At 44.9% G+C, this 69,568-nt stretch overlaps 1 protein-coding gene across 2 annotated transcripts; it reads left to right on the top strand.

Annotated features, from left to right (window-relative positions):
• Positions 1-11,324: 11,324 nt before the first annotated feature.
• LOC147098584 (sphingomyelin synthase-related protein 1-like) lies at positions 11,325-68,530 on the top strand. Of its 2 annotated transcripts, XM_085970440.1 has the most exons (7): positions 11,325-11,549; positions 30,759-31,343; positions 50,022-50,117; positions 55,378-55,495; positions 56,590-56,740; positions 63,005-63,284; positions 63,525-68,530. In XM_085970440.1, exons 2-7 carry the CDS (start codon positions 30,766-30,768, stop codon positions 63,625-63,627), a joined length of 1,326 nt encoding a protein of 441 aa, XP_085826566.1. In that variant the 5' UTR covers positions 11,325-11,549; positions 30,759-30,765; the 3' UTR covers positions 63,628-68,530. The 2 variants fall into 2 exon arrangements, with proteins under 2 accessions (XP_085826566.1, XP_085826567.1); XM_085970441.1 differs by having other exon boundaries at positions 11,326-11,549; positions 63,005-68,530.
• The last annotated feature ends 1,038 nt before the right edge of the window (positions 68,531-69,568 follow it).

Raw genomic sequence — 69,568 nt, 5'->3', positions numbered from 1 at the left:
CTCCATTCTCTGCACGCTTGCAGTTACCGTGGTTGCAAACCCTGTCAGAGACTCCTGCACTAGTTCCTGAAGTTCCAGCACCGCTCTCTTTCTGGATGGCCCCAGAGGCACAGCGTCCACATGCAGCTGAGCAGAGCTAGGAGCGTCAAGCACCCTCTGACGAGGACTCTCTTCTGCTGTCCCTGTCTCCACCATCTGCTGATGCTCACTTGTGAGCTGTGATACACCGGGTGACAACTATTTCGCGAATGACCCACCGAGGTGTGTGTCTCTGCGCTTGTGCTGGGTGCGCTCAATTCTGCTGACACTGCATCCTCGGAGGTTGCAGCTTCCTCTGAGGAGTCTTCCGGCTCTTCCTCCTGGACAGTGGGGAGGGGGGCTCTCGATGGTCCTGTGGGGGAGTAAAGGCATGAGTTAGACATGTGATATTAACATAGCAGGCACATCGAATTGTGCAGGTGATCAGAACTCAATCTGTATGAACATCAGATGCCATATCAGTCACTCATGCAATCTAAATGAGAGGGTTGCAAATCTATTCTGTCACCAGCTTGTTCTACTGCGCCTGTCTCTCCGTCCCCCACTTCCAGCTCCTCAGCACCTCCGACAATGTTGAGAGCAGCCTCCTCAGCGGTGCTCAAGTGCCCCATGGAAGGTGGCCCTCCTCCTGTCTTGCCCCTCTCCCTCTTATTGTGAGCTCTCTTTTCCTGCAATGAAGGACACAAGTGGAGTTTGAGCGAGAATGTTGGAGTGAGTGTAGAGAATCCATAGCATAGATGTTTAGAGGGAGACAAAGATGGAGTGAGGTGCCAATACCAAGGGCCCTCCCTGTGTGTTGTTAGTTGTTGTCATTGCATAACAGTGAGAGCAAGTGTGAGGGGTGCATAGTAGAATGGTGAAGTGATTCTGTACATAGAGAGAGAGGGATGGGCGAGGGTGCAAGGGATGTAAGGGTAAATTGGGATGTGCAGGAGTAGGTTGACAATGCAGAGTGCTGGTGATGAGAGGAGATGGGGAGCAGATTGAAGGTAAGTGTGATATTATACTCACTTTTGCTGTGCGTAGCAGGTCATTGAACCTCTTCCTGCACTGAACCCAAGAGCGTGAGCACAAAGACCTGGCGCTCACCTCCTCAGCAATTTGCAGCCAGACTGCCTTGGTCTGCTGAGGAGGCTTCCTCCGTCCATTTGAGGGGAACATTACCTCTTGGCATCCTCTCACTCCCTCCACAAGAGCATGGAGGGAGTCATCATCCAATTTTGGAGATGCCTTTGCTCCTGAAGCCATCATTTCACTACGTGCCACACTGAGGAGCATCAGAATATGAATGAAAAACCACAAGGCTGCATGGGCCCCTTAAATGCAGCTGAATGGAAGACGTCAGCAGAGGCGAGCAGCAGACCCGAACCCATTGATTGGGCCAGGTAGCGCGCACGACGGGCTAGTTAAGGGAAAATAGTTCATGCAGAGTGGCTGAAACCGGCAGCAGGACCGGATCCCGCTGACAAACCAACCCGACTCCAACCCAACGCCGATGGTAAAATCGCGGCCGAAGAGTCCGCCCACAACTGACATCAGGCTAACTGGTCTATTGCTAGTCAGATTATCCCTGCTTCCCATCTAGAACAGTGGTGTTACATTGGCTGCCCTCTATTCCCACTGCACAGTTTGTATATCTAATGTATGGGGGACCTTGCCTTCCAAGAGTGCAGGCTGGAGATTTAGGGACCGAGTGCCCTGAGAATCATGTGCAGTGTGTGCTAATACTTATGTTGTGTGCCCCTGTTGGGTGAAGCTCCCTGCCAGGAGCACAGATTCACCACATCACCCACACGAGGTCAGTTTAGGGATTTACATTACAATCACATCATGTTTTTTTACATGTCAGCCATGACTCAGTGGGTAGCACTCTCACCTCTAAGTCAGAAGGTTGTGGGTTCAAGTCCCACTCCAGATACTCAGCACATAATCTAGGCTCACACTGCAGTGCAGTGCTGAGGGAGTGCTGCACTGTCGGAGATGCTGTCCTTCAGATGAAACCTTAAACTGAGGCTTTGTCTGCCCTCTCAGGTGGATGTAACTGATCCCATGGCGTGATTGGAAGAAGAGCAGGGGAGTTATCCCGGTACCCTGGCCAACATTTATCCCTCAACCAACATCACTGAAAAGAATGATCTCTTTGCTGTTTGTGAGTCTGTGTCAAAGGCTGCAGAGAGGTTGAGAAGGATGAGGAGAGATAGTGCACCATGGTCACAGCCAACCCAACTGGAGAGATTCAAACATGTATTTGCAGGAAATGTGGGCATGGATTTGGGAGGTTAATGCAAGAAATTTGGAGAGAAAAGGGGGGCTGGTAATGGAACAATAGCTTGCAAAGACAGAGGCAGCAAGGGTGGGTTTATTCAGAAGTGGGGTAATGATGGTGGTTTTGAAAGGGAAGGGCACAGTACCTGAGGAGAGGGAACCATTTACAATGTCAGCTAGTATGGGGGCCAGGAAGGCAAGTTGGGCGGTCAGCGGTATAGCAGGAATGGGGTCACTGGAGCAGAAGGTGGGTCTCCTGGACAACATGAGCTCAGAGAAGGCAGGCGGGCTGATAGGAGAGAAACTATAGAAAGACACGGTTTCAGGGCTTGAGCAAGGTGGAGTCTTGAGGGGAGGTTTGGCTTGGTGGACAAGGGGATGGGAAAGGGGAGCGACAGAGGCAGCTGAATGGATGGTCTCATTCTCACGTGGCAAAGAAGTCCATTAGCTCCTCACACTTGTTGTTGGAGGTGAGGGTGGAGGAGGCAGGGGAGATGGTTTAAGAAAACAGCTGACAGTGGAGAAAGGAAACAGGGGTTATCTTTGCTCTCCAGGAGAATCCTGGAGTACTGGGTGTTTTGTCAGATGAGACTGAGGCCTGATAGCACATGATGTGTGATGTAAAAAGACTAATGAGCACTTGGTTTGAGTATAAAACAAGGCTTTAATCAACTGTTTCAAAACCATGAGATTTCTAGTTACATCACTAGATCCTGGTTACAGAAACATCCTGAGCAAGCTGGGCCCACGCCCGAGTATTTATACTCCTTGGACGACGCCACCAGCTGGCCGCCCAGTGTTACTTCATGAGTCATGATAAGATTCATGACAATGTGGTCCAGCCAGATCTGGTGATGAATGGCTAAACTGTTAAGTCTGTGTGTTATGTTGTAAATTACTACACAGACCACAAGAGTAAACTTTAACAGGACTTTACTATTCGAAGGTCAGGGCGGATCTGCCCAATAACTCATTACACAGCACTTATATACCGGTGTGGTCACCACCGGTATTACAGTATACAGCAGCCAAGATAAAGTAGTGCAACACCTAAAATAGTTCTCTTAAAGGTGGACGGTTACATACAATAGTTCTCTTAAAGGTAGAATGGTTACATACACTACAATCCTCCCTTTTTAGCTTACAATATACCTATTCCCCATTAAACATAACACCATAACATATATCCAACTTCATGTAAAAACAGTTCACAGATTCAGTCTCTGCGGAAAACAGTTCACAGATTCAGTCTCTGCGGAGGCGCCTCCTGCGCTTCCTGACTCGGTCCGGACAACGCCTCGGTGGTGTAGCAGTTCCCGGTGGTGTAGTCGGTTCACATTGCTGGGGTGACTCATCCAATAGTCCTTCACTGGACTTAATAGCTTGAACTTTCGTAACTTCTGAACCAGCATTGCTGACTTCTAAAAGCTTGAGTACCTTGGGAAGTTTTTCTACTTCCAAACTGATTTGACTCAGTTCGGAGGGACCACGTGCGTGACCTGGTAGAGGTGATAATGGTTCAGATGGGTCATCTTCTTCTGCTTCGTCTTTTCCTTTCCTGCTTCTTGGAGACTCTCTGGGCTCCACTGCCAGCTGCATGCACAGTTCCTCCTCCTCTTCCTCCTGTTGCCGTAGTAGCGCCACCATCTCCCGGTGTTTCTTAGACTTTTCGTGATTCTTCATGGTTTTTGCACTTTGGAAGATTTCCCCACAAGCTGGGCAGAACAGGTCATCGTTATATTCGGTGTCGTCCAACAGGTCATGGTAATAATCGGTGTCGTCCTGAGCTAGACCAGCGAGAGGGTCTTCTATTTCCTCCATGCCCAGCTGGACGTTAGCCAGCTTTTGTTCCAAATCCAGACATCTCTCCTGAAGAGACTTCTTCATGTGTTCAGCTTCATCCAGCTTTTTCTGGGCTTCCTGCAAGTCTTTTACTAATGACCTCATTCGTGATTTCAATACTTCAACTTCATTCGGAGATTGATTGATCGTACTATTCAATCCCTCTACTGGAGCAGCTGTTTCAGCATTCTGTTGTTCTACATTGACGTGAGTCAGCGTACTTTTGGCATCCAAGGGCTGCTCTGCTGCAATCTTCTCAGTCTGTGTTGCAACCTCAGCTATTTCAATAACTTTTGAGAGCTCCGAACCCCTTTCCTTTGAAGATTGAAGCTCGTGTTCAAGTTTTTCCCATTTCAGAGTCTTGTCCCTCAGCATATGAAGGAGTTGGCTGACCGTTAACTCTTCTGACATCAGACGTTTCCCAGTATCGTCATCATGTGTTTTTGACGGATAGGCTGCAGGGCTGTTTGTAACCTTGCACTGGGGCCCCTTTGCTGCTTTTAATTCTCCATCATCCGCAGCCTCCACCATTCGAATTTCAACAAATGAATCGTCCGGTGATGCTGCACCCAACTTCAGTAGGAGCTCGGAATTCATGGCAACCAAATCAGCCTTTTCTGCTTGCAACCTGCTAACAAGCGCCTTCAGTTGCTGAACATCTTGCTCCACCAGATTAGAGCACGCACCTTCAGAAACCGAATCAGCTTTGATTCGTTTGGCCTCCTCGCGCAGACGGTTTGTGTGCTCCTGCTCCATTTTCTCCATCAGCTGCTTCTGTTGTCTTTCCAGATTCTCCCACTCTGTGTCAAAGAACTTTTTCGTTGCATTCATCTCTTGCTCAAGACGGCGAATCATTTGTTCTAATTGCTGTTGTAGTTTGAAATGGAGTTGAGTTCGAGCCCGGTGTTCCTCAGAAATGTGCATGTCTGTAGACTGGACAGACTCAGAATTCTCTGTCAAACTATGTTGTTGTTGTTCAGTGGAATTCTGTTCTGAAACTTTGTTCTCCTCTGAAGCATAAGCATTTATGCACTCCTTTGTTTTTCCAACATTAGTCTGCAAGTCCATTTTAGACTTGTCTTTTGTACATGGGCTGGTCTTACCATCATCAGTTCCAGAGTCTGAGCTGATTGTCTTCACCGAGTTCTCACTCTTTATGGCTTTTAGGAAGTGCCAGTCCATATTTATTTTCCTGATCCACTCCCGTCCCAGAAGTGGTGGACCTCCCTCAGGTAGTACATATAAGTCCATTCCTTGGTGTTCTTTGCCCTTGTGTCTCACCTTGACTTTTATCTTTCCGATGGGGTATACTCTTCGCCCCGTGTATGTCTGCAATACAATCTTGGTATCTCTCAAGGGAATATGTGAGAATAGCCGCTTGTAGTCCCTTCGGTTTATGACTGTTAGGGCTGATCCGGTGTCCAATTCCATTTTCACTTGGACTCCGGCTATTTTGAGCGTGACCCAGATAGTTTGTAGGTCAGCTTCCTTACTCACATTGTGAATTCTCAGACTACCCAATTCCTGGCTGTTGGAGTCTGAATCCGAATTCTGTTCATCCGAACTCTTCTCAGCCACCTTGTGTACCTTGCTGCACTTTTCCTGCGGTGACTTTTTTTTGTTGCTGGTCTTCTTTCCTGACCGGCATACTTTAGCTATGTGACCAAGCTTGCCACATTTTCTACATTCCTGGTTTTTAAACCAGCATTGGTTCTGATCATGTGTTGTCTTCCCACAACGATAACATTTCGTTGTACCCAAAGCCATTTGATCCACGCTGAGTACCGCTGCCTTCAGCTGCATTTCCGCAGTGCCTCTCGCTGCGGCTTCGTGCGATGCTGCAATAAGGACAGCCTTATCAAGTGTAAGATCGTTCTCTTCGAGTAGTCGCTTTTGTGTTCCTTCCTTCGACAACCCGCACACGAACTTGTCTCTCAGTGCCTCTGTCAGATTTTCCCCAAACTGACAGTATTTCGCTAGTCTACGCAGTTCAACCAAGTACTCCGCGTTGCTTTCCTCTTTCAGTTGCGTTCTTGCATAAAATTTAAATCATTCCGCTAACATCAGCGGTGTGGGGTTCAAATGATCCTTCAGGACAGCAACAACATTAGCGAAAGTCTGATCCGCCGGTTTAGCTGGTGATAGAAGATGCTTCAATAGCCCGTATGTCTTCGCACCCATTGAGTTTAGTAAGGTTAGAGCTTTATCATCATTTGCTATTTTATTGGCCTTACAATATATCTCGATGCGTTCTACATACGTGGCCCAATCTTCCACATCGGAATCGAAATCGTTGATGTTACCACGCTTAGGCATCTTCACAATCTTTCTGAGAAACAACAACGAAATTTTTCTTTAACTTTTTTTTTTCAAAAATGGCGGTTTCCCGCGCTTATCTTCTTCCCCGCCTCCGAGAATGGCGGTTTCCCGCGCTTGTCTTCTTCCCCGCCTAACTGGCGGCTTCCCGCGTTTCTTCCTCTGGCGGGAGGGGTAAGCTTTGCCCTCGGGCGACGACCGCTGGCTTTCGGGGTTCGCAGCCTGCGCGCCGGCTTCAGTTTATTCTGAAGCGCGAGAACAGCTGATTGCGTTCCTTGTTCCCTTTCTCGACAGGGGCAACCGGGCGCTGGGGACAACCAGTTGGCGGCGGACAGTTCCAGCTCTTGGTCCTTTACGGAAAGCTGCTGTAAGCCGCTGGGCGGAAATCTCGCTCGGTCTCCCTCGCTCGGTCCCGTTCCCCCCTCGCTCGGGCTCTGTCTCTCCCGCTCGCTCGGTCTCCCTCGCTCTCCCGCTCGCTCGGGCTCTGTCTCTCTCGCTCGCTCGGGCTCTGTCTCTCCCTCAGCGGTTTTCAATCTTGCCTCCCAGCCCTCTCGCAGTCCAGTCCTTTCCTCCCCCGGCTGCAGCTGAGTTCTCCGCGGTTTTATTTATTTATTTTTTTTTATTACCTCCCGCGCCTTACGATCCCGGTCGCAGCGCCTCGCGGCCTCGGTAGCTGCCCGGCCTTTTTCACCGGTCGCGGTCGAGCTGTCTCACGACGCTGTTGCGTCTCCCAGCCCGCTTGTAGCCCGGTCTCTCACACCGGCTGCGTTCCCGCTTGTAGCCCGGTCTCTCACACCGGCTGCGTTCCCGCTTGTACCGCGGCTTCCGTGCCCTACGCTGCCCCAGTCTCAGCGCCTCTGGCCCCGACTTCTGTCCGGCTCCTTTCCCCCGGCCGTGGTCGAGTTCACCGCCCTTATATCCTCCGTTTCTTTTTATTTTCTCCCCTACTCACAGTCAACGTGGCCGACTTGCTTCTCGTGGCTGATCGGCTCACTCACCACCATGATAGAAGGGACGATCACTGCCTGTTGCTGATGGAAGGCTTCGTGTCAGAATTCTTCCTTCTTCCTTGCTCTGCAGACTCGAGTCTTCTCTCAGCAGAATGACGAGGGCGGATGCCTCTTCTCGACGCTCGTTAACTGCTTCGGATGTATTGCTGCCGCAGGGTAAGATCGAACTTGTCGCCACTGTTAAGTCTGTGTGTTATATTGTAAATTACTACACAGACCACAAGAGTAAACTTTAACAGGACTTTACTATTCGAAGGTCAGGGCGGATCTGCCCAATAACTCATTACACAGCACTTATATACCGGTGTGGTCACCACCGGTATTACAGTATACAGCAGCCAAGATAAAGTAGTGCAACACCTAAAATAGTTCTCTTAAAGGTGGACGGTTACATACAATAGTTCTCTTAAAGGTAGAACGGTTACATACACTACATAAACCAATCTGTGCCCCTTGGATTTAAAATAAGACAACAGCAGTGCTCCCTTAAAAGTCTACCTTAAGTCGGAGTAACTTCTCAAATTAATAACTTCAGTTCTACACTCACCTCTGGTGGTTCTATAATTTTAAAATCCACCTCTGTGAAAACTGAAGCAAAGCATTTATTTAATACCTCTCTGCCGTTCCCTCACTCTCCATGACAGGCTTGCATATTTGCCCTGAGATCCTCTATTCCTATCACGATTGTCCTTAACGATTAATGTGCCTATAAAAGTCTTTTTATTTCCCTTATGGTTTTTATAAATTTTTTCTCATACTCCTTCATTACCTTTCTAACCTCCCTCTTAGTAGCTTTTCAACATTCTTTATATTTGTCCTGACCTTCTTGCTATTATCTGCTGGGTAAATACTAAATGCTTGTGTATTTAGTTTCGAATTTGATTTAATCTCCCAACTCATCCATTGGTGCCCCAACCTTCAGTACACTCCCTTTTTCCTTAGTGGAATGGAATGATTTGTTCCCTTTACAACAGCGACTCCACTTCAAAAGTACTTCATTGGCTGTAAAGCGCTTTGAGACGTCCGGTGGTCGTGAAAGGTGCTGTATAAATGCAAGTCTTTCTTTCTTCTTTCCTTTTAGTTTCCGTTTCAATATTTCTACATTTTGATCTATGGTTCTGTTGTGCGACCTTACTCTGCACTAATTATCTGATGTGGTTGTCTGCATAACAACAGTGACTGCACTTCAGAAAAAAGTAATTAACTGGTTGAGGAGCGTCTTCAGGTGTCCTGAGGATGTGTGATATAAATTCAAGTTCCTCCTTCCTCCTGTTTTGAGGGTAACTTTCAAAACGGAATTGGATAAATACTTAAAAGGAAAAAAAAAATCGCAGGGCCAGGGGGAAAGAGCAGAGGAGTGAGACTTTTAAAAAATTTGTTTATGGGATGTGGGCGTTGCTGTCAAGGCCAGCATTTACTACCCATCCCTACTTGCCCTTGAGAAGGTGGTGGTGAGCCGCCTTCTTGAACCGCTGCTGTCCATGTGGTGAAGGTACTCCCACAGTGCTGCTCGGGAGGGAGTGCCAGGATTTTGACCCAGCGACGATGAAGGATCGGCGATATACTTCTAAGTAGGGTGGTGTGTGACTTGGAGGGGAACTTGGAGGTGGTGGTGTTCCCATGCGCCTGCTGCCCTTGCCCTTCTAGGTGGAAGAGGTCGCGGGTTTGGGAGGTGCTGCCGAAGAAGCCTTGGTGAGTTGCTGCAGTGCATCTTGTAGATGGTACACACTGCAGCCACGGTACACCAGAGGTGGAGGGAGTGAATGTTTAAGGTGGTAGATGGCGTGCCAATCAAGCGGGCTGCTTTGTCCTGGATGGTGTCGAGCTTCTTGAGTGTTGTTGGAGCTGCACTTATCCAGGCAAGTGGAGGGTATTCCATCACACTCCTTACTTGTGCCTTGTAGATGGTGGAAAGGCTTTGGGGAGTCAGGAGGTGAGCCACTCACCGCAGAATACCCAGCCTCTGACCTGCTCTTGTTGCCACAGTATTTATGTGGCTGGTCCAGTTAAGTTTCTGGTCAATGGTGACCCCCAGGATGTTGATGGTGGGGGATTCGGCGATGGTAATGCCGTTGAATGTCAAGGGGCGGTGGTTAGACTTTTGCTTGTTGGAGATAGTCATTGCCTGACACTTCTGTAGCGCGAATATTACCTGCCACTTATCAGCCCAAGCCTGAAGGTCTAATTGCAAAACTCTTTCAAAGAGCCGGCACAGGCTCGATGGACAGCATGGCCTCCTTCTGTGCTGTATGATTCTACGACCTTGGGTCTGGACTGGAGGCGACGGAGGTTGAACAGTTTCCCATTTGTTCTGTAAATTAGCTCCACTCCGGTGGGAAGCTTACTGAGGGTGAGATGGAGCATTGCAGCAAGGAAGATTGAGAAGAGCGTTGGTGCAATGACACAGCCTTGCTTGACCCCGGTTCGTACGTGAATTGGGTCTGTGGTGGAACCGTTGGTCAGGATCACGGCTTGCATGTCCCCACCAACACCTGGGAATCCCTGGCCCAAGACCGCACAAAGTGGAGGAGAAGCATCCGGGAAAGCGCCGAACACCTCGAGTCTCTTCGCCAGGAGCAAGCGGAAGCCAAGCGCAGGCAACACAAGGAGCGCATGTCAACCCAAGCACCCCACCCACCCGCTCCTTCAACCATCGTCTGCCCCACCTGTGACAGAGACTGTAGGTCCCGCATTGGACTCATCAGTCACCTGAGAACTCATTTTTAATGTGGAAGCAAGTCACCCTCGGTTCCGAGGGACTGCCCAAGAAGATGATTCTACGATTCTAAGCATCTCCAAAACAGCATCAGAAAATAGAGCTGCTCTGCACTGTTGCCCGTTTTTTTCCTGAGTTTTCTGTCCAGTAACAAAAAGTAACTCTTTTCACTAACGCCGACAGCCTCGTAGAGTTGCAGCTGTGCTGCTGCAGGCTATTTCCCACCATCGCCCCTGGATTAACAATGAGCTCCTGCTGGCAGGCACAATCGGGGCCTGGAGCCCATTGCGAATAGTTAAGAAGGCTGATCGTGGGAAATCCAGCAAGGGTGGCTCTGTGCGATGCTGGTGAGTGCTACGTCTCTGGGGAAGGAAATCATCCAAAGTCTGGATTGCAGTGCATTGAGTTGGATATAGTAGCTGGGTTCTGATGAAAGGCCATCAACCTGAAACGTTAACACTGTGCGGTGCCGGGTGTACCTCCAGTGCTGCAGGGGGCGCTGTGCCTGGAGTTCGGCGTTGGGCTGTGCGGTGCTGGGATTACCTCCAGTGCTGCAGGGGGCGCTGTGCCTGGAGTTCGGTGTTGAGCTGTGCGGTGCCGGGTGTACCTCCAGTGCTGCAGGGGGCGCTGTTCCTGGAGTTCGGTGTTGAGCTGTGCGGTGCTGGGTGTACCTCCAGTGCTGCAGGGGGCGCTGTGCCTGGAGCTGGGATTGAGCTGTGCGGTGCCGGGTGTACCTCCAGTGCTGCAGGGGGCGCTGTGCCTGGAGTTCGGCGTTGGGCTGTGCGGTGCTGGGATTACCTCCAGTGCTGCAGGGGGCGCTGTGCCTGGAGTTCGGTGTTGAGCTGTGCGGTGCCGGGTGTACCTCCAGTGCTGCAGGGGGCGCTGTACCTGGAGTTCGGTGTTGGGCTGTGCGGTGCTGGGAGTACCTCCAGTGCTGCAGGGGGCGCTGTGCCTGGAGTTCGGCGTTGAGCTGTGCGGTGCTGGGAGTACCTCCAGTGCTGCAGGGGGCGCTGTGCCTGGAGCTGGGATTGAGCTGTGCGGTGCTGGGAGTACCTCCAGTGCTGCAGGGGGCGCTGTGGCTGGAGTTCGGCGTTGAGCTGTGCGGTGCTGGGAGTACCTCCAATGCTGCAGGGGGCGCTGTGTCTGGAGTTCGGCGTTGAGCTGAGCTGTGCGGTGCGGTGCTACAGGGGACGCTGTGCGATGGAGCTGGGCGCTTTGTGCTCTCGGCGTGTGGCGGAGCTAACGATGAGGCGGAGTCGGGCTTTCCCGGGCGGACGGTCCGCAGCGAGCATCTGACATCGGGGCGGGTTAGAACAACGAGAAGCAGCGAACCTGCTCCTGAGACGGAGCGGGTCTGTGGGGTAAGTGACAGCCGCCAGGGGCTGGTGGACTAGCCGAGCGCGGGGCTGTTGTCAAGGCCGGGCTGCAGCTCCAGCTTGACCGGGGCGGAGGGCTCCCTCACTGGCTGCACTCTTGCCTTTAAATGACTGAGAGACGCTGTCGTGCTTATCACAAGCCTTTACCAACAAAAAAAAAATCATACTTCAAACCCTTTGTGGTATGGGAGGCAGGTCAGTAAGAAACCTGTCCAATTTATTTTATTTAATAATATATCTGGATGATGAAGGTCAGTGAAGCCTAACCAGACAGATAAATACTATACTTACTGGCAAATAAGTTTAGGAGCTGCTTCCATTTATTCTGGTTCCAGTGAGTTTTCTGGATCGGAATTGCCTCCTCTGTGGACATTATCTCCACTCCCAAGTCTGTGCAGTGCAGTTGCAGCTTTGTTCATTTGTTCCGACTGGAACATGCAATTGAGATGGAAGTTGTCGACTTGGTGATCAGACGTTTATTGTTCATTCTAATACCGATTAATGGGAATTAGCGTTTGGCCACCTTGGATCGGGTAGGCATAACATAGGCAGGGTCATTTACAAAAAAGACTTTTCAAAGTGGAAATCATGCGAGTTAGTTACTGAAGTGTGTTATTAGGTGGATTTCATTTGAGAAGGTAGTTCCTCCAAAAAGGTGGCTTAGTAAGTGATCTGTAGCATATGTTAACACTTTCCAGTGATAGATGACACTTATAGTGAAACCACAAACGTTTCGCAGATTGATTGAGCCTCAGTGATTGTTTAAAATTCACGTTCAAGATTGACTCTTATCCTGACAACTTAACTTGAAATTGATAAACTCGCAACATTGAGTCAGTTACTGTAGTCAGATCCAGGTACTGTATTCTCTATCTTCCTGAGCTGAACTTTATATTCTGCAGGAAGGATTCTGATATTGAGGGATGGTTTACATCAAAATGTACAAGGCTGATCTGACTGATCCTGTAATCGCGGAAATATTGTATCCCACGATAGCTGTCATGCCCTTCTCTAGATATTCATCCAACTCTCGAATTTTATACAGTCCATCCTGCGGAGGCTTCTCGCAATGGTAATTGAGGTCGATTGCAGCCAATCTCTGCCCCACTCCAGTCAGACCCACTCACCAGAAGCTGATATAATATCATGGACCATGAGGCTCCATGTTATATATCTAAGTGGCCCACAAGGACAAAAAACTTGAACATTACTACTGTAAAGAATGATTCGCTTTATGCTTGAAGGAATGTTATTTAATTTGGTGCAGCCCATTTAGAATTGCTAATGTGATCTTGTGTTAACAATCTGCCATTTAAAAAAAAGATTCAGTGGTCGAGTAGAGCTCCTGCTCCCAAGAGCTGCCGTTTTTAGTGTGGGCAAACTGAGAGAATTGGCTTCATGATTCCTATCCATCTTCAATCTGGCCGTGGCTCCCCTCCCAGACAGTGCAGTGCCAACAGCCCGAGTGAGCATTCAGTAATGGTGTGTGTTTTTTTTCATCACTCAAGTATAACATGGAGCCTCATGGTCCGTGATATTATATCGGCTTAAATATTCAATTTTTGCAGAATTGGAGCAAATGTTCAGCATGGCGTGGCTCCACCTTTCACAGACGTAGTCCTGAATGCAGCCCATTTTCTGGTTTAGGGTCGCTTAACATTATTCTGGACAGATCGTGACATCATCATGAGCTTCCTTATTCTGACTCATGGTTGTAAAGCCTGTGATTTGTAAATGACATTCAGACTTTAGCTCCATCATCACTCCCCTTTAATGTGCTGTACTGGAATAGCTTTGGCCTATTGTCATAACGAAATGTGGCTCTCTTTACCCATGCTAACCAGTGTTTACAAAAAATGCTGTGGAGAAGTTTTAAAGGTTTGAAAAATAATATTTAGTATTTCCAGAAGCCATGTAGCCGCCAGCCCATTCAGCAGCCATTTACCTCAGTCACCATCAACACTTCGCCTCTGGAGGTATGGGGTGGAAACCCTTTGCGAGGTGACTACCGATAGCTCTGGCAGCACTGTATTAATAGCAAGCCTCCAGATGTGGCAGATCAGGTAAGAAATTAGCCCCCCCCCCCCCCCCCCACCCAAACCAGAACTTTCCTGCTGTTTTCTTGCCTGAAATTACGTCCAGAGATTTTTGTGTAACGCCTGGCGTAATACGCTGAAAATAAATGGAGGCCGCGCCATATGTATTTTACGCGCTCGATTTAAACTTTGCAACCTAACAGCTGGTGTACATGAATGAAGGTGTGAAGTTTTCCTCATAACAATTCTAGCACTATTGCCTGGCATTACTAAAACCAACACTCATCTGGTCTAATATTCTAGACTTCTAAAATAGTGAAGACTGGTGAATGGGAATGGCTACGGCAGCTGCATATGTTGCTTTCTAATTTGTTGCAATATGCAAAATGTGCATTCGAACAAGAGGAGTCTGTGTTGTAGAAACACCAGTACTTGCATCCGCATTTTGTATCTCTCTCGTCTTTTGTCTGTAAATAGACAATTAGAGGGAGATCCATAGGACTGACTTAACTTGCATCCTAATAACAGGAAAGCGAGAAAGGGTGGAAAGAACATCGTGCCAATTATGGGACTGGTTCTGAATGCACAGTAATGTTCTCAGACGTTAGCTTTATGCATCGCATATATAAAGTGGTGTCTGTGCCGAGTTTTTATTTAATTTAACTGTGCCACTGCAGAGACTTGAACACACAAATCTAGGCTGACACTCCAGTGCAATACTTGAGGGAGCGCTGCACTGTCAGGAGATGTCGTCTTTCAGATGAGACGTTAAACCGAGGCCCCGTCTGCTCTCTCAGGTGGACGTAAAAGATCCCATGGCACTATTTTGAAGAAGAGCAGGGGAGTTATCCCTGGTGTCCTGACCAATATTTATCCCCCAACCAACATCACTAAAAAAAACAGATTATCTGGTCATTATCACATTGCAGTTTGTGGGAGCTTGCTGTGCGCAAATTGGCTGCTGCGTTTCCTACATTACAACAGTGAGTACACTTCAAAATTAATTCATTGGCTGTTAAGCACTTTGGGATGTCCGGTGGTCGTGAAAGGCGCTATAGAAATGCAAGTCTTTTTACTGCATTGTTGTCTTGCGTTTTAGTGACTTTGCAATTGGTACTGAGTTTTGATTGGAATTAGCTGGATTTTTGGGGTGCAGTCTCCTCCCCCACCCTGAATTTCTCCCCGATTCATAATGCTAAGATTGGAACTTCTCTATAATACAAAAAAGGTATTAGACGATTTTTACTTAAGTGACGAGGGCTGATGACTGGACTTGGGGGAATTAGCCAGCAGAAATGAGAGCATAACCTTGAATGTGGACCAAATGATCATTTGGTGCAGAGCGCATTTGTCCTTATGTCCTTCTTAAAAAGAAAATTCTGCTCCCTCCCACTTTTTTAAGCCAGTCCTCATGACTTTAATATTTTGATTTGAATAGTCAGTCTTGGAAAATATGTTGTAAAAAAAAAAATGAATTTTTATAATGTTTTTTAAAATAGTGCTAATAATAAGTGAAAATACGAGCATACCTTGAACTATAGGAGGCTGAAGTATAAATATTGGGGCCGTGCGTCACACATTATTTCCAAGGAACTGCCACAATTATGGAACAGTTCAGTTGTGCCAGTAGCTATTGGGTGGGCAGCAGCCTATTAACCTTGGCGGGTTGCTGAGTTAGCACATTGGAGACATTTTCTGAGAAATTCAGACATTACCTGTAACATCTTGAACAAGCGGGACAAATACATACAGGAAACTCTCGATTTACTGGCAAAATTCAGGAGTAGGTTCAGGTAAGTTTTACTTCATATTAGTGGCAGTTCCTGGATCTGTGGCCGTGTGACTGGGGTTCCTGCACTTGTTGCTAAGCAACAGGGATGCTTGGTCTGTGGCTGTTCCTGCACATGTTGCTAAGCAACAGGGAAGCCTGGATTTGTTGCTGTGTACGGAGCTCTCGTACCTTTTAACTGTACCTCTCTGTAATCCGGACTCTTTGATAAACCGGCACCACGCCGGTCCCGTCGGTGCCGGATAATAAAGAGTTTCCTGTATTTGTGTCAGCTGTGGCTCAGTGGGCAGCACCTTCGCCTCTGAGTCAGAAGGTTCTGGGTTCAAGTCCCACTCCAGAGACTTGAGCACAAAAATCCAGGCTGACACTCCAGTGCAGTGCTGAGGGAGTGCTGCACTGTCGGAGGCGCCGTCTTTCGGATGAGACGTTAAACCGAGGCCCTGTCCCCCCACCTCTCAGGTGGACGTAAAAGATCCCACGGCACTATTTCGAAGAAGAGCAGTGGAGTTATCCCCCGTGTCCTGGCCAATATTTATCCCTCAATCAACATCTGGCCATTATCACATTGCTGTTTGTGGGAGCTTGCTGTGCGCAAATTGGCTACCGCGTTTCCCTACATTACAACAGTGACTACACTCCAAAAGCACTTAATTGGCTGTAAAGCGCTTTGAGACGTCCGGTGGTCGTGAAAGGCGCTATAGAAATGCAAGTCCTTTTCTCATCTTTGTTCACTAGGTGAAATTGAAAGGAGTTAGAAAGCATGTCTAGAATAGGCTTGACCCAATTCAGCTGTCAGAGAGCCAGGAGGCTGTATGGAAAGTCAGCACGGCTCCCTTCCCTCACATCAGGTAACGGTAAGGGGCCTTGATTCACGCCCAGTTTTACATCGAGCTTTAGTGAAGTGGATGCAACTGATTTTCTACATTCCAAGGCGGAGGAGCCAAGTTCTGTGAAGCTGGTTATCCTTTGCTCCTGTTTACTTATCTATTTACTGTTAATAAATCTATTTGGTAGTTTAATAGCCGTAGCTGCATTTTTAATTCAGTCACTTTTCAAAGTCAAGGGAATCATGTGACAGCATGTGGTGTACTCAGTAAGCCAAATGACAGAGAGTTTTTTTATTTGTCCCCATGGCTTGCTGCAGTTACCCAGATATTGGGCATGTAAAGGTAGACTCCATAAAGATGGTCTCTGCTGCTGATCATGAGGAAAGCATCCGAGGTAAAAGGCCAAAAATACCTAATAGTCTTGTGTGGCTGACTACTTACTTTATTTTCTCTCCACGGATGTTGCCTGGCCTGCTGAGTTTTTCCAGCATTTTCTGTTGTTATTACAGTTAACTTGGTCTATTAGTAAGACTTTGTCACGCACGTTGTTTACGGGTTTCACTAATGAGAGCCCATCGAAGGCAACACCTTTAGAAATCCTCCTGAACAAACCTTCCCGAGCAGCTCCTCAAGACAGGACCCTCCACTGACACAAATAACTTCACGGGCTGAATGATATTCTAGAATGTTTTATCAAGTAGCCAAAAGTTGAACTTTTGAAGAGAGAAGTCAGCTTTTAGCAGAGATTAGAATATTATGTGTTCCAGGGACTTTGGAACAGATTGCCAAGTGTTGCTGATACTGTGACTTGTCGATATATGCTTTAACAATCCCCTGATTATCCTGGTCAGTGCTGATTGTACTGAATTCCATTTTCAGTTCGAGTTGAGAGTGGGATTTCAGCACACTGAAAGCAGCAATGTGACGTGAGTACTTAAAGTTACTTTAGCCCCTTTGCTCTACTTTACCGGGTTTCGTGTATTTTTTTTCTTCAAACCCAGGTCCTATACAGATCAGATCATGCTTTACAAGTACGCCGTGATGCTACTTTAGAAGCAAAATTGTATAATTTTGTCGGAGGCTGGATACCAATGAATTTTACATGGCTTGAGCATTTAAAGCTAGGAGATAACAATATGAAAGTAGCATCGCTGAAACAAAAATCCACGCACCTTGATGTGATATTTAATACCGATTGTTGACCGCTTTCAATTGGCAAGGATTACATTATGAACAGTACTGTTGGCAAGGAGGTAGTGTAGTCATAGACGTGGCTTTGAAGTACATTTTTCCCCTCTTGCGATGTGTTTCCTTTTTTACCGACTTTGTCACTTGTAAATCGTGCACACTTTCACCAAGTCATCGAGGATACACAAATAGTGAGGAAAAATCCTCGTCTGTATTAGGGTTAGGACAAGTAAAATGTTCAGACTTGTGTTACTGGGACTAGTATGTGCAGTAACCCTAGGTTGAACTCTAACACTCCAAGAGACATTACTGAGACAGCTAATCAACGATGGCATAATGAGGGTAGTTTGCTCTGTTGTAAAATTGCTGGATTTGTACTTGTAACTCGCACCAAGTCCAGTTCGCCCATCTCCCCTGTGCTCGCTGACCTACATTGGCTCCCGGTTAAGCAACGCCTCGATTTCAGAATTATCATCCTTGTTTTCAAATCCCTCCACGGCCACACCCCTCCATATCTCAGTAATCTCCTCAAGCTTCACAACCCCCCGCCCCCCCCCCCCCCCGAGATATCTGCCCTCTTGAGCATCCCTGATTATAATCACTCAACCATTGGTGGCCGTGCCTTCTGTTGCCTGGGCCCTAAGCTCTGGAATTCCCTGTTTAAACCTCTCCGCCTCGCTACCTTTCCTCCTTTAAGACGCTCCTTAAAACCTACCTCTTTGACCAAACTTTTGGTCACCTGCCCTAATATCTCCCTATGTGGTGTCAAATTTTTTGTCTTATAAAACTCCTGTGAAGCGCCTTGGGACATTTTACTACGTTGAAGGCGCTATATAAATACACCAGTTGTTGTGATGTTTGTTACAAGGTAGTTAGCTAATTTGTCCCAACTAAATTCGATTTCCCACAGGTTTGCTTCTCAAAGTCTTTAAGCATGTGGACATTGCACTTTTAGAATGGCAGTGTCAGTAGCCTTACTGGCTGAATTTGAGGACACCTTTCAGAACTTTAACAGCTGGATCCATTTTTCTTGCTGAAGACTGGTGGCCAATCACGTTTTTTTATGGCATTGAAGCTACAATAAGGTCAAGCGGATGTTTCGAGTTAATTGAAACCACAGTGAGCCCTTTAACTTCTTGGATTGATGGCTTGCTCCTATTGTGCTGTAAAATAGCTATGATTAGAGACTGATATTCTAATCTGTAGTGAAGGTCCATTCATAATTGTTACAAGAAGACACTTAAAAAAAAATAAAAAAATAATTCGATAACAACGTGGACTTGTATAGTACTTTAATGTTGTAAAAATGCCCCAGGCACTTCACAATGAGGAAGTGACACTGAGCGGGAGAAGGGTTGGGGGAAGTAACTGAAGAATGGTTGAAGGGATGGGCTTTGAAGAGGCTTTTGAAGTTGCAGAGACATGTAGCCAGGGGAGAGTTTTAGGAAGAGTGCAGGGGCATGCATGATGGCGGAAGGCTCAGTAAGTGAGGGGAGAGGAGAGAAATGATCAGTAAACCAGAATTAGTGGAGCAGAGGGTGTGAGCTTGGACACAGGGTTGGAGGAAGTTTGGCCCAGATTTTGCGGCGGTAATGACGGTGAAACTGTCAGCCCTCTGAAATTGACAGCAGCTTCTGGAGTCAGCGCATGCGCAGGTAAGCGTGGAAATCTAGAAGTTACGGTCAGTCTTTCCCTGCTCCGCCACAGGTTGTGCTGTGGGACCCCCTCGGAGCCGGCAATTAATTAATACCCCCTGAAAAAGATAAGCCTTGTTGAAAAGTGTAACTGGGTTTTTAACCGCGTATTGACTGCTGAACAACCGTTCTGGTCCTGAAAAACAAATTTTATATTTGTGGAATGTCAAACTTTTCCATCAATATGATTAAGTATTGCATGTTTTTTTTAAAATTTAAAGTTTGTTTGATATTTCAGCTTCTACTGTAATCCTGTGTGTACGTCTCAATCTTTATTTCGCTCTCTGCAAAATTTCTAAAAAGTAAATTGGAATCTGTGCATTTTACTTCCTGGTTTGCTGTCTGTGCGACTTCTTCAACGTGATTGGCTGCTCAGCCTGCTTGATGACATCACTTGGTGGATGCTGGAGATTCACTTGATTTGGCGCCAGATTCAAACAAAGGTCGGGAGAGCTGAAACTCATGTCGCAGAGATCGTTGGATCTTTGTGGGCGGCTTTCTTCGAGGTCAGCGGCGAGCTTCGCCGCTGAGCGCAAATTCCGGGCCTTTGAAACAAAGATTTCAAAATCCTCATCTATGTGTTGGGGCTTCCCTAAAGCATGAGAGAGGAATGAAGCGTGATGACTTCTATATTTTAAGTATGCATGGGACGTTACTTCTGAGGACATTGCACTTTTGTGAAAAATTGTTGATGGATGGTCCTGTTGGAAAAGCCAATATAGATTTGGCTGTTCTGTGTATGTTCAATGTCAGAGATTTTAAGCTGAGTCCATCTGGTCCTCTGCTGAGGAATGAGTCCTGTGCTTCTGTGCATTTCATAGTGTTTGCAGTGAAAGTTTGGTTTAAGTAACTTGTATACTTTGACCGTAATCAACATTCTACAGCTGTATTTTGTCACTGTATTTATTGAAAATCGTTACATCCAGTAGGTTGACCTGGGCCCTCTACTGAGAGAACAGCGAACTCCTGTTCTGGGCCTTGGGTTTAAATCCTGCTGAACTGACATCCAGGAGTTGACTTTTTAAGGTTAGCGGCCGAATATTGTTGCAGTTCACTTGAACACTTGGCTGTCATGAAATGCTTCATCGTTTGAGAGAGAGAGAGGAGAAAAGGAACACTGGAAAGCCTACTTGCCCTGTATGGTATGCCTTTGATATGTTAATAGCAGCTGTAGAGCAAGCTGTATCCTGTACTCCATCTGAACCTTCTGGCTGTGGTATGATGCTGTGTAGGTGAGAAGGCATTGGAGATGGCAAATTCTCAAGGTAATGCCCTGAATTCACGGTCGGCAGAGCAGTTAAGGCGTATGCCACCGGCATCTGAACAAAATCCGCACATACCTCGTGCGAGCCCCCCTTCGTGAAGTTGCTTTCAAACGCTGCAGAGTTGTGTGCAGCTTAGTGGCCCACGGATCCCGGGGGGGGGGGGGGTGGCACCCTTGTGCGTATGCGAAGCTGGGATCACGTGGGGTGGTGCTCCTTTCACTTCCTGACTCTTGGCCAATCAGGAAACCGAGGAGATTGCTAAAACAGGATTGTAAATGTACATCAATAGAAGACAGAAGTCTTCTACTGGCATATATTTACAATCTACATAGCGCTTAATAGCCACTCTTAATTGAAAATGTTGGTTGAAGGGATTTAAAAAGGTAGGTATATGTATTTTAGTTATGCCAGATATACATTTGATCAAACATCTTTGATATAACTATGTATAAATAATAATACTGCATTTGTTAGCTATATGGTTCTTACCTACTCAGTGTTAAATTAGATGTTCCATTATTTGATTTGTGCCCATAAAGTAGCAAACCCCAGTACAAATATTTCTATAAATCAGTAGGTTTTTTATTGTAATAGGTTGAGAAATAATCAGCACACAAAACTTTTGCCCTTAAACCAATATATCTAATCAATAGAGTGCCTATTGCTGGTGTTTACTGTGCTTAATTTCTGGGTTCAAAACTCATTGGGAAAGATGTTGACACATGAAAAGAGTTTTGTGTCTGGCCAGTAAATTTTTAATCAGAAAATGCTGGAAACACTCGACAGGTCAGTCAGCAGCCGCCAACTAATACAATTTTCTCGTCCCCCCTTCCCCATGTGCTGTGCAACAGGCTCCTGCGCCTGTTTGCACCAGATGTAAACATTTTCAGGGTGATTAATGCGCAGTAGGTGAGCAATTAGCCCACCTTTTCGCCAGCATGTTGATTTGAATGGGTCGGTGAAATGTGCAGTGAAGGCGACGCGCAGCCGGAACTTGACAGATCGCAAGTTCAGGATTAAGCGCATGCGGAAATCCCGAACTTGCTGTCCTTTTCAAAGGGGGTACGACGCCGTACTCTGAGCGTACACCGTCATACCGACCATGAATTCAGGGCCATTATTTTTAAAGGTCGTGTCCATTCAAACTTGCTTTAATTTTAAAACATGCAATTTGCTTGTTTTATCCATACACGTGTTCTGGTGTAGTTATTCTTTGGCATATTAATAATATATTTCATTATCATCCCCATCAATATTAATCTGTTGCAACCATTAAATATTAGCGTGGGTTAAAGTTTGTACTATGCACATAGGGTCGAACAAACTGCGAGATTGTTAAAATATATATGGTTTGGAAAGTTACCAGGTAACTCTGTAAATAATTAGAAAATATTTACTGTAAATATAAATCCTGAACTATTCCCCAATGGTATGTCACTGTGATATTTTTGCCCAACTTTGTATTGTGAAATCCTAAAAGCAAAGTACTGTACAGGTTAGAGCTAGGCAGACTTTGGATAGCTGTGTCAGCATGGTGTATGTAGCACTACAAGTTCAAGAATCACAAAGGAATAAAAGGAATTTGAAGTGTTTTTATCGTAGCTTTTACATTTAAAAATTACAGCCAGTGGCAAGTGCTGCTGCCAGATTTGCTGTTTCAGCTTCTTAAAAGTGCTCTACAGGAAACTTTCGATTTACCGGCACCTAAATAACCAGAAATCTCGGTTAACCGGCAACATTCAGGAGTAGGTTCAGGTAAGTTTTATTACTTGCCTTCCTCCATCTGTTGCTGTGCAAGGGTGTGGCTTCAGCTGTTGCTAAGCTACAGAGACGCTTGGAACTTTTGGCCATTGTTCTGAACCTGTTGCTAAGCAACAGGGTTTGTTGCTTTATACGGAGCTCTCAGCTCCGTATCTTTTACTATAGCTTTCGGTTATCCGGAATTTTTGATGAACCGGCACCACGTCGGTCCCATCGGTGCCGGATTTAAAAAGAAAGTTTCCTGTATATTGACAATATACTGTTGGCACCAGATGTGTGGGATTCCCATCAATGGAACCTGGCAAGATAAAGCAGGTGACTTCTGTCCCTCGGGTGAGAAAAAGCGTACGCCTCTGTCGTACCGGTCCTCCGAAGTTCTTCATAATTACTGGTGGCACTTGATGGATTACAAAAAGTGCTAACAGTGCTTGTCGGTCACGGGTATTGATTGTGGCCACATAAAGCACTCTCGAACATTGCTGTCCTCTGCCAAATCCGCTGACTACTCTAGCGTCACCCTGGAGAGCCAAGGAGAATCCCCAGCTTTTTTTCTCTACTACCAACCATCTGCTTGCCCCATCACCCTCACCTCCAACAGCAAGTGCAAAGAGCTCATGGACCTTTTTGCTAGTAAGATTGAGACCATCTGTTCAGCTGCCGGCTCCCTTGATCCCGTTCCCACTAAACTGCTGACCACCCATGTTCCCTTCCTGGTCCCCATAATTCCCGACATTGTAAATGGTTCCCTTTCCTCCAGTACTGTGACTCTCCTTCGTAACCTCCCTCCTCAAAAAACCCACCCATGACCCTAATGTCCTTAAACTACCATCTTGGCTCCAACCTTCCTTTCCTCTCAAGTCCTTGCACATGTTGTCGCCTCCCAAATCCGTGTCCACTTTCCCCGCAACGCCATGCTTGAATCTCTCCGCCCAGGTTTCTGCCCCTGCTACAGCACTGAAACAGCCCTAATCAAAGCCACAAATGACATCCTCTGTAGACTTTGACACGGTCGACCATACCATCCTCCTCCAACGCCTCTCCTCCATTGTCCAGCTCGGTAGGATTGGCCTTGCTTAGTTCCAGTCTTGCCTATCCAATCGTAGCCAGAGCATCTCCAGCAATGGGTCTCTTCCTGCCCCTGCACTGTTACCTCTAGAGTCCCCATAGGATCTGTATTTGGACCCCTCTTATTACTCCTAAAAACACACCTCTTGGACCAAGCTTTTTGTCACCCCTTGTACGATCTCTTTCATTGGCTTGACATCCAGTTTTGTCTAATTACCCTTTGTGAAGTGCCTTGGGATGTGTTTCTACATTAAGGTGCTGTATAAGTACAAGTTCTCTGACACCTCAGCATCAATTTAGAAGTGCCCTTTTTATAATATTAGTCAATGTTTTTGGCTTTACCCACTGCCTGTCATTGCAGCTCCTTGGCATTGGTCATTGAGCACCAAAAGTTAATGTACTGGGTAGTCTGAATCTTGTATTTATTTATTCATTCACGGGATGTGGGCGTTGCTGGCAACGCCAGCATTAATTGCCCCTCCCTAATTGCTCTTGAGAAAGTGGTGGTGAACCGCTGCAGTCCGTGTGGTGAAGGTACTTCCACAGTGCTGTTAGGGAGAGAGTTCCAGGATTTTGACACAGTGACGATGAAGGAATGGCGATACATATCCACGTCAGAATGGTGTGTGACTTGGAGGGGAACTTGGAGGTGGTGGTGTTCCCATGCGCCTGCTGCCCTTGTCCTTATAGGTGGTAGAGGTCGCGGGTTTGGGAGGTGCTGTTGAAGAAGCCTTGGCGAGTTGCTGCAGTGCATCTTGTAGATGGTACACACTGCAGCGCCGGTGGTGGAGGGAGTGAATGTTTAAGGTGATGGATGGGGTGTCAATTAAGTGGGCTGCTTTGCCCTGGATGGTGTCGAGTTTCTTGTGTTGCTGGAGCTGCACTCATCCAGGCAAGTGCAGAGTATTCCATCACACTCTTGACTTGTGCCTTGTAGATGGTGGAAAGGCTTTGGGGAGTCAGGAGGTGAGTCACTTGCCGCAGAATACCCAGCCTCTGACCTGCTGTTGTAGCCACAGTGGCTGCTCCAGTTAAGTTTCTGGTCAATGGTGACACCACCCCCGCCCCCCCCCCCCCCCCCCCCCCCCCCCAGGATGTTGATAGTAGGGAATTTGATGATGGTAATGCCATTGAATGTCAAGGGGAGACTTTCTCCAGACATGTACACAAATCTTTATTCTATGTTTGACATTTTGCTCTGGAGAATTGCAATCTGGGACTCCTGGTGTCCAGCCAGGTCTCATCAGCTCTACTTTGGCTCCCTGCCTTTTCAGACCTAATGCTGCCATGCTGAAACCACCCATGGCACTGCCAAGAATAACAGAAGCTCTGGTTTTCTGTCCAGTATTCCTCCCACATCAAATATCATCAAGAAAGAATAGACTAGCTGGTCATTCACCTCTGTTAATGTGTCTAATAACAGTCACTACATTGCGAAAGTAAATCACTGTGTGAAGCACTGTAGCAAGGAAAGATGCCGTGCTCTGCTCTGGTAAGTATTGTCATCAGCAACAAGTTGGCAAGAACAATTTGGGTTCGAGCCCTGCAGTTGCCACTTGTTTCAGTTAAATGTCTAACATTGTCTTTTGTTAAGCTTTGTGTTTTTTTTCTGTGTTTATCGGCATTGGAAAGTGTCCATGTCCTAATTAATTCTTCAGTCCTTGTTCATATTTTGCAGTTGTAACACATATTAAATAAGGAAATGTCAGAATATTGCTGTAGTTATGAGGGGCGTCACAAATTCCAATTTTCATCTGATTATTGCAGTGCAGAAATCTTATTTATCATTCAAAAGGGTCATTTAAAATCTTTGACAAATCGTCTTCCAGAATCAAAACAATTGTGTTGTAACATAGAGAGGAAAGGAGACTGACGTGAAGGAGGAGTGACTGAGAGACAGCAATGAAGAGAGGGGAAGAGAAAAAAGCATGTGGAGGAGTAATTTCTGCCACACTTGACTAAACATTCAGCTGAGGGGAGACTGTCTAGAAATGAGATGTACAATGAAATGAGACCGAAACAACTGATGTCGTGTCAGTTGCCTGCTGAGTAGATGCTAATGAAGTCAAAGGATTCAGGAGGAAATACGCAAGATTTTAATGGCACATTAGACAAGTACTTTCCAAAACCACTAAATGTATCATCAAATGTTATGTAAGCTCACTGAGGGCAAATTAACACCACTAGAACAGTATTACAGCACATTTTCTTATTTTTAAATCTGCTTGACTATTAATGCATGATGCTGGAAGTTAATGCAAATCAATTCTCAAAATAAAAGAATATTTGTTGCTTTTAGAATTCTGTGGAGCACCTTGACATATTTGCATTTTATCCATGCTCATTCCTTAGCGAGTCTTTTAATGCCTGTAAGTAGTTTTGGGCATTTCAAGCAGTGAAACTAAAGACTTGCCTCATCTGCTGCAAATTAATTTGAAAATGACCTGCTAAACTTGTCTCACTCAGTCAAGCCAACCTTCGTAGGGTTCAAGGACAAAGAGCCTTATTGGGATGTTGAAACATTAAGCTGCTTTCATACTGCTCTTGTGCTGCAGACTGCTGACTCGCTTGTCTTGTGCAACCGGCAGCAACCTCAACTGGGCAGATTTAAGACTGTTGCCAGCAAGACCCTTTATTGAAAAAAAAACCTGGGACTTCCCCTACTGCTGCAGGTCTGCCATGCCCCAGCAAATGAGCTGGACTCAACGCCACGACATCAGCATGCAGCTGTCGTGCTGCTGGTTTGAAAACGGTGCGTTTTGGACCATCTGATCTCACTTCATTGGCTGTAAAGCGCTTTGGGACGTCCTGAGGTTGTGAAAGGCGCTATATAAATGCAAGTCTGTCTTTCTTTACTTGTCACAGCCTGTTTGTGCATGCGCTACATTGCTGGGATCCACTCTGCAGCTGGTTTACAGAAAACACGTCTGGTCTATTCGAGCAGAAGTGCGGGAGAGTAGCGTACTTGCATTGATTTCCTGAGACTTGGTTAACAATAGAAGAGAAAGTAGTGGAAAGTCAAGGATGATTAAAGATCATAATCACAGTAAATTCGCTGCTGTACCTGATACCACTTTTGGGCGAGTTCTTACATTGCCCAAAGGTATCTGTCATGGATTGAACGTCACTGCCACTATTGTGCAAAGAGCCGCCCTACATTTTTGGGTTTAGTTTGAAGTTTCAGTTGATATTAGATCAGAAATCAGAAGAACTTTGACGAAGACAGACATCTGTACAGCGCAGTTAGATTGGCCTCGATTTTAACTGACCCGTGGAGTCGGGATTGGAGGCGTGCGAGGGGTTAAAGTCCCGAATTCGGGGGTATCGACACTATCCCGCCCCAAACCTGCCTCCATGTAAGTTTCAAAGGAGGCGGGTACCCGCCCCGCACTGGGACCCGCCGACCCGAGGCGGGAAGGGATTAGTGACAATTAACTGCATGTTAACAGGTAGTTAACAGGCAGTTTTTAGCCTAATCCCTATTTTAAAGTTTGAAGTGTGGGATTCCTGACGGCTCTAAACCACGCCAAGTTAGAGGAGTTGGGCCGTCGGGTTGAAGGACTTGGAGGGGTTGAGATGTCGGTGTTCAGGTGAGTTAGGGTGCATGAGTGCAACGGTAAGTGTGCTTGGTGTGTCTAAAGTGTGTAAAGAAGTTTAAATTACCTGTACTTACCTTTACAGCCTTCCTTCCTCTAGGTTTCGGGAGTCCATCATCTAACCGGCACAGAAAGCAGAATGGCTGCGAACTGTCAAAAGTGACAGCCTGCAGCTTTCTGTGCCGGTGAGATTTCTAACTGAGCCTGTGTAGAAGGACTCAGGTTAGAAGTAAGACTGTCAGTGTTTGACAGCTTCAGCAGCTGTGAAACGCTGATATTTCATCTGTCAAAACGTCTTGACAGATGAAATTTCAGTCTGTGACGTCACCTGTTGCCGGGTGGCCCTTAATTGGCCTGCTGAGCCCGCTGGGCGGGCTCAACAAGGTCAATCAAGTTAAAATCACGTGGATTGGCCGCATCTCGATGGAGGCGGGACTACAACCCCGAAAGTTGTAGTCCTGCCTCCTTCCCGACCTCTGAGTGAAAATCACCCCCATTGTGTTCATAACTGCGAACGTGGCAATAATTGTGATGGTTATAAGAGTTAGAGCATCACTTTAAATACATGCAAGGTGCAAGCTGAATTCTGATAAAGATTCCAGATGACACATTAAAGGCATAACTCAGATCTTACAAACAATGCACCACAGAAAAAAATTAACTAACCAGTATATTGCAGCGAAAGGTTAACCTGTTTGGATACGTCAGTTGAATTATTTGGAAGGTACAAACTCAAACTGGAAGAGCATAATTGGTGCTTTTTAACTTGTGACATAATCCAAAAATACTAACCTGTCTTTAACCCTCTAAGGTGGTAATACTGTAACTTGTACTGGCCTAGAAATTCGGTTTTGGCGCAGCGAGGGCTTTAGCGCCGGAAGTTAGTGCCGGCGCTAAGTCCCCCTGCGCGCACCAAAAATTCAGTAGCGCCGCGCCCAAACGGCTGCCGGCGCTACTGAGGGGTCTCAGCGCCTCAAAACTGGCGCCACGCGCCGCATTGCGGCGCTATTCCGGCGCTGCGGCGCCCGCTGCGGTGCAGCAGGCTCGGGAAGTGCAGGCCTCCTCCTTCCGTTAAGGAGGAGCTGCCTGCACCCGGCCGCGGCCCGCGATAATCTTTTTAAAAATGAGCCCGGCACCTCGGACAAGTGCCGGGCTTGCTTCTGTTCCGGGGGTGGGGGGAGGTCCGGGGAGGGAGCTGCGGCCAGGCGGCCGGTGGGAAAGCGGCCGGCCGCCGCGGGGCCTTTAATGCGCCGGCGCAAAGTTCTGTAAGGCACCTCTGCCAGAACGTTGCTTGCGGCTGCCACGGGCGAGGCGGCCGCAACTCAATTTCCGAGTTCGGGCGGGTTACCATGGCAACCGGGACGCTGCGCACACCGATGACGTCATCGGTGCCGGCGCAGCGCTACCGGCCTAACGCCGATTTAGGGCCCCTGTCAATTTCTAAACTGGCCATAACTTCGGCGCTAGGCCCTCTAGCGCCTCAAAAGCGGCGCTAAGGCCAGTGAATTTCTAGGCCACTGTGTCAAACTGAACAACATTAATGTGTTGCTGTAATTCTTAAGTCAAATTTGTTCTGTTTGTGTTGGTTAAATTAACAATAGTTTATTCCTTAATTATAACAATAATTTGCATTTCTAGTCCCTTTAATGTAGAAAATTGTCCTATGGCGCTTCAGAAGCATAATCAGAAATAAATGGACACCGGGCTAAAGCAGGGGGGTGGCTGAAAGCTTGGTGAAAGAGATGGGTTTTAAGGAGGCTTTTGAAGAAGAGGGAAGTGGACGGGTTTAGGCAGGTAATTCCAAAGTGTGGATCCTAGACGGCTGAACGCATGACCGCAAATGGTGGGGCAAAAGGAGGGGGGATGCTCATAAGGCCAGTGTCAGAGGAACAGAGATTTCGGGAAGAGGATTGGGCTGGAGGAGGTTCGAGATAGGGAGGGGCAAGGCCATAAAAGGATTTAAACATGCGATCAGAATTTTCAATTGATTCCCGGTCCCCCCACATCTCCAATCAGCAAGGACGGGGGCGATGGATGAGTGGGATTTGGTGCAAGATAGGATACGGGCAGCAGAGTATTGGATGAGCTGAAGTTTACAGAAGGTGGAGGATGGACAACCGGCCAGAAGAGCATTGGAATATTTGAGTTTGAAGGTGACAACTGCACGGCTGAGTGTTTTAGCAGCAGATGGGCTGAGGTAGGGGATAGAGATAGGCGAGTGGTGGAAAGTAGGCAATCTTTGTGATGGACAGGATATGGGGTCAGAAGCTCAGCTCGGGGTTGAACAGGACTCTGAAGGTGCAAATAATCTGGTTCATTGGAAGTGGGGTTGGAAGGGGGTAAGGGTGATGTGGGTGGCGAGGAATACAAGAAAGTGGTCCGAGATGGCCTTGTCTGTAGTAGAGACCATGGGAGTAGAGATGCCACAGGAGATGGCAAGGTTGCGGGGTGACCGTGAATATGGGTCGGAGAGTTTATATGGAGGGAAAGATTTAGGGAGGAAAAGAGGGCAGTGAATTTAGAGGATAGAGTGCAGAGGGAGTTGAGAGGGAACTTAAAATCACCAAGGAATAGGAGTCACTCAGTGCAGAGGCTGAGGGACAAAAGGAGGAGGATATCTTGGGGACAAGGGTCGAGGGTGTGTCATATTGTATAATTGTGTTGATTTAGCATTGAACGGTGTATGATTTTTTGTCATGTTTTGAAAAGCCGAGCGTTAATTCGTTTCTTTGAGTTCGATATGTAGGATGCCTCGGGAGCAAATCAAATTAAGTATTGCAATTAAACACAGGACACAAAGCTTAAACAATTTGATTTTCCTTCAGCATCATGGGAAGCCTTGCATCGCTGTGTTGGCAGCTTGACTTACATTGATGATCTCAGCGCCTTCTGTTAATTTTGGAAGGCTATCACGTTTCTTCCCGAAATTTCTCTTTGGCATCTGTACATTTGTTAAAGTTTGATATTACTGATTTATTATCACTGGCTGTGCTCCCTTCTCTGGTGGAGATTATCTCCCTCAATGTCCGGGAACACATTTAATGGTCTGAGCTGTGCTAATCATTCTCTTAACATCCCTGATGGCCACAAGATAACACCGAGCTTTTAACAAAGTTCAAGATATTTATTCGGCATTGGTATTTGAAATGTTTGTGTTTGCTAGATTTTATTGTACTTTTTTATATTTGAGGAGCAGCTACTCGTTGGACAGGACTGGACTGAAAGTGTGAGTCACAAAGGGCAGAGAAAGCAATCCAAGGGGTTGATAACCAAGTTAGTTTCTTCACTGTGCAGTGTATTGAGGGGTGGGGTTACATGAATTGCCTTGGCCAGGATTAGCTACTCAAGTCAATTGGGATATTTTTGTGCAGATATATCCCTCTTCAGCTCAATGACGTTTTTGGCAAAAAGATCGAGTCCAAAGGTGAGTTCAAAAAAAAAAAAAATTTTTTTAGTAAAATACAATGGCAACTTGTTAAATGCACGTCTGATCCATCTTGATGTATTTTGTGTAATGGGAGTGGTTGTACCAGTTCTACTGGAACCAGGGACTTGGTTTCAAAACATTTCTGAAACACAATGAATTTATTTACACGTGGATTCAGCTTTACTAGGAACGTCTGTATTGATGGGCTTGAAGCCTACAGTAAAACTTGTACAAGAAGAAACATAATTCTTTCACTCTGAGACTACAGTGCAGGCCATTTCCACAAGCCTGTGTTTCATGAACCAAAGCTTGTGGTATCTAGAGTTCATTCAGTTTATGTTAAAGGGCATTCTGACTTCAAATGGTGCCGACCTTCTGGGACAAGCAAGGTCTGGCATTGAAATGCAAAAGTAAAATGAGGAACCTTCATACTTAGAAACAACAGTAAAAAATATTTTTACATTGGACCAGATATCCTGCCAAATAATCAAATACAGTATGTAGTTCCACCCAGTTATTTGACTTTTTTCTGTTTTTATTTTGCAGTTGAAACATGACGGGAAGCCAGTTTACTATCAGGCGCTGGACCAACAAACATGTGGCCAAGTGGCTAAAGGAGGAAGGCTTCAGTGAATACATTGATCTTCTATGTAATAAGCACAGACTGGATGGTATTGCCTTGTTAACTTTGACCGAGTATGATTTACGCTGCCCACCTTTAGAACTGAAGGTATTGGGTGATATTAAAAGGCTTATGGTATCTATTCGGAAACTACAAAAGCAGCACAAAGATATCTTGGCAGAGATGGGCTATGCCAGCGATGAATACCTTGCTGGTACTGTTGCACATGTTGTTAGTTCTGCACTAAGCAAAGACTGTCAGTGTAATGGTGTGGATCATTCCATGGACAGTGGTGGTTCTAGTGGAGACTTGAGTACTGAACACTATCAGAATGGTAAATACTACAAACATCAAACCCGAAGACTCGACCCAGAGTTCTGGAAGACAATTTTGAGTTCTATTTATGTATTCATAGTCTTTGGGTTTACATCGATTGTCATGGTAATAGTTCATGAACGTGTGCCTGACATGCAAACGTACCCGCCCCTTCCAGACATATTCCTGGACAGGTAAGTGTTAAGTTAACATGATTTTATTTTATGCTTTTAAAGTAATGTCATGACTAATGAGCAGAGTGCATGTTTTTAGTCACGGATACAGCTACCTCTTCAAACCTGAGAAACGAGTTCTGTAGCCCGAGCATGTGTTCTGCTCTTCTGAAATATCTAGGGCAAATTTCTGTTCAATTATCATTCCAAAAATGCTTTAGTATTCGATTTGTCTTATCTGATCTCCTACCTTCACTTGCTGTTCACCATTAAAGAGTTATGGAAATTGAATTAATGTAATAGTCATTCCTCTGTAGTTTTACCCCTTTTTCTAAAATTTGTTTGGGCAAAAAGTATGATTCTAATATGCAAGGTTTAATTTTTTTTTAACATTTTGGGTTAACTCCCTCTGTTCCTCTCCAGCTGTGTCTGAGAGGGATGGGGTAGAGCCTGTTCACAGGACCCTTCTAGTGCTGCTCAGAACAGTCCATGCTGAGAACCCAACCCGTGTTGGACTGTCCTGATCATTTCTCTCCCTCTCGGTGGCGATTTGCCTGGCCTCTGCTTGCCACCACTCTATCAAAACACAGTGGAAATGTTTTAATGTGGTGGAGATCAAACTGCTTTCATCTACTCTGTAGCATCTCACTTTTTAAAATTACAAAGCTGCACAGTTGGGATGATCCCCAAACGAAGACCGGCAAATTGAAATTTGAACTTACGATCCTCTGGGTTTGAGTCCAACTCTATTCTGCTGGAACCATTGTACACTGATTAATGTTCAAAGATGAAGAAAAAGACATTCTCTTAAGTGATGTAACTGTCTTGAATCATCATAAATCAACATTTTCAGTAACTAGGATATAACTGGCAGATGAATTGTGACAACATAAGAAATAGGAGCAGGAGTCGGCCATTTGGCCCTTCGAGCCTGCTCCGCCATTCAATAAGATCATGGCTGATCTTCTACCTCATCTCCACTTTCTTGCACTATCCCCATACCCCTCGATTCCCTTAATATTCAAAAATCAATTGAGCTCTGTCTTGAATATACTCAACTGAGCCTCCACAGCCCTCTGGGGTAGAAAATTCCAAAGATTCCCCACCCTCTGAGTGAATAAATTTCTCCTCATCTCAGTCCTAAATGGCTGACCCCTTATTCTGAGACTGTGATCCCTGGTTCTAGACTCCCCAGCCAGGGGAAACATCCTCCCTGCATCTACCCTGTCAAGCCCTGTAAGAATTTTGTATGTTTCAATGAGATCACCTCTCATTCTTCTAAACTCTAGAGAATATAGGCCTAGTCTACTCAATCTCTCCTCGAAACAACTCCAAGGAACTGTGGCTATATGGAGACTGCCTTCATTTCTTTTAAAATATTAGTTAAATTGTTGCTTCATTTCTTTGTGGGTTTGGGTTTCAAGTACAAATTACAGTAACCAGTTTGTTTCCTGTTGGACTATTGCTAAAGGATTACTACATTGATCGGAATCGAGGCAGAAGTAAAAGATCCCACGGCGTTATTCAAAGAAGAGCAGGGGGATTCTCCTGGTATCCTGGCCAATATTTATTCCTCATCGAGCAACAGCAAATAGGATTCACTGGTCATTCATCTCATTCTTGTTTACTGGGCATAAATTGGTTGCTGTGATTGCATACATCATAACATTTTTTTAAAGGAATTCATTGGCTTCGAAGCGCTTTGGGACATCCCAAGGATGTGAAAGGCGCTATATAAATGCAAGTTATGAACACATGAGCATGCAGAAAAGGACCAGCTGGTCCATCAAGCCTGTCACATACTGACCTGTTACAACCTGCACACACCATCAGACTCCTTCCTCCATCTCTTCCCCATCAGACTCCTTCCTCCACCTCTTCCCCAACAGACTCCTTCCTCCACCTCTTCCCCATCAGACTCCTTCCTCCATTTCTTCCCCATCGGACTCCTTCCTCCATTTCTTACCCATCAGACTCCTTCCTCCATCTCTTCCCCATCAGACCCCTTCCTCCATCTCTTCCCCATCAGACCCCTTCCTCCATCTCTTCCCCATCAGACTCCTTACTCCATCTCTTCCCCATCAGTCTCCTTACTCCATCTCTTCCCCATCAGACTCCTTACTCCATCTCTTCCCCATCAGACCCCTTCCTCCATCTCTTCCCCATCAGACCCCTTCCTCCATCTCTTCCCCATCAGACTCCTTCCTCCATCTCTTCCCCATCAGACTCCTTACTCCATCTCTTCCCCATCAGACCCCTTCCTCCATCTCTTCCCCATCAGACCCCTTCCTCCATTTCTTCCCCATCAGACTCCTTCCTCCATCTCTTCCCCATCAGACTCCTTCCTCCATCTCTTCCCCATCAGTCTCCTTCCTCCATCTCTTCCCCATCAGACTCCTTACTCCATCTCTTCCCCATCAGTCTCCTTACTCCACCTCTTCCCCATCGGACTCCTTCCTCCATCTCTTCCCCATCGGACTCCTTCCTCCATCTCTTCCCCATCAGACTCCTTACTCCATCTCTTCCCCATCAGACTCCTTCCTCCATCTCTTCCCCATCAGACTCCTTCCTCCATCTCTTCCCCATCAGTCTCCTTCCTCCACCTCTTCCCCATCAGTCTCCTTCCTCCATCTCTTCCTCATCAGACTCCTTCCTCCATCTCTTTTCTCCCCCCCCCCCCCCCCCTACACTGCCATCCCCCAACCCCAAGTCATGTAATCTCCTGGGAGAAGTGAAGAAAAAAAAAACATAGGCCAAATTTAGGGGAAATAATTCTGGGAAATTCCCTTTTGTGTCCTGAAGGCAATCAATCAAGCTTCAGGAGACCACAGACTGATCCCACTAGTCCAAGTTAGCTCACCTATCTTCTCTAACTCGAGATGTCTTCTGTTTGTAGGAACTCAATTCAGTTTGGTTTTGAAATCCTGCAGCAAATCCAAACTTGTGACATAATAATAATGACAATGGCAACTTGCATTTATATAGCACCTTTAACATAGTAAAACATCCGAAGGCGCTTCACGGGCATTACTCATTGCAAACTAGATGAAAAGGACCCCAAGGTATCACTAAAAAGTCTGATCAGTGGCCTCTAGTCCAGTCGATTGTGAAGGTACCTTCTCTTTAAATTTCAGCAGACACTGTAATTAGAAACACACTTAGACAGCACAAAGGCTTCTGCAATGGCATCATGCGACATCCTGAAACCAATCTCATCAATTCCTACACTTGTCATATATAGTGTAATTTGCTGATTTGGCAGAGTCCCAGAACCTGTGAGAATAGCAGTACCTGAATGTTTGCCCTACATCCCAGTGATGAACTGAAGTAAAATAAGCAATTACACAATTCTGTAAATAATACATTACCCACACCGGATCGAGTAAATCTGGAGCACTGGGTGAGTGTCAGAATATAGAGGAGCACTGGGATTGGACGGAGGGGATTTTTTTCTTCTGTTATTCAAACTCAGACATTTTTTTAAACTAATTTTCTATTCATCCTCTCCCTAATCTCTTTCCCCCCAGCCCCCACCCCCCAAAAAAATCTTTCACAGAATATGAATGTGTTGGATATGGGTAGCATCTTTCTGGTAATATACAGTGTGTACTTCCAGTGCATGGTATCCGACTTAATTCTTTTGGCTACATTCACGTACTTGATATTTCTCGGTTATTTCTTTTAATTGTGAACTATTAGAGATTTGATAAACAACTGCAGAAAAAAAAACCATGCTTGGAAATAAGCAGGGTATCTGGTGTTCATGGCTATTCTCAGTCCCGAACTGTAGACCATGTAAAAGTTATTTGATAGCAACTGAGAATTTACCGTGTATTCAGTCTCCTCGCACCCCTTCGTAATAGACTCCGTCTGGGAACTGCTGCAGTGTTACTGTTCTGACTAGGAAGCAAGAATGACATCAATATTTGGAAGCTTGGTGTATAGTTCAGCCAGGGCGGTGGAACATTTGTGTAGATGATTGAATAATATCTAAATGGCAAAGCGAGTAAATGAAATAATGCAGCCTTAAAATATAGTGGCTGAACATTAGTCAGTGAATGTTTAACATGTTCTTATGAAATCTCTTTTGTCTGCTGTTTTGATTGAGGCATTAATCTATTGATTTTAAGCCATTAAAATAGCAAACAATGGAATTTCATAACTAATGAAGCATCTGAAAGTTAATATTCAAGCATTGTAATTTCAAGGCCTACGTGACTCCTGCTATTTGGTGATCTTGGACATAACTGTCCAGTGCCCCAATAAGATGCGTTCTTTTTTCAGACGCTGCCAACTGCGACATAACTTTTAGATTTCAGGGGTGCCAACTATGTCCCAACAGCACAGAGCTGATATTGGGTTACTGTTTGGTTAGAAACTGGACGATGACTACACTTCAGAGGTAAACAAGTTACTAATCCAAAACTGTTGGAAATGAAAAAGTAGTCAAATGGCCTCTATTTATCAAGATCCGTATAATGCTAACAGACACTACAAGGTACAATCTGCACTTTAATTGTCCAGTTGAAATACAACTTTTGTGTTGCTGCAACATAAACACTACATAAGTAGGAATGAAGTCACCAAGCTGGCGCATCAGATTTTGGTAGGTGATGTAGGATCAATTCAAGACGTCGTGTCAAATTGCATGGGCTTTACAGTGATTGTAGCATAACCACCTGTTGAGCTTTAAATTAGCACTGACCGTTTCTTGGCTCTTCCGTTTACCAGCTTAATTTAACCAGCATCCTGAATAAAGTTCCACATATGCCTTTAAGCATGCATGTACAGAGCCCGAGAACATAACTCCGCGCTACCACTGTCACTGTGTAAAGCGAGTGCTGGGTTAAAACCTCTACATGAAGTATAATAGGGCCCAAAGAATAGTATTATTTAAATAAAAAGAAAAAAAGACTCGCATTTCTATAGCGCCTTTCACGACCACAGACGTCCCAAAGTGCTTTACAGCCAATGAAGTACTTTTGAAGTGTAGTCACTGTTGTAATGTAGGAAACAGCAAATGAGATTCATTATAGTGCTGACTGGCCACCATTCTGTCTAATGCTAGAAGTACAGTATGTTTATCGCTAGTTAACTAGCTTTGGGTTTGTGACACAATTTTCTCCTGTGATTCTTGTCTATTGGGTTTTTCAATCCTGCCAATGGAGAACATTTTCCATAATCTTGGATGATCATTTGAAAAGGGTCTAATGAAGGAAAGAGTGAAGGTGACCATCCTGGTTTTATAGAAAGAGTATGTGGTTGACAGTTACACATGGGTTGAAATCTCAGGTGACCCTAATGCAAATGAACAATTTTGCAAGTTTAGCATAAGATGTACTGCAGCTGTACATTCTGTTTGAACTGTGCTCCTTTTTATGGATTAAGCTTCATCCGTGCAGTTTTTCTCTCTCTTTCCTCCCCTCAACTCCCAGTCACTCAGTGCCACGCACCTTACCTAGTGAAACAATGGGCTGGGCGCTGGTGCAAGATCTTTATCTTAAGTCCCACTCTATCTGGTATGTCCGGGCGGCCTGTGGTGACTGGCTTTCCAAATATCTTCCTGTGTGGGGCTACTATTGCTTACTGCCTTCCTACAGTGACACTGGTGAGAGGAACATGGGAGTGCACAGGACTGGAAAAGAGCTATCTAGCTGGTGGAATTGTCTAGGAAATATTGAACCCCACAATAACTCTTGCACGCACCTATCAAATTTTTCATCGAGTAATTGTCCAACTCTCATTTGAACTTGCTGATTTAATATCACTGCAACTGGCTTCCTTGGCAGTCCATTCCATACATTCTCCTCTCTCTGTGCAAAGTAGTTCAAACAAGAGAGTGCCGGTTCAAACTGAAGGAGGACAAGAGAATGCTAGTTCATACTGAAAGAGGACAGAGAGAGTGCCAATTCACACTGAAAGAGGACAGAGCGGCCTCCGGGTCCCGGGACAGAGTTGTGTGCTGGTACTGTGCTTTCGGGCTCTTGGACTTGCTCAGATTGGTGGCGGGGGTCTGTGGCTGATTTTCTGTCCAGTGATCGATTCTGCATGCCTCCTGGCTCTTCATATCTGTGGAAGTACCTCCAGTAGTGCTTTTCTCCAGTGCTCTGCCCTTCGATTAGCTTTCGGACTCACTCTCCACACCTGTCTCCGATTATTACCAGGACATTTCTATTCTTCTCTTCCAGGCCTAGATAACTTGAATTTCCCTGTGTCTGTTTGCGTGCGGGTTTTGACTGCCGCTCCAGACCAAAGTTCATCACTTCTATTTCCCCTTTTTTCTTCACTCCTACTAGACCTCTCTTGTCGTAATGCCTCTTTTCACTTCTCCCCTCTCCAGTATTCTGCCCTCCCAAATTCCTACCCCAACCCTTCAGCACTCTCCTGCCGCCATCCCAGGCTTGACTCCCTCATAGATAAGTCTATAGCTTTCCTCTGTGCCTCTCTTGGCATCCTCCGATGGGCCCATTGAGGCACTCGTCACTGCTTGCTTATGAGCCAAAGTTCCCCTAAGGTTCCCCACTACCCTAGCACTGAACTCACAGCATGACATCCTAATGTGACTGTGATCATGGTAAACTATCCCTCTTCATCCTTCTCAACCTGTCTGCAGCCTTGACATGGTTGACCATACCATCCTCCTCTAATGCCTTTTCTCCGTCGTCCAGCTGGGTGGGACTGCCCTCGCCTGGTTCCATTCTTACCTAATCAGTCATAGCCAGAGAATCACCTGCAATGGCTTCTGTTCCTGCTCTTGTCTCTGGGGCCCCAAGAATCTATCCTTGGCCCCCTCTTATTTCTCATCTACATGCTGCTTCTCGGTGACATCGTCCATCAACACGAGGTCAGGTTCCACATGTACGCTGACGACACCCAGCTCTACCTCACTACTACCTCTCTCGACCCACTGTCTCTGATTTGTCACACTGCTTGTCCGACATCCGGTATAGGATGAGCAGAAATTTCCTCCCGCTAAATATTGGGAAGACCAAAGCCATTGTCTTCAGTCCCCGCCACAAACTCTGTTCCCTAGCCACTGACTCCATCTCTCTCCCTCGCAACTCTCTGTGGCTGAATCAGACCATTCGCAACCTTGTCGTATTTGACACCGAGATGATCTTCCAGCCACATAACCACTCCAGCACCAAGACCGCCGACTTCCACCTCCATAACATCACCCGACTCCGCCCCTGAAACTCTCGTCCATACCTCTTTACCTCTAGACTTGACTATTCCAATGCTTTCCTGACCAGCCTCCCGTCTTCCACGATATATAAACTTGAGCTCATCCAAAACTCAGCTGCCCCCGTGTCCTAACTCGCACCAAGTCCCGTTCGCCCATCACCCCTGTGCTCGCTGACCCATGTCCTAACTCGCACCAAGTCCCGTTCGCCCATCACCCCTGTGCTCGCTGACCCGTGACCTAACTCGCACCAAGTCCCGTTCGCCCATCACCCCTGTGCTCGCTGACCCGTGTCCTAACTCGCACCAAGTCCCGTTCGCCCATCACCCCTGTGCTCGCTGACCCGTGTCCTAACTCGCACCAAGTCCCGTTCGCCCATCACCCCTGTGCTCACTGACCCGTGTCCTAACTCGCACCAAGTCCCGTTCGCCCATCACCCCCTGTGCTCGCTGACCCGTGTCCTAACTCGCACCAAGTCCCGTTCGCCCATCACCCCCTGTGCTCGCTGACCCGTGTCCTAACTCGCACCAAGTCCCGTTCGCCCATCACCCCCTGTGCTCGCTGACCCGTGTCCTAACTCGCACCAAGTCCCGTTCGCCCATCACCCCCTGTGCTCGCTGACCCGTGTCCTAACTCGCACCAAGTCCCGTTCGCCCATCACCCCCTGTGCTCGCTGACCCGTGTCCTAACTCGCACCAAGTCCCGTTCGCCCATCACCCCTGTGCTCGCTGACCCGTGTCCTAACTCGCACCAAGTCCCGTTCGCCCATCACCCCTGTGCTCGCTGACCCGTGTCCTAACTCGCACCAAGTCCCGTTCGCCCATCACCCCTGTGCTCGCTGACCCGTGTCCTAACTCGCATCAAGTCCCGTTCGCCCATCACCCCTGTGCTCGCTGACCCGTGTCCTAACTCGCACCAAGTCCCGTTCGCCCATCACCCCTGTGCTCGCTGACCCGTGTCCTAACTCGCACCAAGTCCCATTCACCCATCACCCCTGTACTCGCTGACCGTGGCTCCCGGTCTGGCAGCGCCTCAATTTAAAAATTCTCACCCTTGTTTTCAAATCCCTCCATGGCCTCGCCCCTCCCTATCTCTGTAGCCTCCTCCAGCTGTACAAGCCTTCGAGATCGCCGCCCGTCCAATTCTGATCTCTTGTGCATCCCAGATTTTAATCGCTCCACCATTGGCGGCCGTGCCTTCAACTGCCTAGGCTCTAAGCTCTGGCATTCCTTCCCTAAACCTCTCTGCCTCTCTACCTCTCCTCCTTTAAGACACTCCTTAAAACCTGCCTCTTTGTCCAAGCGTCTGGTCATCTGTCCTAATATCTCATTATGTGGCTTGGTGTCAAATTTGTGTCTGATAATCGCTCCTGTGGAGCGCCTTGGGACATTTTACTGTATTAGACGCGCTATATAAATACAAATTGTAGTTGTCAATTGACTCTTCACTTTCGGTGTTCCAAATTTGAGGCTTTGAGGTGCAACTTGATGTGAATAATTCTGAGTGACCATTGCATCCTCTGACATTGGAGCTCCAACATGCTGTGATTTTGATCCAGTGAAGTTCTTTACCGCCAATGAGAGTTGGGATGTAATGCCAATTTTTCTGGCAAAAAATGGATCTGAAATCTACGACCTGAACAACAATATACCACCTTAAACATAGAAAAATGTTCCAAGTTGTTTCATGTCTACATAGTCAAACAAAACTTGACACTGAGCCAAAGAAGCTATGAAGAGAGGTATCAAAAGCTTGGTCAAATAAATAGGTTTTTACTACGTTAAAGGCGCTATGTAAATGCAAGTTGTTGTTGTAGGGACTAGACAGCTGAAGACATGGCCACCAATGGCGGGCTGAAGGGAATTCAAGATACACAAGACGCCAGAGTTGGAGGAACGGACTAGAGCGATTTGAAGATGTAATTTTACCAAGGATCACGGCAGTAGATTTTTTCCCCTTTTCTCCAACCCTGAGCACTAACCCTGCCCTAGGACAAAATCAAATGTAATATTTAATGCAGGCGTAGGTTGAAATTGATTCTGTAGTTTGCATGGAGTCTGGCATGACGGAGAATGTATTGTTTGCCCTGATTTCATTTCAAATTGATGTAATTAACACGATTTGTGGTGGATTCTTTCGTTTGAACTGGCTGCTTACATAAATTTGCTCTAATGGCCTTCAAGACTCATTAAGCTTGCAACCAAAAAATTCAGTTATTGTGTCAGAGACATGAACGGTGATTCATTTAAATATTGGGCCATCATAAGTATTGCTGAAAAATATTGTAGAAAGGAAAATGAAGAGTTTCATGGGCATGGTTGTCCAAGAAACAAGAACGTTGGGATGAGGCAAGGGGAAAAGGAAATGCCAAACACTGAGTTATGCTCCAATCTGAAGCAGGAATCCAGTTTTGAGCATTTGCAAACATTGCCTCATTTTCATAAATGGGTTTGTTTTGTAACATGAGGGGACGAGAGGTAGGCTGGTAGTTTTTCCACTTACTGTACATGAATTCTGGTCTGTTGCCTGTTGATATATATAGAACTCCAGACTTTCTCCCCTGAATTTTGTCAATATAAATTAAATGACAACATTAAAATAAGGAGCCAAATTATTATTCAACATTATTAATGCAAGAACAGAACATTGTTAGCTGGCAGCGAGAGATTTTTTTCTCCTGTCGGTGAATTTTATTGAAAGTGCTAATACTGAATATGAAATTCTTCTGTGGGAAACACTATGGCCTCGATTTTAACTGACCCGTGGAGTCGGGATTGGAGGCGTGCGGGGAGTTAAAGTCCCGAATTCGGGGGTCCCGACCCCATCCCGCCCCAAACCCGCCTCCATGCCAGTTTCAAAGGAGGCGGGTACCCGCCCCGCACTGGGACCCGCCTACCCGAGGCGGGAAGGGATTAGGGACAATTAACTGCCTGTTAACAGGTAGTTAACAGGCAGTTTTTAGCCTAATCCCTATTTTTTAAGCTTGAACTGTGGGATTCCCAACGGTTCCAAACCACGCCAAGTTGGAGGAGTCGGGCCGTCGGGTTGAAGGGCTTGGAGGGGTCGAGATGTCGGTGTTCAGGTGAGTGATGGGTGCATGAGTGCAAAGGTAAATGTGTTTGGTGTGTCTAAAGTGTGTAAAGAAGTTTAAATTGCCTTTTCTTACCTTTTCAGCCTTCCTTCCTTTAGGTTCGGGGAGTCCCTCATCTCACCGGCACAGAAAGCAGAATGGCTGCGAACTGTCAAAAGTGACAGCCTTCAGCTTTCTGTGGAGGAGAGATTTCTAACTGAGTCTGTGTAGAAGGACTCAGGTTAGAATTAAGACTTCAAACAGCTGTGAAACGCTGATATTTCATCTGTCAAAACGTCTTGACAGATGAAATTTCAGTCTGTGACGTCACCTGTTGCCGGGTGGCCCTTAATTGGCCTGCTGAGCCCGCTGGGCGGGTTCAACAAGGTCAATCAAGTTAAAATCGCGTGGATTGGCCGCATCTCGATGGAGGTGGGACTACAACCCCGAAAGTTGTAGTCCCGCCTCCTTCCCAACTTCTGAGTGAAAATCACCCCCTATAAGTGAACCAGCCAAGATACAGTGAAGCAGTGTTTTTGCCCACTGGTTTCTGTAGCGTGGACCTCCTGTGGCCAGCTGACCAGAAAATGACCAGATTTTGTTCGAGCAGCGACTAGGAAGGCTAGTTTTTCACTGGGTCTCAGCACCTGCCATTGGTCTGACTCCAGTCACTAAAAACTCTGTGCGGCTGCGGTGTGATGTGGAAGGATTTTCCAAACTTCCCCAGGCGATGTCGCGGTGCGCGCTGAAGAAAGCATGGAACTTGTCTGCATCATAACTTCATCTATTAATGACATCACAATGTGATTGCGTTGCGCAGATGCAGTGGCTGCTTTTGCATGGCTGTGCTGCCACATGTGAATCACCTGGAACACTCTGCCACTGGTTCAGAGGGAGACTGGCAACGCAACAGCGGTGTAGGATTAGCAAGATTGGTGTTCTAAGACTATTCTGCAAAGACCGCCTCTATTATAAAAGCTGCAAGGTGGCATTTAATGGACTGCTGACCCTGATAAGCAATTAAAAAGTATTTGATGTTTGGTTAGCTTTGGTAGCAAATCCTTAATATGGTGAAATGTCTGAGAGTGATGGTCATCTTTTTAATGGTATTTGGAGTCAACAAAATCAGGTTAATAAAATCAAAGAAGTTTACTGCACAGACGTAAGCCAATTGGCTCATTGTGTATGTGCTGGTACTAGAGCAATCAAAAGCTAATCCTACAGCTCTGCTATCTCCCCATAGTCTTGTATCTTTTCTGCTTCAAATACTTTTTTAATTTTCCCATAATAGACTCAAACCTCTGCCTTAACCATTCCCTGTGGCAAAGCATTCCATTCCCCAGCAACCCTCTGTGTAAAGCAATGTCTCCTTAACTCCTCTCATCACTCTCTTAATAACACTCGCCTGGATGAATAACACTTGCCTGGATGAGTGCAGCTTCAACAACACTCAAGAAGCTCAACACCATCCAAGACAAAGCCGCCCACTTGATTGGCACCCCATCCACCACCTTAAACATTCACTCCCTCCACCACCGGCGTACCGTGACTGCAGTGTGTACCATCTACAAGATGCACTGCAGCAACTCGCCAAGGCTTCTTACAGCACTTCCCAAACCCGCGATCTCTACCACCTAGAAGGACAAGGGCAGCAGGTGCATGGGAACACCATCACCTCCAAGTTCCCCTCCAAGTCACACACCATCCTGACTTGGAAATAGATTGCCGTTCCTTCATCGTCGCTGGGTCAAAATCCTGGAACTCCCTCCCTAATAGCACTGTGAGAGCACCTTCACCACACGGACTGCAGCAGTTCAAGAAGGCGGCTCACCACCACCTTCTCGAGGGCAACTAGGGATGGGCAATAAATGCTGGCATTGCCAGCGATGCCCACATCCCATGAACAAATTAAAAAAAAACTTTAAATTGATGGCCAGACCCAGAGGAAATGGACTTTCCCCATTCACTTTATCAAAATCCTTCATAAATTTAAAAAATAACTATTAAATCTCCTCTGAGCCTTCTCTGCTCCAATAGAAATAGTCCTAGTAGCTTAAATATCTCCTCACAATTATAGTTTCCCATCTCTATCATCATGGTGAATCTTATGCTCTCTGGCTTTAATGTCCTTTTGATAATGGGGTGTCCAGAACTGAACACAGTACAGGAAACTTTCTGGTATCCGGCACGGACGGGACCGACGTGGTGCCGGTTCATCATCAATTCCGGATAACCGAACGCTATAGTAAAAGATACGGAGCTCAGAGCTCCGTATAAAGCAACAAACCCAGCTTCAAAACAATCGGCACAAGTTGCAAGCGCCTCTGTAGCTTAGCAACAGCTGCAGCTACACCCTTGCACAGCAACAAATGGAGTAAAAAAAAAGTAACTAAAAGTAAAAAAAAGTTACCTGAACCGACTCCTGAATTTTGCCGGTGGATAGAGCGTTCCGGTTATTTAGGGGCCAGTTAATCGAAAGTTTCCTGCACTCTAAATGTGGCCTAATCAATGCTTTGTACAAATTAATCAGTACTACTTCACTGTTATACTCAATGCCCTTATTTATAAAACCTCAAAATTCTTCTGGCTTTATCTACCTACACTTGCAGTGTCATGGAATAAGGTATTCATGTTAGCATTGCCAAGAGTCAGTAACCGTTAGCTAAAACCTGTTAACAAGTAATCTGCCACGAGGGAAGGTGTTCTGACAGTTGGACCTAAATGAGTCTAAAAGCAAGTAGTCCCAAATTGATGAAGAAATGATTGACTGATTGCTTGAAAGAAGAAAAATAGCATCTCTGATCAAGAGCTGTAAGGAATGGCCTCTGCTTTTGTTGGGTTTGTTCAGGAGTTTCTATGTTTTGTTGGTGTTACTGTGATGCAGATAAAGCTGAATAATGTCTAGACAGATTTTATCCATGCTCGTACATGAAGAAAACCCAAACTCGAGTCCTGCAGGATAGGAGCATCACAACCAAGATCCCAGCTTTTACCCAAGGTGTATTAATGGCTTCCTGTTGTTTACGCCTTGGGTCAATTTTCAGAAGCTACACAAATCTATTCAGATCTCTTCATCTGCTCAGGAAGCCAAAGATTCTTCCTTTAATCCCAGAGAGAATTCATTCTGACCATTTTAGTTTCATTCAGATGACTCCATTCTCCTCTCTTGTGGGTTGAAGGTGGGGAATGGGGATGCACAAAAGGCCAGGGCTGGGAGGGTGGGTGGTGTCGGGCTGGAGGAGATTACAGAGATGGAGAGAGACAAGGCCATGAGGATTTAAACACAATGACGAGAATTGTAATTTTAAGCATTGTTGTCCTCTGCTCCATCTTCAGCCACCATTTCCTCTCAAATTCTTAAACGTGTTGGTGCCTCTGAAATCTGTGCCCATTTTCCCTGCAACTCCATGTTTAAATATTTACAATCGGGTTTCCACCCCACCACAATACTGAAATGGCCATAATTAAAGTCACAAATGACATCCTCTGTAACTGTGACTGTGGTGCACTAACCCTCCACGTCCACTCTGCAGACATGGTCGATCACACAATCTTCCTCCAATGCCTCTATCCCCCATTGTCCAACTGAGTGGGACTGACCTCCCTTGGTTCCAATCATTCCTATCCAATCGTAGCCAGGGCATCTCTAGCAATGACCTCTTCCGCCCCATCACCGTTAACACCGGAGACCCCAAGGATCTATTCTTGGCTCCCTCCTCTTCCTCTGCCTCTTGGTGACATGGTCTGCCTGTATGCTGTATCCAGCTGTATTTCTCCATCACTTTTTTCAACTTCTCTACTGTATCTGTGTTGGCAGACTGCTTGTTTGACATCCAGTTTGAGAGGAGCCATAGTTTCCTACAGTTAAGCATTGGGAAGACCAAAGCCATCTTTGGTCTTCATCATCTTTGGCCCTTGCTGCTGATTCCAGCCACCTACCCAACCACTGTCTCTGTTTGAACCAGGCTGTTAGCACTCTCTGCGTCCTATTTGACTCCGAGCTGAGCTTCAGACCCCATATTCTCTCAGTTACTAAGACCACCTACTTCCACCTCTGTAACATTACCTGTCTCCTCCCTACCTCAGCCCATCTGCTGTTGAAACCCTCCTCCATGCCTTTGTCACCTCCAGACTCAACTATTCCAATACCTGCCATCCTCCATAAACTTCAGCTCATCCAAAAGTCTGCTGCCCGTGTCCATACCCTTCTGTGCTCGCTGACCTACATTGGTTCCCGGTCCCCCAACATCTCAAATTTTAAAATTCTCATTCACATGCTCAATCCTTTGAGAACTCTACGTTCCTCCAAATCTGGTCTCTTTTGCAACCGCCCCTTCCTTTCACCCACCATTGGTGGCCGTGCTTTCTGTTGTCTAGGCCCTAAGCTTGGGAATTCCCTCCCTCTCCCCCTTCTCCTTTTTCTGTAAGACCCCCCAATAAAGCTCACCTCTTTGACCAATCTTTCACTTGTCCTTTTTTTGGCTTGGTGTTGACTTTTGCCTGATTACGCCTCTCTGCAATGACACGGGATGTTTTTTCTACGTTGCTGGTGCTATGTAAATAAAAGTTGTTGATATATTCAACTGTAAAATTACTTAGTGTCGTTTGACACTAATGCAGCCTCTCCATAAACAAAGAGCAGAGGTTTATGTCTCACATATTAATAGAATGGTGTGCTATCTGTCCTCGCAGTGAATCCTCCATTTTTTGAGCAGCTTCAATTCGGTGTTGTATGAATGTTTTTATTAATTATGTGGCAACATTTTGTTGGTTTAGTTGCTAATACTTTTTGCTGCTGATAGTGGAATTTGTCTCTACCCTACTAGAAGCCCCATTTTTAATGCGGGTAAATTGAGAAAATGTACATTTTCTTTTTCCTTCTGGCCTGCTGCAGTTTCTAGATAGGCACAAACACTGATGCGAATGGCTCACTATGCCATTGACCATTGTACCTTAATGGCGGGGAGGAGGGAGGGTGGATTCACTATATTAAGGAACGCTGCCCTAACCACCTTCAAATTTCTTTATAAGATTTGATCACCACTCTTAGCAGGGATGAGCGCAGCAAATAAATAACATTTTTAAATGAGGCAAATTCCGAATGACTTTTCAGGCAGAGCTTCACCCCAGGTACAGCACCTTGGGTGCTGTAAAAACAACAACTTGCATTTAGATACCGCCGTTAACGCAGTAAAATGTCCCAAGGCTCTTCACCGGAGTGTAATCCAAAAGAGATTGACACCGAGCCAGAGGAGGAGATATTGGGACAGGTGACCAGAAGCTTGGCCAAAAAGGTAGGTTTTAAGGAGCATCTTAAAGGAGGAGAGCGAGGCGGAGAAGGCATAGGGAAGGAATCCCAGAGCTCCGGGTCGAGACGACGGCTGAAGGCATGGCCGCCAACGGTAGGCCAAAGGAAGTGGGGGGATACACAAGAGGCCAGAGATGGAGGGTTGTGGGAGGTCACCGAGATGGAGAGGACAAAGTCCGTGGAGGGGTTTGAACATGAGGATGAGAATTTTAAAATCGAGGCATTGCTGGACCGGGAGCCAATGTAGGTCAGTGAGCACAGGCCAAGTTGTTGCTGAGCTGCACTGCAGGTGTAAATGTTGATATCCTACAGTGGTGTGGAACATCGCAAGTGTAACTCGTACAGTCTGTTATTGTACTCTACAGGTGTAAATGTTGATATCCTACAGTGGTGTGGAACATCGCAAGTGTAACTCGTACAGTCCGTTATTGTACTCTACAGGTGTAAATGTTGATACCTTGCAGTGGTGTGGAACATCGCAAGTGTAACTCGTACAGTCCGTTATTGTACTCTACAGGTGTAAATGTTGATACCTTGCAGTGGTGTGGAACATCGCAAGTGTAACTCGTACAGTCTGTTATTGTACTCTACAGGTGTAAATGTTGATATCCTACAGTGGTGTGGAACATCGCAAGTGTAACTCGTACAGTCCGTTATTGTACTCTACAGGTGTAAATGTTGATACCTTGCAGTGGTGTGGAACATCTCAAGTGTAACTCTTACAGTCTGTTATTGTACTCTGCAGGTGTAAATGTTGATACCTTGCAGTGGTGTGGAACGTCGCAAGTGTAACTCTTACAGTCTGTTATTGTACTCTACAGGTGTAAATGTTGATACCCTGCAGTGGTGTGGAACATCGCAAGTGTAACTCTTACAGTCTGTTATTGTACTCTACAGGTGTAAATGTTGATACCCTGCAGTGGTGTGGAACATCGCAAGTGTAACTCTTACAGTCTGTTATTGTACTCTACAGGTGTAAATGTTGATACCTTGCAGTGGTGTGGAACATCGCAAGTGTAACTCGTACAGTCCGTTATTGTACTCTACAGGTGTAAATGTTGATACCTTGCAGTGGTGTGGAACATCGCAAGTGTAACTCTTACAGTCTGTTATTGTACTCTACAGGTGTAAATGTTGATACCCTGCAGTGGTGTGGAACATCGCAAGTGTAACTCTTACAGTCTGTTATTGTACTCTACAGGTGTAAATGTTGATATCCTACAGTGGTGTGGAACATCGCAAGTGTAACTCGTACAGTCTGTTATTGTACTCTACAGGTGTAAATGTTGATACCCTGCAGTGGTGTGGAACGTCGCAAGTGTAACTCGTACAGTCCGTTATTGTACTCTACAGGTGTAAATGTTGATACCTTGCAGTGGTGTGGAACATCGCAAGTGTAACTCGTACAGTCCGTTATTGTACTCTACAGGTGTAAATGTTGATACCTTGCAGTGGTGTGGAACATCGCAAGTGTAACTCGTACAGTCCGTTATTGTACTCTACAGGTGTAAATGTTGATACCTTGCAGTGGTGTGGAACATCTCAAGTGTAACTCTTACAGTCTGTTATTGTACTCTGCAGGTGTAAATGTTGATACCTTGCAGTGGTGTGGAACGTCGCAAGTGTAACTCTTACAGTCTGTTATTGTACTCTACAGGTGTAAATGTTGATATCCTACAGTGGTGTGGAACATCGCAAGTGTAACTCTTACAGTCTGTTATTGTACTCTACAGGTGTAAATGTTGATACCCTGCAGTGGTGTGGAACGTCGCAAGTGTAACTCGTACAGTCCGTTATTGTACTCTACAGGTGTAAATGTTGATACCTTGCAGTGGTGTGGAACGTCGCAAGTGTAACTCTTACAGTCTGTTATTGTACTCTACAGGTGTAAATGTTGATACCTTGCAGTGGTGTGGAACGTCGCAAGTGTAACTCTTACAGTCTGTTATTGTACTCTACAGGTGTAAATGTTGATACCCTGCAGTGGTGTGGAACATCGCAAGTGTAACTCTTACAGTCTGTTATTGTACTCTACAGGTGTAAATGTTGATATCCTACAGTGGTGTGGAACATCGCAAGTGTAACTCGTACAGTCTGTTATTGTACTCTACAGGTGTAAATGTTGATATCCTACAGTGGTGTGGAACATCGCAAGTGTAACTCGTACAGTCTGTTATTGTACTCTACAGGTGTAAATGTTGATACCTTGCAGTGGTGTGGAACATCGCAAGTGTAACTCGTACAGTCCGTTATTGTACTCTACAACACATCTGGGTAGAGTCTCTTATTTAGAAATAATCTGGCAAGCTTCATGTATTTCAGCTCTCTACAGCAGCTTTTTCTTTCCTAAAGAATATGTTTTAAAGTTCACTTCACTATTTGCCATTGTATCAAGTTCCTCTTATTTTTGCTTGAGTAAGAAGCTTTTTTTTTTAAACAGTGGTTCAGTTCTATATTGCCTGTTTGCCTCGAACATCTGAGTTGCATGTGATGTATGAGACAATTGGCTTTTGAAACTGCACCACACAGAATTTATTAGTAGAAGGAGCCTTTTTTTTTGCCGTGCTGTACATGTCCATCTAGTTAATGTGAATAACAGTCACTTATAACAGCAAGGTCTTGGGGCCTCTCAGCTGTCCCCATAGCAAGAATGGCCCGAATAGTTCCTTCAACAGCCCCTGCAGTATGGCTATTGCTTGTTTCATTCATCTCATTGTGATACGGGCCTGCATTCAAACATTGTGTGTTTAATCTAATCCTAGCCATGACTCGGGGAAGGCTGGAGAAACCTGTGGATGGAGTTCTTGATTTCCCTGGTTTCTGCTCCAAACTGTACTCCTATTGAATTGAAGTGTTTCTCTGAAAAGTGTCCATATAGATAGGGTTATGTTCCGCGCTTCATTTGCCTTACATCTCTCTACTGATTACTGGTGAAAGCTTGGAGGAGAATTGTGTACAGCTCGCCCTTTTATGTTGAACGGGCTTTAAACATCTGGAACTTGTGTGTTTATTGAGTCTCCTTGTGCAGCCAGTCTATAAATTGCTAAAAAGAAGCATCAAAATAAAACAGAATTCTACTTATCCAAATTAAATATATCCCCAAATGGTAATTTTATATTGTGTTGTTTCTGTTAACAGTGTCCCGAGGATACCATGGGCTTTCGCAATGGCTGAAGTCTGCGGTGTTGTGCTCTGCACTATTTGGCTGTTACTGCTGCTGCTTCACAAGCACAGGTAGGTTTTAGGACTGCTTGCGTTGGGGTTTTCAATGTCTTGATTATAAGCAGGTTTTTCAACTTCAGTGTTGAAATCTGATTTTAACTGCATGTTTTTGCAGCGTTAGGAGCTGGACAAAGAAAAATACTGAGAATTGCGACAAACTATGTAAAGGGGTGTTTCCCCATTGCTTTGTGAGACTGAGGATATTAAAGATGCAGCAGTAATCTTTTGGGAAACAATCCATTTTATTTATTAAAGAAGTAACAAGACTATATTCCTGCAAATGGTGTCCTGCCCCTTTTCCCTGGAAATGCAAAGGCGTTGTTACAGTTCAGACTGCTGACGCTTCATGATTTATACCTGCCCTGCGAAAGTGGAGACGGGTGTAATAATTTTTAGGATGTATTGCATTAGGATTCATGATGCAAAATAAAACCCATTCCAACTTTGCCGAGTGCTTTTCAAAATGCAAGTCATTGGTCGTAACCTGGTGTCCACTTTTCTCAGCCAGATGCAGCATTCTTCACAGAAGCTCTACTTCAGTTTCATGGTCAATTTGGTCAGATTAGTTTCCTTACAAAATATCTGACAATATTGCAGATTTTTTTCAAATATTTCCTCACTGCCAAACATATTCAAAAGTGAAGTATAAAATCACAACTGAAAGATGAGCCTTTTCAAAGATATTACAATATTTAAATTAATTTACTTTAAATTGGTAACTTGTAATGGTCTGTATTTATTTTTTTAGCAGTACAGTAGTTAATTCAAGATTTACCTCTAATTGTTTTAAACTTATCTTTTGTCTGAAACAGATCAAATTCGGTCCTTTTGATCTGCTATTGAGCTGCACAGATCAGGAAGACCCCAGTTTGATTCCTGGTCTCATTAATCCGAGCAGGGACAAAGTGAAGCCCAGCAATTAGGGCAGGGAATAACCAACGAGGGTTCCCATTCCTGGTGTCTGCCCAGTGGCTTCACCTGGAGTGCATTAGTGTGTGGACATTGGTTGGCGATGGGGGTCAGGCTTGCTTGCGCTACTGTTTCCTCCCCCCACCCCCATCACCCTCATGGTCGAGTAGCCTGCTAACTCTCTCTATTGGCTCGTACATGAAGAACGGCCATGGCTGATTTACCAGGGGCCTGCGTAAGCTCACATATCGCAGAATTACTCACTTTTTTTTAGGAGCAGTTGGGGAGGGAAAAGAGTAGCCTCTTAAGGTAAGATGTTAAAATCCCAACCAAAGTGCACAACATTTTACAGAGTGTTTGAAATCACCCCCCCTCCCCCCCCAGGAGTAAACCACAGTGAGGTTTATGCACCGTTTTTAGGAGTCAATATTATACGATGGAGTGTAGAGATACTAAACCCGTCGCCATTTGTTGTTCCTGGGTAACTGGTGCTTGGCTATCCTGGTTCTCTGTGCATGTAAATCCTCCACTGTTCACTTCCTTATCATCTATATATGTCTGATGGTGCAGAGCACATCCTCAGGAAGGCTGAATTTCTAATTAAAAGCTACCGATACTCTTGGAATCCTGTGGGAGAAGCAAATGACAGGTTGAGAATATACATGAAATAACAAGCCTAGTCGGTCTATTCTAGTGGAATAAATTGCACAAATGACTGTACAGTTGTGACAGGAATGTTAATATTTTGAGAATAGTTATGAATTACTTATGACTCTCCTATTGGTAAACACCAGTAGAAATCTTCATGTTCCACTGAGGTCATAATGAGAGTGATGCTTCACTGAAACTCCCAGCTAATTTTTATTTTAGGCGATCGATATAGTAAGTGACCTGTTTCTCTTCCCAACCCTACCCCCTGTTTACAAACTGATTTAAAATGTTACATTGAAAGTCACGGTCAGCCATGTCGTATGATGTAATATCAAATGGAGAAAAAGAGAGGCTGGGCAGTGTATTTCAACGTTAAACTTTCACCTCTGGGATCTGGGTTTGCATCCAGCTCAGGGTGGGATGAGGGACTCCCCTCTCTGCCGATTGCATAGTTACTAAGAGTTTGTCCAGTGTTGCTTGTAATGAATTCAGCATCAAGCTCATTCTGAAGCCACGAGACTGACTAGTGAGGGGGACTGAAGCCACGAGACTGACTAGTGAGGGGGACTGAAGCCACGAGACTGACTAGTGAGGGGGACTGAAGCCACGAGGCTGACTAGTGAGGGGGACTGAAGCCACGAGGCTGACTAGTGAGGGGGACTGAAGCCACGAGACTGACTAGTGAGGGGGACTGAAGCCACGAGACTGACTAGTGAGGAGGACTGAAGCCACGAGGCTGACTAGTGAGGGGGACTGAAGCCACGAGGCTGACTAGTGAGGGGGACTGAAGCCACGAGACTGACTAGTGAGGGGGACTGAAGCCACGAGACTGACTAGTGAGGGGGACTGAAGCCACGAGACTGACTAGTGAGGGGGACTGAAGCCACGAGACTGACTAGTGAGGGGGGACTGAAGCCACGAGGCTGACTAGTGAGGGGGACTGAAGCCACGAGGCTGACTAGTGAGGGGGACTGAAGCCACGAGGCTGACTAGTGAGGGGGACTGAAGCCACGAGACTGACTAGTGAGGGGGACTGAAGCCACGAGACTGACTAGTGAGGGGGACTGAAGCCACGAGACTGACTAGTGAGGGGGACTGAAGCCACGAGGCTGACTAGTGAGGGGGACTGAAGCCACGAGACTGACTAGTGAGGGGGACTGAAGCCACGAGACTGACTAGTGAGGGGGACTGAAGCCACGAGACTGACTAGTGAGGGGGACTGAAGCCACGAGGCTGACTAGTGAGGGGGACTGAAGCCACGAGGCTGACTAGTGAGGGGGACTGAAGCCACGAGACTGACTAGTGAGGGGGACTGAAGCCACGAGGCTGACTAGTGAGGGGGACTGAAGCCACGAGACTGACTAGTGAGGGGGACGGAAGCCACGAGACTGACTAGTGAGGGGGACTGAAGCCACGAGGCTGACTAGTGAGGGGGACTGAAGCCACGAGACTGACTAGTGAGGGGGACTGAAGCCACGAGACTGACTAGTGAGGGGGACTGAAGCCACGAGACTGACTAGTGAGGGGGACTGAAGCCACGAGACTGACTAGTGAGGGGGGACTGAAGCCACGAGACTGACTAGTGAGGGGGACTGAAGCCACGAGACTGACTAGTGAGGGGGACTGAAGCCACGAGACTGACTAGTGAGGGGGACTGAAGCCACGAGGCTGACTAGTGAGGGGGACTGAAGCCACGAGGCTGACTAGTGAGGGGGGACTGAAGCCACGAGACTGACTAGTGAGGGGGACTGAAGCCACGAGGCTGACTAGTGAGGGGGACTGAAGCCACGAGACTGACTAGTGAGGGGGACTGAAGCCACGAGACTGACTAGTGATGGGGACTGAAGCCACGAGACTGACTAGTGAGGGGGACTGAAGCCACGAGACTGACTAGTGAGGGGGACTGAAGCCACGAGGCTGACTAGTGAGGGGGACTGAAGCCACGAGACTGACTAGTGAGGGGGACTGAAGCCACGAGGCTGACTAGTGAGGGGAACTGAAGCCACGAGACTGACTAGTGAGGGGGACTGAAGCCACGAGACTGACTAGTGAGGGGGACTGAAGCCACGAGGCTGACTAGTGAGGGGGACTGAAGCCACGAGACTGACTAGTGAGGGGGACTGAAGCCACGAGGCTGACTAGTGAGGGGAACTGAAGCCACGAGACTGACTAGTGAGGGGGACTGAAGCCACGAGGCTGACTAGTGAGGGGGACTGAAGCCACGAGGCTGACTAGTGAGGGGGACTGAAGCCACGAGGCTGACTAGTGAGGGGGACTGAAGCCACGAGGCTGACTAGTGAGGGGGACTGAAGCCACGAGACTGACTAGTGAGGGGGACTGAAGCCACGAGGCTGACTAGTGAGGGGGACTGAAGCCACGAGGCTGACTAGTGAGGGGGACTGAAGCCACGAGACTGACTAGTGAGGGGGACTGAAATTACACCAATGTGGTAGGAATGCTTTTCAGTTGGTTTTGAGAAAGTTATTGGAGCAGAGGAGGGGAGCTTTTTGCTCTGAATATGTTCTGAGCTGGCATTGAAAGTGAAATAACTGACCTATCTCGCTTTCCCCCCTGAAGAAATTGACATAACAGCAAAAATATAATTGTTTCAAAATTTAAAAAAAAAACTGTTTAGATTTTCTAGTTCAGAGAAAAAATTGTAAGATGGATGGATTGTAAATGCAATAGATGTTTTTTAAATAGGGTGTTTTTCTCTTCCCCTCCCCCCCCCCCCCCCTCCCCCAGCCATACTGTACACAAGTGTGATGTAGGAACACTTGTTAGTGCTCTTACATACAGGAAACTTTCTGGTATCCGGCACGGACGGGACCGACGTGGTGCCGGTTCATCAACAATTCCGGACAACCGAACGCTATAGTAAAAGATACAGACCTTAGAGCTCCGTGTAAAGCAACAAACCCAGCTTCAGAACAACGTCCACAAGTTGCAAGCGTCTCTGTAGCTTAGCAACAGCTGCAGCCAAACCCTTGCCGCCTTCCATTTGTGGCTGTGCAAGTAATAAAAGTTACTGAACCGACTCCTGAATTTTGCCGGTTAACCAACATTTCCGGTTATTTAGGGGCCGGTTAATCGAAAGTTTCCTGTACTGTGATACGGGTTCACATCTGTAGTCGGAGTGAGCTCATTATCTTGCCTGTGCTGCAGTGCCAAATGGAAGGTAGATTAGAATGAGAATTTTCACCTGGGTGACACCCTCTCCTCATAGACTAGGCAAAGTCTTGGGAGTAGGTTGCATGCTAATTTATTGAGGAATGGTGAATAAGACACTGCAGGAGGGAGAAAAAGAGAACCTTTTTGTGGTCTCTTTAATTATGACGAGTCATTTGAAAAATGTTGGCAGTTGTCATATAATCACACAACTTTATAAAGAAGTGTGTACACAACTAACCCAAAATGTACTCTTCAAATGGTTTTTTTCTGCAGGACCCTTTCCAGTTTTAGTACTTAAGGTATGGCTGTGATCAACACTAACAGTGAAATTTGACAAGTACAATGGGCAGAAAATCAATATTATTCAGTGCTCTGTTACTAAATCAGGAAACTTGCAATTTCAGTCTTCAGAGAATTGAGAAATATAAGTGTGTTTTGAATGTAATGGTAAAAAGAAATATCGTAAAAGTTAAGAGTTGTGGAATGAATTGCACTGCTTATTAACTGTATTTTTGGCTGTTTTTTTCCCCCATGACTGTAGGTCAATCCTTGTCCGTCGCATGTGTAGCCTGATGGGAACAGTGTTCCTATTGCGCTGTGTTACTATGTTTGTTACCTCACTCTCTGTGCCTGGCCATCATCTGCAGTGTTCTGGAAAAGTAAGTTTTGTGCAAACCATGCTGACCAGTTGTACAGTAAGGTGGCTCATGGTAGTAATGTAAAAAACAAAGTAATTGAATCAAATGTGTGGCTTTTAAAATTGTTGTACTAGTTTTACTTTGGTATGATAAGGTTATAAATGAAAAGTGAGCTCTTCAAATTTCTACACTGTGTTTGCCAAGCTGAATATGAAGGATGAGGTTTGTGCATTTGAAAATGTCAAACATACAAAGCAGGCAGTTATATCAATGAAAGGGGCACTGTGGCAATTCACTTGGTGAATATTTAAAGTAATTGCGCAGGGTCACACTCTAGTCTAGATACCCACCATGCATATCATAGTGATGTAATCATCGTCTAAACTCATGCAATTTTGAAGAGGTTGTAAATTAACCACCAGACATCTCAAGAAAAGCAGTGGAGCTCATTAAAAATTAGACATTTAAGGTCAATCTTTTTTGTGTTAAGTCTGGCAAGACTCAACAAAGCTCCAGTAAAAGAGGCGTAGAATAACGACAGTATGATGTATAATAAGAAAGGAGCAAAGTAAGAGGAATAGAAGAGGAAAAGCTGTTTTGGGCGTGCACATGCTAGGAAGAGATGTTCAGGGGGTGACTGCAAAGGCCAAATTTTCCCAGGGCCTTGAAAGCCAATAGAAACATATTTTGATAGTTTGTCCCCTCCAACTTCTAAGAACCTGGCCTGCACCCTGATTATCTCCTGCACTCCCACCCTCCCCTTCATTAGAAAACGTTTGGGATATGTTGTGCTTTGCACTTAGTTTTTGCTCTCGGCTTTTTAATTTACAGCCAGAATGTAGTGCCTGTTGTCTTTATTTCCTCACATGAGGTTGGGTGAGGGCCAGGCTGCATGTTATAGTATGCACTTAACGTGTTTAATTTGGGATTCTGAAAGGTGATTTTCATTGTAAGATGAAGGTTTATTTAAACATAAATATTGCAGACTAATCTCATGCCCTTATGTACATATACAAATCTTTATTTCTTTTTGTCTAGGTGAATATTTCTGCATTAAAATTGATAGTATGCACTACCCAGTGGCCTTTGTTCAACAATGTATGTTTTCTTTTCAGCTGTATGGAGACATGTGGGCCAAGTTTCAACGGGCAATTGCAATTTGGAGTGGCTTTGGAATGACGTTAACGGGCGTGCATACTTGTGGAGACTACATGTTCAGTGGCCACACAGTTGTCATTACTATGCTTAACTTCTTTGTCACAGAATGTAAGTATAAAAATATTCGTAACCGTCATGAGTTTACCATAATAGGGCGAAGACATTTATTAAGAAAAGGGCAATGATTTGCTATCAGCGGTGATGTTAGTGCAATGACTCAAGCTATTGTGTAAGCCCTTAACTTACTGGTGACTAAGATCTTGGAAACAAGCATGTGAAGGATTTCATTTTTTTTTAAATAAGAAGGTCCATGTAATGGATTTACTTGTGAATGAGTAAACATTAAATGCTACTTCATAAGTCTCATGTTTAAAGAAGGCCTGGTGCAATTGTTGAATTATATACACTCTTTCTAATGACACACAACACCTACCGACAGCTCATTGCACTACAGTCATGTGCCTCTAACTACGAAGTTTTTTTGAAAACATTTTTTCCACAACTTTCAAAATAACCGTGTTTTTTGTTTTATGAGGGGAACAATGTCTTTCAGTGCACTGTATTCCCTGAATAAATACTGGTGTGTGTATATAAATGCTTATCAAATTAAATTCACTTCCCATAATTAACTCTTCACAAGCTAGTTCTGTAGACTAAAGTTCCAAATTAGGGAGAAAGGAATAGAAGCATGTGCTGACGGGGTGAGATGAAGTAGAGTGGGAGGAGGCTCGTGTGGAGCATAAACACTGGCACAGACCAGTTGTGCTGGAATTACCTGTTTTCTGTGCTGTAAATTCTATGTAATTCTACTTAGTTGTCATATAATTGAGTTTATTTTCTGAGGAAAGCTTGAAGAGGTAGAAATTCAGCTTGGGCAGGCCCACAAAGTAAGACGGTGTCCCATCAGCTGCCTGTTATACGCCGCGCCCAATAGTGAAGTCAGTGGAGTGGAATGTCGGGCAGGGCGTGTAATGGTGGACGACGCTGTATTGCCTGTTTTGCGCTACCAACCAAGACAATCTTCTAACTCAAAATTTCCACTCTGTGATAAATTCTGCAGGTTTTAGGCAGGAGATTCAAAACTCTCCAATGCTGAATAATGGCGCACTTAGACTGCAGCTACCAGTTTGGGACCGGTAGCGATAGTATTGGTTCCAGCCATGCAGTACAATGTTTTTAACTGGCTGGCTGGAGCTGCAGGTCTCCTGCTCAGGGCAGAGCTTTTGTCTGTGTGTGCTTGCATATGTGCAGAGCTGACTTCCAGCGGTTTCAAATTTAAATGTTTATAGAGTGTGGGTGGCTATGTTTGCACTCTCTAAGCATTTAAATTAACACCAGATGGGTTTAGAAAGTGTCCAGTTGCTACAACAGAATCCCGGAGCACTTTATAAAACCCAAGTGTGACACTGCACTGAAATTGTATTTTGTGTGGTTACAATCCCAAGCAGTATGAGCCTGGAGAAGGTAGTATCCCGTCCCTTCTCTCTGGCGTCAGCTCAGGATCTGATTCTGGAGTTACAGTGCAATTTTAGTGTTGCAGTATAGCAGAAAGTGCAACATTGCAAAAGTTGCAGTATAAATGCATGTGCACAGTAACTAACAAGCATTTATTCCTGAATCGGCATCTCTATTTCATATAAAAAGTAACTTGACATCATCAGGCAAAATAATGTGAATTGAATTAGTGAAACATTTTTGCTTTGGCTCTGTAAATCTAGCAGTGTAAAATTTAATTATTTTGTGTACTGCTCATTATAGTGTCTGCGTAGCATGGATCGGTGGGGTTTTTAATCATTGTTCTGTGGGAGCTCTGAAACAAGAGTGCCCTCTAGTGTAAAGAAAAATCGAAACAACTGCAGGCGCTGGTAATCTGAAACCAAACCGAAAATGCTGGAAGCACTCAACAGGTCAGGCAGCTTCTGCGGAGAGAACAGAGGAGTTCATGTTGCAGATGCGGACCTTTATCAAAATGTTCTGAAGGGTCCACACCCGAAAAGTGTTCCCAGCATTTTCTGTTTTTGCGCCTCTAGTGTGTTTTATTTGGTTCTGCAGGTTCATCAATACAGTTACCCATTTATAACTCCAAATTGCATTCTCTTCTTTCCACCCCCCCCCCCCCCCTTACATTTCTGCCACATTTCTCCCCTACTCCCCTTTGGGCATTGACTGCTGAGTGGTTCTATGAGTACTGGTGCCCTTGGTACCTCACCCAAGTGCACATTTTTCAGGTCTGAGCCTAGTTTGAGAGTTTCAGCATATTTACCAATTGTGGGGGGGGGGGGGGGGGGTTGGCGGAATATCACCAATCCTTGTACCTCGCCCAGTGTGTGTGTGTGAGACCACTTCCTGTGCTTACAGAAAGGTTGTATCACACTATTTCTGTCACACTTGGGAATTGTTTTAAGTTGTGACTAAGGTATGCATAATGTATTTATATTTGCCTTTCAATACTCAAAATGCTTGGTGACCTTGCTGCTCCTCAAAATTCCATCTCCTAGGTGTTCCTTTAGATGGTCCTGCATGCGAGTTTTAAATTTATTCGCCATTTAACTTTTATTTGGATCCTTCCCGCTTGCTGTTTGCCCATGCTTGCTATTGTGGGGCTCACCCACTTCTAACTGGGCCTGCTGCCTGATCCACCACATTGCTCCCTGGCCGCCTCCTGATCTCCCAGGCCTGTTTATGGCCTGCTCCATCGTGGGTCCCCAGCCACCCTCAGGCTTGTTGCCACTTGCTCCAGGCCTCCTACCGCCCTGGCCCTGCTATGTGATTTTTATGGACCCCGGTTGCCCTTGTGTGATCTTCCCTTCTCCTCGCACTGAGCTTGGAAGCTAACAGTTTAAATTTCAGGACAGTTATTGCACTTGCGCATTTGCCAATTACTTGAACTTTACACTAAAAGTAGATACAAAGGCAAATGGGAAAACAGCAGTCGAGGCGGTTGTTTCAATATTAACTAAAACTTGTTAATTTGTCCGTTTGACTTGCTATAATGATATAAAACATTTCCCTAATGCAGACTCTTATTAAAAATGTTTTAAGAATGGACAGGAAAGAAGATCTTACGGTTAATTTTTGAGTTTGTTTGATGGGAACAACATAAAGGCACTTCACTAACTCTCCTAACACTGCCCATAACCCAGAACTTCCACACACAGCTTTAATGTGATCACTGCACTGAAGGAACAAGAAGACCTCAACGCAGGCCGCAGAATATATTTCCCTGTTTGTCCGTCACCCTCTCCCACAGTCATTGCTGTGGACCGTGCCCGCCATGAGAAACTCTGCAACTCTGTGCCAGTTCTTGCAGGCATCCCGGGCAGCCAATCCACATCCTGAACACTAATTAGCATCTGGCCAGCCTTGGCCTGAGCCACGCATTAGATGCTGGATAGCGATCAAGCTTTCACCTCGTTGCTAAACCCCCTTTATCTCAGTTGCTCATTAAGGAACAAGTTGGATTAAGTGGATTCCACTTGAGGTAGATCCACGCTTAACAAATTTGTAATCAAAAAATATTCACATAAAAAGAGTGCTCAGTGACCATGAACCAGAATAGCAATTTCCTAGTCAGAGTAAGTGTAACGGCCCATGTATATTGCCTAGTGATGCTTGTACATTCAAGTTAGCCTTTCAGATGATGAATTAAACCAACATTCTGTTCACATTAAAAGATCCCACGCCACTGTTAGAAGAGCAAGGAGCTCTCCTGGTGTGCTGGCCAAAATTCTGCCTCAGCCAACACTACTAAAGATAGAGTAACTGATTACTGTTGTGGGATCTTGCTGTACGCAAAATGGCTGCTGTATTTGCCTACAGAGGAACAGCGCGTCATTTTATGTGAAGCGCTTCAGAATGTCCTGCGAGATATCTTGAGATGTTGTTCAAATGTAAGTTCTTTATTTTCCCAAATTTGGCTCTTGCATATGTTGGTTACCACGGAAAAATAAAATGCAACCAGCATAAATTGAATGTAATCTTTCTTGGGCTGAGAGGTTGATTCATGTCGCACAGAAAGAGAATGTCAGAGCCACTGTTTATGGTGGTGGAATAAGTCGCATTCTGCTTTTATTGAGAATATGGGATTTTCAGGATTATTACCAGAGTTTTGAAGGGCCATGTTCAACAATCCCATCTATTGGTAGATCCATTTTTCTGTGAAAACTGCAAACCTTTGAGATTGTGTTGGCAGGTTTTGCAATAAGACAACATCTCGCACCACATTTTGTCTATCAAAGACTCTGGTGAATAATTGGAGCAGTGATATTTCTACTGTGAAATTATATCCTGTCCCATTTACAGTTTTGCAAATCTGTTCTCACAGACTGAATAACCTTCAGCTAATAAGACCCTGTTTTAATGGTTTAATACACTGGATTTTTAAAAACTTTGATTTTATGTACATCTGAAATAATGTAGTATGCAAGAAGTAGAATGTCTGATCAAAAAGCCCACACAGCCCCTGCAACTCATTCATCCTTGAACTTCTAGTCTTTAGATTATCTGGCAAATCAGATTTGCTATTTTTGTCACAAGCCTCATTTTTGTGTATTTGTATCTATTTGTAAATTGCTTTGAGTAACAGCTTGTAATTTGAAACCATCACTGTAGCAAACAGCTGGATAGCTGAGAGATGATCATCGGGAGCTTGTGTGTTGTAGACCCAATAACTGAGTAGGTTTACTTGAATGTGCAGTAGCAATAATACTTGAATGTATTTAATAATGAGTGCATCTGAAAACAGTATGCAGGCATGAAATTGGGCAATTTTAAATCACAGTACGACAAAACAGTTGAGACATTAGAACACTAGAAGAGATTAAGGGGTGATTTGATAGAGGTGTTTAAAATTATGAAGGAATGGGACAGAGTACATGGAAATAACCCGTTTACAGTGATTGAGGGGGATTTGAATAAGGGGACATGGATAACTAAAATTAAATACATGGGCCTGGAGTTCCCGCTTGATTGCGTTGGTTTTTCGGCGCAATTCCCCCGATATCAGCGTAACCGGCGCAAAAGATCGCGGAATTTTAAGCGCAAATTGTGTTCAGCGCAACTCGAGTTTCCGCGATCTTTTGCACTAGTTTGAAAAACATCGCGCTAGAAGCAGGCCCCGCCCACAAAACAGCCCGCGCTCTAAGGATGAATTAATCACCATTGGGAGTTTCTGCTAATTGCGCTCGTTTGCGGGACTTCCAAGAGGCTCTAAAAATTAAGCTGGATCGTTTGGGTGCAAGGACACTAGTAGGTAGGTTTGGAATGAATTTTTAAAAAATTTACCTGTGTACCCCAATCTAACTAGAAAATAGTTTTGTATATTTTGTTTAGTCATTTTCAGTCATTTAAAATCGGGTTGCCCATAGGTCGTGGATTGACATTAATTTAAAATGCTTATCTTTTGTGATCGACCCATTTTCAGCTGTATTAATCAAACTTTACCAAGTTACCACTTTGTGTTCGGTGATATGCAAATGAGCTTCAGTGGAAACCCGGCGGGGGGGGGGGGGGGGGGACATTTCAGAAGGGGCGTAATTTGCGCCGGAATCGCCGATTGCGCCCAAAGCGGAAACTCTACCCCAAGAGGTTTAGGATAGAGAGCAGGAGAATTTGTTGCACACATTTGTGAGGCTTGACTTTGTAGCAACACATGTTTGGTTATGCACATGCCTCTTTTCTGGCTTCCATTGAGGTGGTGTCAGTATAAAACCGATGGGATAGTGATGACTTTTAATACTGAATTTAATTAGGTATCAGGGATGCAGGACTTCAGTTATGTGGAGAGACTAGAGAAGGTGGGGCTATTCTCTTTAGAGCAGAGAAATGTAGGGCAGATTTAATAAAGGTGATCAAGAAGGTTTTTGATGGAGTAAATAAGGAGAAACTGTTTCCAGTGGCAGAAGGGTCAGTAACCAGAGGACACAGGTTTAAGCTAATTGGCAAAAGACCCAGAGGCACCATGAGGAGAAATATTTTTACGCAGCGATTTATGATCTGGAATGCGCTGCCTGAAAGGGGGGCGGAAGCAGATTCAATAGTTACTTTCAAAAGGGAATTGAATAAATACTTGAAGAGCAAAAATTTGCAGTGCTGTTGGGAAAGAGCAGGATGTGGGACTAATTGGATATCTCTTTCAGAGCCGGCACAGGCACAATGGGCCAAATCCTTCTGCGCTGTATGATTCTATGATTTTAGGTAAAGTTTAATCCAGAGATTTTTCGAAATTGGAGCAGATTATTAGTGTATGAAGGGCTGCAAAATGATTTCTCAAGATCAGTATTGCATTTGACACTATATTTGTTTGAATTTTAAGGATGCTGGAGCTGAAATTGAAAATTAAATGCAACTCTTAATGTTTCCTTTTTTTTTTAGATACGCCAAGAAGCTGGAACTTCTTGCACACCTTGTCTTGGGTACTGAACCTGTTTGGGATCTTCTTCATCCTTGCTGCACATGAACATTACTCAATTGATGTCTTCATCGCATTTTATATCACCACAAGACTCTTTTTGTATTACCACACACTAGCCAATACTCGAGCATATCAGCAGAGCCGAAGAGCACGGATTTGGTTCCCAATGTTTTCATTCTTTGAATGCAATGTCAATGGCCCTGTACCAAATGAATATAGCTGGCCACTTCCTAGACCAAGGTTATTGAAAAGATTAATTGGCTAAGTAGTAATCCACACTAAACAGTTATTTTATTTTTGTTGGATAAAAAAATTATTAATGGAAGAATAACTGGCTTTATACCCAAGATTAGTACAATGGCTTACTTCAAGCCAGGTGCAAATGTGAAGGGGGAGGGAGACTTTGATATATAATTGGTGGTTAGGTTGGTTTATGGTTTGTCCACCAAGTTGGAACTATGCTGTCTTTTTTTTCCCCAGATATGTCAACTGTTTTAATTTGGGCATCCTTACTCCAGTTGGTGGCCTTATACAGCGCGCGGGTTTTGTTTTAAACAGACGAGCGTTTTGCCCAGCAGCGTAACCGTACCTGATGGGCCGTCAGGCAGCCAGCCTTGGTAGTGGTGATGGAAAAAGCAGTAGCAAGCCCACAAAAAGTAACGCTGCTAGACTTAAAGTAAGTTTTGTTATCCTGAAGAGAAAAGTTATCACAATTTATTTTTTTAAAGTCAGCGAGACGCTGGGGTTGTTCAGAGGGTTGACATCTGAGATCTTTGAAAGAATTTTTCCTCGTGGCAGGTTTTTGAGGATGCTTTTATTTTTAAAAAAATCCCTGTTTTTGCAGTGTTTTTCATGAAGTTTTATTTCAGGGAAATGTGGTTTCGCACTTGTTTAAGGAAACGCTGCAAAGATTTGTGAAAAATCTGGGAAAACCTTTAAAAAGCCAATGGGAAGCATCCTCATTATACTGCAGTCCGTTGATCATCTGCATTTCCCCTGAATACCACATAGGTATTTAACCAAAAATTACACAAAGTATCAGTTCTTGAAGCAATAAAAATATGTTTTGTCCAATACTGGTCCCTTCGGGGGTATATCTGATATTGGTCGTAATCATTTTTATTTTGAGGTGTTCAACTGTTAGCTGCAGATTCACCGTATCCCTTTACAGACCTCAAAACTTTACATGCAGTATTAACAGTGTAATGTAACTCTTGGAAATGAGCCCTCACAGTGCACTCATCGACAAACTCTCAAAGAGCCACTTGTAATCTGTTTACATAGGTGTGTAGAGTTTATTAGAATATGCAATTTGCAATTAATATCTATTTGAATTATCAAAAAATAATTAGGCTCAGTTTCTAAAATAATTCAGTAGTTCTCAACTTTTAGATGGCATTTAGCATTGATACTGTTGGATAGTTTACAATCCAGTTCTAGTAGGTAGAATCCCTCCTGTAATATAGGAGGTGTTGTGATGGTAGTTAGCCTCTAGTGGCCTGTCATAAGCACTTTTTACATGTTGACTTGCAGGCTTTGGTTTATTTTGTCTGGGTTTGTTAGTTATAGTGGACTCGTACTTTTGCAGTAAGATACCAGGCATACGTTACTGTCCTTAAAATAAAAATGAATAAACAATTTGTAACAGTTGTGTAAAGAAATTAACAAACATTTTTAGTTTTCTTTAATGAGCCACTATCAACATATTTTACAATTTAATTTGACTAGATGGTATAACTTATTGTTCCACTATATTATAATGCACATCATTACCCTCTCAGTTTACTTGTCAGAAGACTGCACGGGCAAATGTGGGAAGGTTTTCCCGTTCGAAGTGTACAGGTTAAAACATAAGAAAATGTTGAGGCTTGATATAATTATTGGGTTCTTTTATAACTTTAAATTTTTTTTGACGCACCTGTATGTCTTTTGATATTGATAACCATATTATTGGAAAAGAAATGGTGTCAACAGAACGAATGACCAATCAAACTATTTTTGCTGCTGGATCTGCATCGGCAGGCAGCTCTTTGAAGTGTTCTGTTGATCCCACAGGAATCAAAAATTGAAATATCACAATTAGTTTTTGAAATTTTCCCGTTCATGTCTTGATGCCGTGGGTAATGACGACTGGATTTAATGTTGGTTGATGCTCGGGCTACACCTACCAATTTTAGTTTGCTGCTTAAAATGTATTGCAATTAAAATACTCGTTCTCCAAATGGTCAAGGGAATTGTCCCACTGCCTGGCTTAACGTAGGTGTTTTGTACAGTAATGTTGCCATTGTACGAAACAACCTCAGCACAGTCGAATTTGGTTGTCTTTTGTCCGATGCATATGTCAGTTAGCCAGGTGTTAAACGGAGAAGCGAAGCATCTCAGTGGATGTGTGATTGATTGTAAAAGTCTTCTGTATATAGAAGCCACCTATATAGGACTGGATCTGAATGAGGTGACTGTGCCGTGCTCACACTGGTTGGCTCAATAAATGTTTACATTCCCTTTCTGCTGATTGGTAGCTGTCCAATGATTCAAAATTCAAATTCTGCACAGCCTTAATTTTCATTCCCCAAATTGTATGCGTTAAAAATCTTTGTAGCAGAGTGCCCGCTGACAGAATTTTAGCTTTAGAAGGATGAAATGACACTTACCAATGACAATTTTTTTTGCATGCACTGAGAACTTAAAAAAAAACTTTAAAATTCTTGACAGTAAAGGATTTTATAAGGCAAATTCATAATAACTGGTTGTGTTATCACATGACTCTCCTAACAAATTATCTGTAGTCATCCATGAACACTGTTTTTGATATTGAATGTTATTTGCCTTGGTCTTCCTGTGTCCATTACATCAGTTTCCTATTTTAATTCATAAATGAAGGTCTCTGTGACATTACAAGGGTTAAAACCTTTTCTTCCCATTTGTTGCAAAATATTGAGGTTTTTTCTGTAGCTCTGCTTGAATGACATTGCATGTCTAACACCATACTGTCCTGCAGTTTGGTTTCTGATTCATTCTCAAAGCAGAGTTACAGACAGTAACCAGTGCGATAATGGGCACTTTTGGAAAAACTGCCTAACAGCTTTGTTCTCTCCTGCTTGTTCCGCCACTCTGTTCCTTTACCTGATTAATTACTCTTAACTACTTTTTTTCAAAGGTCATTTATTGTCATTTCCTTGTAGAGTCAAGCTGGCTGATGCAATAATTAAGTAACTATCCCTTTGTGAAATGGCAATAAATTAGGTTAGATTCTGAAAGAACTAAAGCGACCAGTCCCAGTTTGTAGAGTGCATGAGTGAAACCCTGCCAACTTTTCAAAGGTTCCCAACGTCACTGGATGGTGAATATGCAATGGATGAAAGTTAATTGTTTTAACTCCCTTTATGCTATAAATATTAAAAGCATTAAAAACTTACATTTGCCTGAAAAGCTATTGCAGCGATTGCATTGAGAGAGTTTGATCAGGACATGTGGTCCACTTAATAGCCCAATAATTCTACAAGTTTGCAAAGAGAGGTACCAGCGATAGGCTTTTTTCTCACTCCATCCTGATTTATGCTGCTTTAGAACTGTTGATTAGCGGCAGATTTTTTTTGTGTAGAACTCTTCGCCCCCCTCCCAGTTTTCACATGTGATGCACTAAAGTTGCACACCAGGGATATTGTGAATGAGGACTGCTGCTCACAGTCCACTCCTTAATGCCACAAGAGCCAAACTTTGACACACACAGCAGAGACTTTTACACAGGATATCTGCTTCTTTCAGCCGTTTTACTCCAGAAAATCACTATGACTGAGGGACAGTGATATGTTCTAATGGTACCACCCGTTTCCTGAGAATTATATGACCGTTTGAATCTGTTGTAATGTATTGTGCCATATCCTTGGATGTTCTCTGAAATGTGTGTGCTATTCAGAGGTTTGCTGGGACCCGGATATTGTTACAGTGCTGTAACGCGCATCAGTTTTGTCCCTCCTCCCTTGCATCATGTGCCATTCTCCATTGTCAAGATGGTGAGCTGCTAACCTGTTCCTAAGCCTTTCCCAATGATGTTCTTGGGCTGGGTGTTGGAGGGTGCTTATAGCGTGAGGTAATTCTGGCTGATTTCTCATGGTCTTCCTCTCATGAGGGTGGGGGGAGGCGGGGGAAGTATTTGAATCTGTAGCAATACACCAGCCATTTCCAAAGATAGGGCTGCCTAATAAAACAGTGTACCTTAAGGAGCATAATGGTGGGGGCCTGTAGTACTGTGAGAGCTTTCTTTCTCTAGTATCTGTGCAGCTAGAAAAGACCAGAGCAAACTAGTTTCCTTATGAGACAGATTTTATTGGGAAATAGTTTGGTTTATTGACTTCCTGCCAGCTGACACCAATGTGATCCTTGATGATTGGTATCTTGATTTCAGATCTACAAATTATTCTTGTCCTGCAGTGCAAAGCCTAGCGATAGTAATTGCCAAGGAAAGCAAAAGTCCTTGGTGACTATAAAACTCAAAATGGGAAAGCTTGGAAATGATGTTCTTTATTCTAAAATGACTAACATTGTGTGCCAAGCTTTAATACTTGGGTTTGGGTCGCTGCTTGTGCTTTAGACCACTTTCAGTACCTCTTCTTGCCCCCGCCCCCCCCCCCCCCATTCCCTCCATACCCCTGAATGTGTCATCGTCTTGAAACGTAATCTTGCATATCTGCTGTTGTTGTACCCATTGTCTGAAAACTAATTTCCTTAATTTAACCGTTGTCGAGGCGACCTTAGAAAGAAGGGATAAACAAACCTGTAAGCGGTTTTGAAGCAAATAAAGCAAGCCAGTAAATGAGAATAAAAGCCATTTATATTTTTGTAAAGCAGCAGCTGCATATATCCCAGCTGTTCTGAGCGAATCCGATGACCTTGTGCTACAAGGATATGGCCAGTTATTTGAGGCGGAATGGGAAGGGGGGCCGGCCGCCTTGCTGGGCTCTAAAATAGCCTTATATTGTATAAGACTATAAGTTTAAAAAAACATTCAATGTCAAAAATTGCAAAATTTTGTTCAGTTTATCTAGATGTTTGTGTGTATGACTGTACAATTTGGAAATGTTTTGATGCAAACCAACAACTAAATTAGAAAGAAACAAAGACATCAGTACATTTTTTTTTTCACCAATTATGTACCATTTTATAAACTATATATATATATAGATATATCTATCTATAAAATGAAACACTAAAATAAAAAGAACTGTTAACTTTTGGATTTCAGTGCTGTTCAGTATTAATGTTATTTAATAAGTTCAAATCAGAGGTATTTAATGTTTACATTTGCATTGTTCTATTATAAAATTAATAAAGGAAACTAAGTAAAACAGCAATGTTTTGCAGAGTTCCGTGCATCAGCTGTGTGATCCATCTTTATAATGATGCCTTTTGTTGCATTTGCTGATGTCTAGTAAGAATTCCAGAATGTTTTTGTGTACAACTTCTAAATAAATTTGTTCTATACTTAACGGTTATCAGTGCCTTTTTTTCATGTCTCTCTCCCACTCCTCTTCCCCTGTCCTAAGTAGGCTGAGAGCTGGCAAAATATGACCGATGATGAGGTTCAAGTATCTGATGGCAGTTATGGCTGGAAGCACTGAGAGCTTCAACACCTGGTTGCACTGCTTCATGATCAATACCTGATCCACCCATTCAGCTAGTGGGCAGAAATTCTGGCTGAACATGTTGCTTGGCTCAACATTTCCTTTTACCATCACGGTACAGGAGACTTTGGTTTATCCGGAGGTTGTATGTCCGGAAACCTCGATCTACCGGCAGAAATCAGGAGCCGTTTTGTTAGGTTTTTTTTCTTCTCGTGGCTTTTTTTTTCAACAGTCAGGCTCTGGAAAGTCTCTCTGAAGCTGTTGCTAAGCTACAGAGACGCTTCCAAGGTACGGGCCGACTGTTTGGGGCTGTTGCTAAGCAACAGTGTTTGTTGTCAGATACGGAGATGAAAACCTCCGTATGCTTCAACATTAACGCTGGTATGTCCGGCAGTTTTGATGGGACCGAGCTGTTGCCGTCCCGTCGGTGCCGGATAGCACAAAGTTTCCTGTAAATGAGATTGCACGTAATTTTCAGATTGCATTTGAAATTGCTCTCAAAGTTGAGCTACCATTTCCAAAATAACTCGTTTGTAACTAAACACCTCACGGGTGAGGGGGAAGCCTAAAACTTGTCTGTTTTCTTTGTGAAAGGAAGTTTGTCGTATTGGGAGGCTTTTATATGTTCACGTATGTCTTGATGGTGCTGACAGGTCAAATGTCATCCACTGCTGCTCTACTTGAATTCTTTCTGTTTTTTCTCTCAGTGGATTTGCCAAATACCTCCTAAATTTAGATTCACTTGTTTTTCTTTTTAATTTGTAATTTTCAGTTTGTGAGAAGCATACTATAAAAGATACAGTGTGTATTAGTCATTAAGAGTCCGCTTGGCTTATTTTATCGCACTCGAATTGGAAAGTTGTGGGTTCAGTCCTGCTTCATAATCTACGCTGATGCTTCAGT

Source organism: Somniosus microcephalus, chromosome 29, assembly GCF_052327205.1.
Source record: "Somniosus microcephalus isolate GS21.2 chromosome 29, FLI_Smic_1.0, whole genome shotgun sequence".
Lineage (NCBI taxonomy): Eukaryota > Metazoa > Chordata > Chondrichthyes > Squaliformes > Somniosidae > Somniosus > Somniosus microcephalus.
Note: the sequence above shows the minus strand (reverse complement) of the source record. Positions and strands in the feature narration are given on the sequence as shown.

Coding starts and splice junctions, on each gene's coding strand:
- LOC147098584 (XM_085970440.1), top strand. CDS start 30,766: ATGACGGGAAGCCAGTTTACTATCAGGCGCTGGACCAACAAACATGTG. Junction 31,344..50,021: donor CCAGACATATTCCTGGACAG/GTAAGTGTTAAG, acceptor TTCTGTTAACAG/TGTCCCGAGGATACCATGGG. Junction 56,741..63,004: donor TAACTTCTTTGTCACAGAAT/GTAAGTATAAAA, acceptor TTTTTTTTTTAG/ATACGCCAAGAAGCTGGAAC.